Consider the following 72,089-nt stretch of genomic DNA (forward strand, 5'->3'; position numbering starts at 1 on the left):
CGCCACATGTCTACTGTTCCAATGTCGTTATTTAGATTTGTATAAAAATGAAAATGTATAATGAGTACTGATGACTGATGTGATGTAAACTTTTAAACTGTTTAACTGCTCATCCCTGGGTATATGTACCAGTTAATCGTATTTTCTCTTGTAAAACTTTGCATATGTTAAACTGTTCAGCATGCTTACTCGATCATGTTTAGGGGAGGTTATTTGTAGGAATTGGTTGTGAACTTGCTGGGTAACCATCGTTACCAACCCTTTACTTCCATTTTTTTAGTTTAGTTTGAGAGCTTGCAGTGGGAGAAGTAGTCGTAGAGCCGTCAAGTGAGGATCATCTGGTGGGTCATACCAACGACCAGGATCCGTTATCCGATGAGCATTGAGACGACATCCACTAGGAGTCCGTTCGTCCTAAGAAATGTATGTAGTTTTAGGGTTAAGCAATTAGATTCACGTTAGAGTAAAAGTTTCTTTTTGAAATCCTGTATATTGTTAAACTTCCGTACTCTAATCTGATTACGTATTAGATATACTTAGTCTTCCGCTGTTATCTTGTGTTTGCATTTTTCTGGTGTACAGGATTTGTTATATTTTGGATTATCAGATTTTTGAGTTCCGTGGAACACTAACCATAAACAAAGAGAGCCATGCCCAAATTTCGAGGTGCCACCTAGTACCTTGGGATTTGGCCTTGGGATTTGTGTTAATGTTCGGCGGGGCGACATAAGACCACCTTTACATTACACGTTTAAGGGTAAAGATAGAGAGGAATGAATTCGGATTCTAGTTGTGACTTCACTTTCATAAGCATCTCATACCACGTATAAGCTTGGTTGTACTTACCGTACATCCTAGGATAGTATATCACTCTGGATAATATGACGCACTATCCCTATAGGCATTCACAGACTTTTTAATAGCTTACAAAATAATTATATATATATATATATATATATATATCATTTTTCTTTGAAAACAAAAGAGAAATTAATAATACAATGTTGAAAATGGATATCTAGTTTCTATCATGCAACAATGGTTTCTCGACCTAAAATAAATAACATCACATAAACATAAACCAATGCCTTGCGCTAATATAATTTAAATAAACATGCAACCAAAATCGTTACCCCTAGATATCCGTTCATCAACTTACATCAAATACAACAATGTAAAATATAGACATTACCCCTCGGGTGTGATTCTGGTATTTTACCGTTTCATTCATTTTTTCATTTTTTGGTATTTTCACTTTTCATCTTTTTGAACTCAACATTTATTTCTAAAATTTTCAAATTCATTGTGATCATTCAATCGAAAAATCATCAAATTTTAGTAAAAATGGGATTATAATAAATGCGTAAAGTCAAACTATCAAAATTGAGAAAGTTGATGAAAATTTGGCTAATTGTTAGAAACTTGATTTTTCAAAGTTTTTTAAATTGAAAATGGATTTTTAGAAATGAAAGCCTTGAACACAAGATTCGACACATGTAGTTTTTATATTTCAATTCAAAGTAACGCAAAAGATATTTGATTTTGAAAATCTGGTGAAAATGTTGAAATTTACGTTTTGTTCTTGAAACTAAAATTTGGATTTTGATCCTTTGAGATTTGGATTTTGAAACCATTCCCATTATTTCGAAAGGGGGGGGGGGTAAAATCTTAATTTAATAAATTAATTAAAGTAAATGGAAAGTAAAAAATTTGGTTTGACAGTAGCTGACGGCAGCGTCGTAAGGAAGCTTTAGCTTGCTCGACAGACTTGGTTTTTTGAGTAATTTTTAGATTTTTCTTTTGTTCATCGAATCTATCATCCCACCCATGAATTTATTGTTAAAATTCGATAAAAACAAATCAAACATGTAATTCTAACATGAATTGAAAATTGAAAAAAAAAACTTCTACGATTTAAAACTACAACACATTTTCGATAAAAAGTCCTGAATGCATGTTTCGAAATCTACGATTATCACTAAAAATTGAGAGTCCCTTATTAAAATTCGTGGTTGTTAGATGTGAAAAGCTAGGTTGGATGGCATGAGAGTCAAGGTTGGACTGACTTGGGTGCAAAATAAACGAGGGTTTGCAAAGCATTCAACGATGACACTTTTCTTTTCTTCTACAATGGAATACGTGTCTTCTTCTAACGAGATGAAGCTCTGAGTTAGTGGTATTAGAACTCACTTAATATTTTTGATAAGATATGGAGAGAAAGAAAGGAAAGTAAATATCAAAGGTGGAGAGATTGTAAAGCTTGTCGATGTCGATGTCTCTTTCTTCTTCGACGATAATCAACTCAGACTTAATTGCGATGGATCTTGATGAGAATGAGTCGAAATCCTTGGGTTGGGAATGGACTGGTGTTTGGTTCTTTGGAGAAGAAGAAAAAGTAATAAAAGAATGTCAACTGTCTTTTATATACAAAGGATTGAGGGCATCTTTTGTAATTTTTCTATTTGTTTCGATGGTTGACGCTATCTCAACTTCTCAGAGTTGAAAATCAACGAATAAATACTCTATCTTGAATAATTTTTCGTTAAGACCTAATGGTGTGATCAAATTTTATTAATTCTTGTTGTAACAAAAATTCACCTTTTTAGGTCTCGCCTAACACGAAATTTGAGGATTTTATAATTTTTTCATTCGAACTTGAATTCGAGTGTACTTACAGACTAAAATATTTTTTTGACCATTTTGAATCTAATGGTGAAATCGGATTTCATTAAAAATGAACAGAATAAAATTTGAGTATTTTACCCTAAGTTTTTCTTTTAGAATTTTCTCAAAATTTTACTATTTGATTTTCTCGAGATATGAATTAAAAATTCGGGGCATTACACTTAGGTTTTTATATTTAAACACTTTTGTAAGATTCTAATTGGGTGTAAGTTGTGTTGGCCATTCTGAGAATTTTTCTCAGTTTATTTGGTTTAGCTTAGGTTTTTGTCTCGTAATTGATAAAGGGGGAGATTGTTAGTTTCATATTTTATCAATCCCGAGATATATGAAGACTTCGGTAAAACTATTCAACTGCACGCACCTAGACAAAAAATTTTAATTTGTGTGCATAAAGCCTAAAAAGTAACGGGACAACTTTATACCATTTCCCAATACTTAGATGATTGATAGGTTGACCCGTAGTAATTAGGAAAACTCTTTCCTAGACCCATTCACTCATTGAATTTTTTGAAACCGAAAATGGTCACATAGGGGACATTAGAAATTTGACCACCTTAAAACCATCCTATGTCCTTAGTGATTTTTTGGTGACATTATAAAGTTAAAATCTACCATACCTCTGGACTGTTTCATTATCAGACTTTTTGAAAGCTTGTTTTAACCCAAAATGTCAAAAAGGGTATTTTGATCATTTCATCTACTTGTGCCATGACACACCCTTGGTGGTAGTTTGGGGATGTTCTACATAATAAGATCTATCAAATCTCCTAACAACATGTCAATCGGAGCTATCGTTTGAAAGTTATGGTCGAAATACCCCTTAATGGCCTTTTTGTAATTAAATCGGTGGCATTGTTTTGCAATAGCGATGTCATCAACATCAACTGGCAAATGGAATCGGTGGTAATGTTTTGAAAATCGGGCCACTAGTAAAGCCATTGGTTGCTCGAAAATGACTCTTAAAATGAATCATTTTGCTCATTTCTCTTAAGGTTCCAACTCTAGAGAAAACCTACATTGATCTCTTATCCTCTCCAAGTTTTCTCAAGCCAAGGGAGGTTTCATGCTTAGTTGAAAACACATTCAACCCTAGCCTCTCCTATTGTTGAACCCCTTCATCCATATATCTTTGCTTGCACACATATTGGTAAATCTCAAGGAGCTTGGAGCATCCACTTGGAAGCAAGGAGCACATCTAGATGGAGATGACACTTTCAAGGACGTGAATTACTTAAAGCATCATATTGGTAACTCGATCCACTAAGTCTAGTCATTGTAAGTATTTTTGTTATCGTGGTTCCTCATCAAAACCAAGCTCTTGAAAAGAGTTGATGATTTTACTCAAGAGATCAATGTTCTAAGTTTCCTAAGGATAAAACTTAGAGTTTGAGTGAGGTACTACATCTCTTAAATAAGAAGATTAAGGGATTCAACCGTCGAAAAAATTTCATTTTGAGAGGATATGGTTCTCTCGATCTTAAGGTTTTTAGAATTTGTCCTCGGTATAAAAATTATGTGTAAGGTTTTGAGGTGAATCATAAACCATTATTGATGGTGGAACCCAAGATCCTAGAGTAGGGTGTTTGGTAGTGGATGTAGGCAAGTTGTCGAACCACTATAAATCTTGTGTCTACTTTACGATTATGCTTGTATTCTATTTTAAATGAATCACATGATTGCCATGACTTGCATATCAAGTGTTTTATAAAATGTTTACTTCTTATTTTAGTATTGTATGCAATGCCATGAATGAGTTAAGTTAAATTTGTGCATATTTATGTATTTACTTAAGTTAGCATAATTGTGAGACATAGGTTAGCTTCGTGGGGTGAATTTTAAAATAGAAATTTTATTTTACTTATTCCCCTTTCCTCTAGGTTTAGACATGGTGCATTGCCCGTAATTTTAAGTGGTTCATCATAAATGGGAAATGGATTTTCACACATATTTTCATCAGTCTCTTTAAGTAGCAGGACTTTATAACCTCTTCTCATAATCTTCCTACAGTCCGAAAAATAATTTTTTGATTCGCCACATTGAAAAACTTAAAACTAATAGCTTTGACTAATTTTCTAGAACCAACATGACTTGCATTAGATCGATTAGAAGCAACAAAAATAGGTTTTGCTTGTTGTCCATCCCTTACAACACCACTTTTGCTTGTATTTGAAGATGTATCAACTCTATAATCACCTTCAAACTATTATCCAGATCTACTATTACCTTGGAACTGCTGTCCAACTCTTGGAACACCTCTATTTTGTTATTTTTTCACCAACAAAGCTCAATTATATACCTATGAAACTGCTCACAAGGTATGTAAACTAAGAATATCTTGAATGGAAGACTTTAAGCCACTAAGATACTTTTCCACCATTTGTTCTTCATTCGCATTCAAATTAACCCTTTCTATGAGTTAATAAGATTCTTCGATGTATTCAGCCACACCTTCAAGTTGTCTAAGATTATACAAGGATTTATACATGGTTTGCATGCAATTAAAAGAAAAAATTTGCTCTTTGAGCTCCTTATAATTTCTTTATCTTGCACCAACTTTTGATCTTTCCTTTGCCTCTACGATGCCTACTTATCTGTTATTGCTCTCACCATGAGGAAGTCCTTCCCTTGAGGTGGATTGGCACAAACTTCATAGTCTTTTCTTCGAAGACTTCATAGTTAAAATACACTTTCAAGAGTGTTTAACCAATCCAAAAATGCATCTAGATTTAGACTTCATTGGAATTCTGGAAGCTTAACCTTGATGCTATGCTCCCACTTGTGTTCATATCTCTCACCAGCATGTCTATCCTTTTGATGCATACCAAAAGGATTCTCAAAATTGGTATGAGCATCTTCCGAATTATCACTCTTATCCTTAAGAGGCTACAAATGTTGCACCAACTCATTTAAGGAAGCAATTTGCTTTCTCATTTGATAAATCTCATTTCTTTAATTGATATTTTGTTGTTGCACATCATTTCTACCAAGAGGAGGATTCAAATCTACACATGCACTAGGATTTACACCATTTTCGATATTTCTACTTCTTGTATCCCTTTGATTTTGTCTACTTCCAACTATAATAGTGTCAAAGCAACTTGATCTCATGAGAAAGCAAAATCTTGGCGACAAAAAATTCGTTGAACAATCAAGTACAAATCAAAGATCTGAAGCTTTGATACCAAATAACGGTAATTTGATCTCAAATCAGTGAGAAAATGAAAGATAAATCCTAAGTTTTCTTTTGAAAATAAGGATTGAAAAGAGAATCGAACTAAGACTTTGATTTCTATTTATAATAACTAAAAAACTACCATGCCATGAAGGTTACACCTCTATATTTATAAACAATTAACCAACTAACTCCAATAATCAATTAACTAAATAACTCATATAAATTATTAAGTCAAAAAACTAACAATTTCAGGTTGTTACTAATAGAAATAACAAATAATTAACTAACTGTTGTACAATATTTTTGGCCCACCAAGGTTTGTGTCTAAAATAATACTTGTTTTTTTTTGCCATGAATGGATTCACAAGTAATCAATACAATTCCAGGACACAATATTGACTTTGTTCTTTGAGAAAATTTGTAAAACCCCAAATTTTCAATTCGTATCTCGAGGAAAAATAAATAGTGGAATTTTAAGAAAATCTTGAAAGTGGGACTTAGGGTAAAACTGTAAGATCTTGTTCTGATCATTTTTAATGGAATCTGACCTCACCATTGGATTCAAAATGATCGAAAAATATACTTTAGCCAGTAAGCACACTCAAATGCGAGTCCGAATATAAAAGTTGCAAAATCCTCGATTATCGGGTCGGACCAGGCTAAAATAGTGACTTTTTGTTAGAGAAAGAATTTTTAAAATTCGATCATACCATTGGGTTTGTAACGAAAAATTATTGAACATGGACTATTTATTTGTCATTTTTGGAGATCAAGAGATCGAATTATCGTCAAAAACGAAAACGACATCAAGTTTAGGGGTCACCTCAGGCCAAAAATGTAAACTTTTGATAAAGACATAATTTTTATAAATTGACCACACCATTAGATTCGGAACGAAAAATTAGGCGAAATAAAATATTCATTTGTCAGTTTTGGAGTCCGGACGGTCAAGTTATCGTTGATCAAAACAATTGACAAAATACCGAATTCGTCCCACATTTTATATAAATAATATTTTTTAATTTTCTTTTTCTCTCATCTTCCCCAACGCGTCCAAACAGCCGAGACTTATACAAAATGAAAATTTTGTTTTTCTTCAAACTTCCACCTCAGATCTCGTGCAAACGGCTCGCCGTCGATGATCGACGCAGAAGGGAGAAATGTCTGCAGCTACGTTCTCTACAAAACCCACCCAACCTTTCTTCGTTTCACTTTCTATTTTATCAAATATCGTCAAAAATCAGCCATATTTGTATACGGAAATTTTGAAACTTTGACCTTGGATTTCGTCCGTTTCGGGGTCAAACCGTCTTCCGACACAGAAGGGAAAAACGTCCGCAGTCTCATTCTTTACATAACCCAACCAAATTCCTTCCGTTTTCTCGTCTTTTTCACCCCGTATAGTCAAAAATCAGTCGTATTTTTATACGGAGATTTCGTAACTTCGACCTCGATTTTCATCGATTTCGGAGTCAAACCGTCTTCTGCCGTAGAAGGGAGAAGAGACGAGCACGTCGAGATCTTCAAAACCACCAGGCCATATTCAAAAATCAGCCGCTTTGAAGTTCGATCCGTCTCGATTTCCACGCACACGCTTTGATTCTTTCTTTTAGAGATTGTAAGGAACTCTCAATTTCTATTAGTAATCGTAGATTGTGAAAATTGCATTTAGGATTTTATTGGAAAAATTTGGATGTATTTTTAAAACATAGAACTCTTTTGTTATTTCAAAAATTCATGCCAAAAATTGCATGTTTGATATGTTTAATTGTATTTTTAATAAATTATACGTGGGTAGGGTATTTTAACGGGTTATTTCCATAAATTGGGTCTTGTGCACTGCTCGGACCGCGTTTTGATATAAAATTTGTATTATTTTTCAATATTATTGATAAAAATAAATTCTATAGTTGAAAAATGTGATTTAATATTCAATGAACTCATATTGAGTTGATAAATATCAAAAAATGGATATTTTATGAAGAGATTGAAAACTGTAAAAATCAGAAAAAGGGAAAAAGGGTATGAAACGGTAAAATGTCAGATTCACACCCGAGGGGTGATGTCTGCATTTTACGTTGTTGTGTTGTGTGTAGGTTGGTAAACAGATATCTAGGGATAATATTGTTGGTTGCATGTTTATTTAAATTTCTGTTAGCGCGAGGCGCTGTTTACGTTTCCGTTTTGTTATTTATTTTCGGTCGGGTGGCCACACTTGCATGGTAGGAAACTGGATATCTATTCTCAACCTTGTATTGTTAATTTCTCTCTTGTTTTCAAATGAAAATAATATATATATATATATATATATATATGTAACTATTTTGTAAGCTGTTAAAGAGTTTGTGAATACCTGAAGGGATAGTGCGTCATATCATCCGGAGTGGTGTACTATCCTGGGATGTACGGTAGGGACCACCAAGCTCATACGTGGTATAGGACGCGTATGAGAGTGGAGTCACAACTGGAATCTGGGTTATTCCTCTCTATCTTTACCAGTAAACTTGTAATGTAAAGGTGGTCGTATACGAATGGTTTGTATATTTGGGAATCACATGTACGAAGATGATTTGTTAGTGATCACTAACAATCTATAGTAGTCGAACGTTCTGACACATCGAAAAGAGACCCATTGCTTACGGTCACGTCAAACGGCCAGCTTGAGCCGGATAAATGGTCAACCAAGGGTGGTAAGTGCAGCGACCGGCAACAAAATCAGGAACTAAAAGCCAGAGAGAAATTGTAACATCATGTCCCGACTGGAAGTGATCCAGTCGTGAATCCCAACACTCTAATTCCAATACTCCACCATTGTGTATTATGTATCTGTTGTTTATTTTGATATATAAAATGAAATCCATGTTTATTATTTCCCTTTGATCAATTAGATTTGTATAAAAAGATAATGTTATAGTGAGTACTGCTGATCGATGTAATGTGAGTTTTAAAATGTTTAGTTGTTCATCCCTGGCTATATGTACCAGTTAATCGTAATTTCTTCTGTAAAACTTTGATTATTTTAAAATGATTCAGTATGCTTATTCGTTCATGTTAGGAGGGGTTATTGGCAGAAATTGTTTGTTTCCCTACTAGGTAACTATTGTTACTCACCCCTTTCTTTCTCCATTTTTTTAGTTTCAGATCCGAAGTTTGGCGAGGCAGATATAGAGCACGAGTGAGAATCATCTGGTGGGTCAGATAGACAGTCAGAGTTCGTCACTTGGTGAGTATTGGGGTTATTACCCCTAGTGGTGTCGATTTATCCGAGAGTATTATACATGTTGTTCTGAGTGTTAGGATTTTTGTTAGAGTGAGAAATTTTGTATAATCCTGTATCCTGGTTATTCTTCTGCACTCTGATCTTTCGTACGTTATTAGACTTATATAGGCTTCCGCTAGTATTATATTTTGTATCTGTATACAGGATTGTATGTCATTTATCAAGTGCTGATTAAACGCCTTGGAATGTTAACATAAACAGAGGAGACCATGCCGAAATTTCGAGGTGCCATCTAGTACCTCGAGATCTGACAAGGGGATTTGTGTTAGTGTTCGGCGAGGCGCCATAGATGGTATCAGAGCATAGTATTAGATCCGTATGGGATACAGATCTGTTATATTTTGGAGAATTTACTGATACCACAGATATTTGATCGATAATCACAGAGTGTCACTAGGAATTCGGTATCCGAGCTCATCAGTAGTTCCATATTGGAATTACGAGTTCTTCCGTGTCTAGAAGTCTATAGAGCTTAGTAAGCCTCGGATAGGATTCTAGGTCTATTCTATTAGTAATTGAAATTGAGTCCATCACTAAGTTCCAAGCTATGGTAACAATTCATAATTTATTCTGATAAGTTTCTTGTTACGGATAAAATCAAGCGAGAGAAGTGGACGAGGTAGAGGCCAAAACACAACAGAGATAGGTTTTAGATCAGACATTTGACTTGATATCACAACTAATGTCATTCATCGAATAGGTGGCTGAGTCTCATGACAAGTTTAGAGAAGAAATATGAATAATACAACCACCACCACCTCGAAACCAAATGGAAAGAAGACAATTAGTATCTAATAAGAGATAAAAAATTACGAAACTAACAAATTCATAGGAAAAATACCATACATGAGGAGTGAGATTGTAGACATACCCACTCAATGGATAGAAGACTTTTATAAGAAACAACAACATATACAACTAAATCAATCGGAAGAAAGAGTTGTGATATATTACGAATGTGGCAAATTGGAACATAAAAGAAAGTAATGTTTGGGTTGACGTCAACCAATTAAAGATCCGTGGCTAAGAAAAATGTAGACAGGCCAATTCAGGGAATAATAAGGCCACCAGATTTCAATAAAGTTGATAACGTACTCGTGTCACCTCGAATAGATAAGACTAGTGGTCAAAAACTAGAAATGGAATAAGAGTTACCACAATTGTAAGGTGTATCACTAAGTCCAAGAAATAAGGAATCGTTGGACTTCTTCGCAAGAGACTTATACTATTTCACCTCAGGGACCACTACCACAGGTCGTATCTTTGAAGAATAAGAGAATTTCCCAGCCCAAAGGACAAGTAACTTCAGGGATGTAATTATAGAATTTCCAACGATTACGTTCATCGAAATTTAAGATTTTTTTTCGATCCAACTGAGGTCAATGAGTGAGTTTTAAAGACTTGAAAGGTTTTGAGTGCCATGTAGTGCCCGAGAAATCAATGGGTAACGGTGACTACATTCCAATTGGACATGGAGGCTAGTCATAATGTTTTGAGAGGAATGTATTAGGCGATGGATCGTTTGAGTGGGTAGACCTCGAGAAGAGATTTCTTAATAGATTATATTTGAGACTGCTCAAGAATTCAAACACTAGGAGTTTTTGAGATTAGTGCATGGTACTCTATCACTTACAGACTATGATATGATGTACATTAGATTGTCACGATATGCGCTCGAGCTTATCTTAGTAGATCTGCAAAAATCCTGTAGATTTTTTAGAGGACTATGATCCTACCTAAGGGCCAGGAGGTTGATGATTGAGATTACCAATTATAGAGATATGGTAAATCGAGCTTAAAGGATAGAACGAGAAGAGATAGAGTTACAGGCCTCCAGGGGGCAAATTAGTTGACCTTAGATTTCTTTTATTCCCAGATTAGATTCGGATAAGAGGCCGATGTATTCGAGACAAATCTCTCCCGGATCCATGTATCCATAATATAGAACTCCTCCGTAATCAAGTTGTAAAATTCCCCAATCACTGAGTTATAGAGCAGTTGGAGCTCCAATGATACCAACAAGGCCAAAGGAATCAACAAAGTAGTTCAGAGCCTACAAACCCCAGTCTACCAATTGCCTACTCCATAGAGATCTACGAAGACAAAATCATTGACATTGTTACGCGTGTGGTCAGGTGGAACATATTAGGAAATAATGCCCTCTATCACAATCGCGAGCAAGGATTGTGACCCAGGAGAAAGTACCTGTCTCCAACGATGTTTTGGAAGGTACAATTTCTAATTATAATGTTAGAACGTGGAGTTTTACTCAATATTGGTTCCTCTAGATTATATAATTCTGTGAAGAGATTGCATACTTGCTAGAGCTAGAAACCACTAACACAGATCAAGTAATGAAATTATTTATACCATTGGGAGGCCTTGCAAATAAAGAATAAGATTTTTGGAAGATCATTTAAGAACTGGCGAAATAGGTATTAGAATAATTGTAAAGTGTGAAAAGACAAGTGATGTTCAATTGGTACGCTAGTCTTTATATCAATAGTCTAGTCAGTTACTTTGTAAGAAAAGACTATGTCAAATTTACTCCACATACTTGAGGAATCTATTGGATCTCTTTATCTTCTTTCTAACTTTGATAAGGACTTGTTAATTTTCAGTTTTGTAATTTACTTTTTAGCACGTTATTGAGATTAAAGTCATTGGGAAGTAGAGATTTAAATCACAAGTTCATTTTGAACTTTTATAAGAAAACCCAAGCAATTACCCCATTACTTGTGAGGTTGGATCCTTGATCCATTATCCTCGTAATGGGAATTTTGGGAGAATAATTCAGCAATTATCTCCTTGTTGATGTCCCTCAAATTGTTGCCTTAAAAATCCCAAAAAGAAGGACAATAATACCCCACATCTCAAAGGCCAAAAGACTTTCAAAACTTGGATCCTAATGAGGGAGAACACAAACTAATTAAGTAACTAACTCCTACAATTAACTATAATAGAAATAATAAATAAAAGAAAACTAACACACAACACTGAGTGTAGATGACAACAAACTTATGTACTGCATCATAGAACCCCTAATTGATTGAAGAAGACCTTTATTCTTTTTACAAGGTTAAAAAAAGATAACTAGTCCTGCACTAGTCACATCAAATTTTTTCAAAATATTTGAAGAGGTTGAAGAAGATCATGGAGTCAAACGCAATGTGCATTGAAATATTGGAGTCAATGTGATGACTAGAAACAAGTTGGATGGTTAATTGAAGGAACGTTTTAATGAAATTGAACCATGAGTCTCATGATGAATCATCTTATCGACTTATATTTAAATGAAATTGAAAATGATCACGTCATAGAGGGATCTGAATAAAATATTAAAGGATTGGTCTTTGATCATTTCTCACAATCATCACCCCTGGAGCATAAAGTAGATGTCAACATCACCAAACATATTGAAGGTAAAAACTAATTCAAATCTGATATGATGAAAGACAACATTGATGCAGTTGATATGTTTGAAGAATATGAAACAGTGGATTTTGTATTCCCAACTGACTTAGAGGTAATGACGTCAAGCTAATTATTGTATAGAAATTCCAAGACACAAAGGTCCACGATATTGGTGATGATACCAACATTAACTTCGAGATCCATGTGACCTACACGACACGTGTTAAAATTGATGTAATTGTTTACTATGCAATCTGGGATCTAAGAGGTTTTGATCTTGAGGGCAAAGTCGATCTCAAGAGAGGTGAAATATTATATACCCAAAATTAATAGTTGGGAGAATAATATAATGAGTCTGCTATATAATAGCAACTTAGGATTAAAATTTGGATTTGGATTAAGATTAAGGATTTAATTTGATCTGGATCGGTATGAATTTATAATAAAATCAGGTAAGTTAGATCTAGAGATTCTATCTTTTTTATCTTTAAATACCATTTATATTCTGATTTGGAGATCAACGAAAAAATTAATTAAAATCATTTTCAATTTAAACTATCTTGAATCGGTCGAGGTTCAATTTTCCTCTAATCAAATTAATCGCTCATTACTCTTTTTGTGATTTGATCTCACATTACAATCAAGATCATATCAATTAATGTCAAATACCAAAATATTAACAATTGAGAGTATAATAATATAATGAGTCACGCTACACGATAAAAAATTAGTTAGGATTATGATTTAGATTAGGCTAAATTTAGAATAAAACCAGATTTGGATAAGGAAAATTTTTGAATAAAATCAGGTTAGTTAGATTTAGGTTTTTAATATTTTTATTTATAAATATCCCTTGTATTTTGATTTGGAGATAAATGAGAAAATTGATCAAGAGTTTTTCTGGGTTTAGGAGATTGACCATCTCGAATCAGTCAAGAGGTCCGATCTACCTCTAATCAAATTAATTTCTTATCTTTTTATTCTTTTAATTTCATTTGATCTTCATGTTATGATTTAAGTAATGTTCCTCAGATTCTTTGTAAAAAGTTTGCAATATCGTCTAACTAATGGAGAAGTTATTTTTAAATTTGAATATCGTCGTCCAACATAGTTAATTACGATCGTCTTTTTCTTCAATCATTATCACAGTGCAACATATTACAAGAAAATTGATTTTTAATGGGAAATTTTTTAGTCGCTGTTTATTTATTATCACAAAAAATAAATTTTAGTGATAAAATTAATTTGTTGCCACTAAAAATATTACAGCATCAATATTTAGAAGCAACTTAAAAGTATACGTCACTAATGCCATGGAAGTAAATTTTGGTGCCTTTAAAGATTATCACATCAAGATATTTTGTGGTGACTTATATTTTATACCACTAAAGATTTAGAGTTTTAGTGGTAATATATATTCTGTCACTAATGATCCGTGATTATATTTTGCCTCTAAAAATATACTTTTAGCTGCAATGTATATGGTGGGACTAAATAGTAATTTTTAGGGGCAAAAATAAAATGTCACCACTGCTTGTAGAACAAAGTCAAATATGAAGAGGGAAGAAGAGGAAGCAGTGATACTCTGCTTAGATGAGTCTTTCTTCATCAACGACAAGTAAAACCATTCTCTCTCTCTGATATTTTTTTTCTGAAACTTAGAATTTGATGTTCAACTTCATCTTTGGTTTACTTTCAGTTATCAGCTCACTACTTTTACATTTGAGTCTCAAATTCTTGAATTCCTCTGTCTCCAATCAGCTTCAAGTGAGTTTCATTTTTATTAAATAAATGAAAGAAGAGAAACCCATATTATTTTCTTACATTTTGTGCTTGATTTAGAATATTTTGTTTCCAATTGTTTAGACTAATTAATTGTTGTATATTTTAGTTCTCACTTTTTTATTTGAACCAAACATTTAAACCCAATTGAGGAATGTTTCAATGAATTCTCCCCCATGAGAGGTGTTGTACACCTTAACTAACAATAAGATGATCCCAATGGGCACCAAGGGTACTACTTTTTTCACATTTTACCCTCACACTAACTTGTATTTGTTTTAAAGTTAACAAGATAGGTTCCACGGATGCCATGATGCAATATGGTTCATGCCAGAGATGGCATTTGATCATGGTGGCCATAATGAGTGTATTTTGAATGCATGTGGCATACTACCTTTGAGACAATGATGCATTGGGTAGCTGCTGGTTTTAGCCTAGCTTAGAATATCTGCACTTAAGCCAAGCCTTACCTAGTCCATTATGATTCTAAATATTAAGGCATAAGCCCAACCCAGTTGTTAGTGTAATAAGTGAGTCAGAGTTGAACCAAGTCATGATTAATATTTTGTTAACAATTTATGAGCCCATTAAAGAACTGAACATATTGAGTTAGTGAGAGCTAAGCTTGTTATCATAACTGGTTGAGATGTTGCAATGCGACTTTGTGGTCATGGTTTTCAAGTCTAGCTAACTTGAAGTAACATTAATAGAAAGCATACTTTAGAACTAGATTCATTTGGCCGATCCCTCTTGTCCATTTTATAATCATTAAAACTTTGTTTACCATTTCCTCTTTGTTGATTATATCTTGATTTTTGGAGGAGGGATTTTACTTGAAATTTTTTCCACATATTCTAAAGTAGAAGATAAATCTAGTAAATGTCCAACAATGGATATTGTGGACCCAGCTTCAACTGTGCCATAAGGACAACCGATGTCAAGGGGATGATTTGCTACCTATTGGCATACCCATTAAAAGTTAAAATAATCTCTCATTTTTGTTCATGGATTGGCATATCCATTATAAGTTAAAATAATATCTCCTTGTTAATATTCCGTTATTTGGTTAGCTATGCTGAATTTTCTAATTAGTTTAGGGTATTTTGCATTGCTCTGTATATTACAATACTCTAATATTACTCAGATCTTTGAAGTCTACTTTCAATTGCTCTAGCATGCATTTCCACATTTAAATTTTAATTATGAAAATAGTCAAGCATACATTTTCTTTCTATCAGTATGTTATTTGAATGTAATATAAATAATAAATATATTTTTCAAGTATCAGTTTGATGAAAGTAGTATGGCATGCTCTGTTACACGCCTCAAGAATACTCTTTGGACTATCATTGGAATACAGATTCTTTAAATAGGTAAGCTTTGAGAGGATGATTTGAGAGTGTTCCAATAAACTAGTTAATTAATGAGTAAATGAAGAGGAGGGGGGGGATAACTAAGAGGAATATGCTTGCATGGATAAAATTTACTTGTGCATTATTCCATTTGATTGTTTAAATTTTTAAATGTACATTTTTGTTGATGTTGTGCTTTTTTCATACCAAGTTGCCTGTGTGAAAGCGCCCTCGATCCGCGGGGTGCGCGGATCCACTTTTGACTCTTGAGGTTTGGGAGTCGCCACCTAGTTATTGTGGTCTAGGAACCAAACTAACTCTAACATGGATAAAAAGAACTAATCTACCACAAAAAAACTGAATTCGGGGATCATGTTACGGGGTTGGAAGGTGTTAGGCACCAACCCCGCCCAGCCAAAGCGGGTCTCTACTAACTTCCCAATATATCACATTGCTAAAAACCTAGATAAAAATAAAAAAATTACATACCTTTCCGATAGCAAGGATTTTGTTCCCTCAGATCTGACAAAAAGAGCTCCTTGTATTGTACTCCCTTGCTTCGTTCTGTCTCCGGATTTGACTTCGAATCTCCTAGATCTAGGTATCTCCTTGTTTTTGGATCTGAACTCTTCAAGTTTGTTACGGATTTGTAGGTGTTTTTGGAGGGATTTTAGGTGTTTTCTAGACTAAAATTGAAGGAGGGATGTTAGGTAAGGAGTTGGGACTCCAAAACTAGGGTTTATGGGAGGCTAGGGGAGCTTTCTAGACCTACTTCTCTTAGGGTTATGATTTTTATACGAAAATAGGGTGTGAGCACCTCTATTTATAGAATTTTTTTAAGGTTGATTTGGATAGAGTTAGTGTTTAATTAGAGATCTTTTAATTAGAGTTGTGTTTTAGTTTAAAATTGTTTTAGGTAGAATTGTGTTTTAATTAGAATTGTTTTAGGTAGAATTGTTTTTAATTAGAACTCTATTAGATAGAGTTATTATTAATTAGAATTCTATTATGACTTTTGGTCTTATTTGATTGACTTTTAATGTTTTGACTTTAGTCTTAATTGATTGACTTTTAATATTTTGACTTCAGTCTTCTTAATTGACTTTAATTTTGACTTTAGTCTCACTTGATTGACTTTAATACTTTGACTACAGTCTTGCTTGATTGACTTTAAATTTTGGAGAACCCCCTTCCATTATTTCTTTAATTCTTTGGACCCCCAAATGGAGGGGTCCTTAAAGAAATATCCCACGAACCCTCAACAATTTTACCCGAAAGTCCGATTGATTGATTTTTTAGGTTCAAAATTTTAAATTAATTTCATGAATGTTTCACTTTAATTATTTAATGTTTTATTTATTAATTTCGAATTTTTTAATTATGAAAATTGTGAAATTACCGTTTTACCCCCAGAGAGGACTTTTCACGTTTAAGTCGGTTTTAATGTTCTAGGATGTTTTAGAATCCATTTTCGTAAGGAATTCAATGGAAATATTATTTTGTGTCATTTATGAAGTTTTTGTGTGAAAGTGTTGTGAACTTTATGAGGGGCATTTTCGTAATTTTGTCGAATTCTTTTAAAATTGGTGAAATGATTTATTTAGTTCGATTTGTTATATGTGTTCGAGAGAGAGTTTTTCCTAAGTGTAATGTAGGCTCTAGGGTTGTTTGAGGTAGGGGTATTTTGGTAATTTGATAATTTTTAGTGATTTTTATCGTGAAGTTTCTTTTTTATCTGCAAGATGATGATTTCTATGTTTCTGGGGTCGTATTTTCCTAGCGTAGCGTGGTTCTAAGGTTTTGTCAATTCGAGATACCTCATCCGGATTTCTGAAACACATCTGGTAACAAATAAAGCAACGGAATACACATCCATCATTGGGAATCATTGCAATCGGATTGACGAGTTGATTAATCAGGCGAGTGTAAAAATGGGGTGTCTACAGATGCCCCTCTTTGGCAGAGGGTTGAAGCAAGCTAGATAGATATCAAATCTATTTTGGTAGATAGTGCGATATCTGAATGCCAAAGCTAGTGACAGTTCATTTTGCAGCCTGATTTAGCAATTCGTCGGGGTGTTCGGATCCTTGAGGGTAAAGCTCTCCCCGAATTAAAAGATTGTCAGGGTCCTTAGCGAGAGCTCTCACTAACAGTGTCAGATCCTTGATTTTAAGAATTCTCCTGACTAAAAAGTGCAAGTGTGTGCACTGTGTGAAATTGAGTAAAATCTGAGTAAAACAAAACTCGAGAAAATTTGAATGATATTTGAGACAAATCTGAGCAAAAGTTGGGAGAAAGTTAAATGTCCTACTATACCTACTCTAGGTGAAAGAGTAATAAATTTATATTTTTTTGAGAGTCTTATTCTACCTACTCAGAGTGAAAGAGTAATGCACTAAATTTTTTTTTGGGAAGTTCTACTCTACCTACTTGGAGTGAAAGAGTAATGAACTATTTTTGTTTTTTTTTTTTTTTTCGGAAGTTCTACTCTACCTACTCTGAGTGAAAGAGTGAAGAGTAATGAACTAAGCTTTTTAGAAGTCCTACTCTACCTGCCCAGGGTGAGTTGAAAGAGTAATGAACTAATTTTTTAGGAGTCCTACTCTACCTGCCCAGGGTGAAAGAGTAATGAACTAATTTTTTTTTTGGAAAGTTCTACTCTACTCTACTTACTCGGAGTGAAAGAGTAATGAACTAAAATTTTTTTTGGGAAGTTCTACTCTACCTACCGGACGTGGTGAAAGAGTAATGAACTAAGCTTTTTAGAAGTCCTACTCTACTTGCCCAGGGTGAAAGGGTAATGAACTAATTTTTTAGGAGTCCTACTCTACCTGCCGAGGGGGGGTGAAAGAGTAATGAACTAATTTTTTTTTTGGAAAGTTCTACTCTACCTACTCGGAGTGAAAGAGTAATGAACCAAGCTTTTTGAGAGTCCTACTTTACCTGCCCAGGGTGAAAGAGTAATGAACTAATTATTTTGGGAAGTTCTACTCTACCTACTGGAAGTGAAAGAGTAATGAACTAATTGTTTTGGGAATCCTACTCTACCTGCCCAGGGTGAAAGAGTAATGAATTAATTATTTTGGGAAATTTACTCTACCTACTCGGAGTGAAAGAGTAATGAACTAATTGTTTTGGGAGTCCTACTCTACCTGCCCAGTGGTGAAAGAGTAATGAACTAATTTTTTTTTTGAAGTTCTACTCTACCTACTCGGAGTGAAGAGTAATGAACTAATTTTTTTTTTTTGAAAGTTCTACTCTACCTACCCGGAGTGAAAGAGTAATGAACTAAGCTTTTTAGAAGTCCTACTCTACCTGCCCAGGGTGAAAGAGTAATGAACTAATTTTTTTCTTTTTTAGGAAGTTCTATTCTACTGCCCAGGGTGCAAGAATAATGAACTAAGCTTTGAGGGAACAAACGGGGGATTAACCTCGCATTTGACTTTTTTTTTAATAAAAAGTTGGATTTTATGAAGGTCTGGTAAATATTTTAACTCTCTTTGAATCTGAGGAGTTTTCAAAATTGCTATCAAGAGGGTAACCTTTAATGCAAGTTAACCTTATCCTTTGGGGTTGAAATTGACCAGGCATCAGAACAAAAATGCCCCTAGTTTGATAAGGAACATTGCACTAGGGATAATTGAATATAATTTGAAAATAAATGCCCCTAGTGTAAGGGGGAAACTGTATTCTTTAGAAAAAAGGAAGTGCCCTTGTTATGAAAGTTTGAAATCCTCGATTACCGCAAGCGCAATAAAGGTTTAACTTTTAATTTTGACTTTTTATATTGAAGATTTTGAGTCAGGCTCAAAGACATTGGAACAAAATATTTCTTTCTGAAATTCATCATAGAATTTGTTCTTTCTCCCCGTCGGTTCGCTTAGGGACATGAAACTCTTCAGATCAATCATAGACGAGATACTTGTATCCACTAAGTCTATATTTGGTTCAAACTGGGTATTGAAACTTGATCATTCAGACTTCTGATATTTCGGCTCGGGCTACCTTTTCAGCTTTTCAACTCAACGGAGATTTTCTTTTATTTTTTGATAGCTCTAAGTTTTGCCTAGATTGCCTATCCAGGTTTTCAATCTAGCGAGCATGCTCTAGCTTTTGCCTAGATCGCCTTTTTAGGTTTTCGATCTAGCGAGCTTACAATTTTTTCTTTTTTCCTTGCTTTGATTGTTGCCAAGGTCATCCTTTCAGATCTCACCTTGCGAGCTTACCTTAATTTTTGCCTAAGCCGCCCTTTTTGGGTTTTCAACTTAGCAGATTTTTTTCTTCTTCTTCCCTTCTGAACTTCTGGAGTTGTTGTCTGATCATGCTTTGCTATCTTCCTTGACTTCTCGCATGGTACTTAGGAGGACTTTCATGGGTAAGCTTAGGACTAGGTATAAAAATAAAGGGATTTTGAGGCCCAAAAACCCAAATGCCCCTTGTGTGACATTCCTTTTAAATTATTTTCTTTTTTCCTTGAATTTTCTTCCCCACTTTGACAATTTTTTCTTTTGAATTTTTTTTTTTAGATTTTTTCTTTGTCGGGGAATCTATTTTTATTTTTTTGATGTGGTTGGGCCTGAAGTAACTTCTCAGGTTGCCTACGTACCCCAGAATTTTGGGATCAGACCAAAACGTAGTTCGAATATTTTTCCCTCCCTTAAGTTAGGTGATCGGACTAAGAAAGAAGAAGGCATAATTTTTCTTTTTGAAAAGGCTGTGAAAGGGTTGAGAAAGGATATATTGAACTGGGTAATAAGAGAATTGATTCGGCCAAAGATGGCCTCCTTAAATGTAGTACCGTTTGATTTGGTCAAGGTTGGTTGATTCTGGTAATTCGATTCCATCATGATCTTGAAGTCTAACAGTTTTTCCAGATAATATTTCCTTGATGATTGAATCTCTCCAATTGAGTTCAAACTTTCTATGATCGAGAAGAATACTCAAAAAAAATTTTGAGTAGTCTGATGCTTAGATCTTTGACTTATAAGTGATGAACTTTGACTTTCTTGTCAAACATACAAGTGACTCCTCTCCATTGACAGACCCAATCTGTTTCTAACAATTAACTTCTATCAAGACCTTGAGATACAGGATTTTCCCTTTTTAACCGGTAAGATTGTTTCCATATCATACTAGAGTGACTCTAGTAGAAGACTGTATTGAAGTGTAATATGTCCATAATGCGAATGGTAACTTTTCTGGTCAATCCCCGTGTGTGTGATATGTGATTGACACATTTTCACGATGATTATCTTGAAACTCTTACTGGCTGCTTCAACTATTCCATCGATTTTAAAATTTCAGCACTGATACATTTTATAATCCCTCCTCTGACTATGTTAGTCAATTCTGGTTTGTATTTGTGGTGTTCTCATAGGATGGGTATATATTTCATATTAAACAACACTCCAAATTTAACTGACATATCCTCATAGGACCATGTAAGCAAGTCTTTTGAATTTTTGAATAAATTCATCATCCTCTTGTGATCCTCTGGGGATAGTTAGTTCCAATCTGAATTTCTTGGAATTATTTTTGTTCGAGTTCAATGACCTTGTTTTCTTGAGCCCGACTCTTATCTTCTTGCTTAGGAGAAAAATCTATCCTTGAAGTCAGATTAGCAGTTAATTCGTTAATGCACTCGAGGTATTCAAAAATTTCCTTTATCCAATCATTCAGCAGGGGGGCAATAGACAACTCTATAGACTCGACGAACTAACTTGACTCAATAGGAAAGAGTAGACTCAATCTAAGGAAGACATGACCTTGCTGGAAAAAAGGACTCGAGCTATCCCAAATGACTCGAGCTATCCCAAATGACTCATGAAAACTCAAGACAAGTACCCACACGAGTTTGATTAAGACTGAGGACTGAGATATTGCTTATAACCGGTAGGATTGAAACACTATGATCTTCAAAGAACAACTGGATGATGTTGAGAAAATTTGAGGTCATTTCTGACTGTTGATTTGATATTGACGTTTACTCTAACTGACCGGATTACTTACACCCTAGCTAGACGATGGACGATTGAGCTTAGACACAATGATAACCCTTAAACCTCTTTGAAAGTGAATTAATCAATTTCAATGTCCCCCCCTTGATAACATTTTAAATAAATCCTGAGATTTTATTGAATTTTGTGCACCAATCCATTAAACAATTCATCCATTCAATGATTATTCAGAAGGAAAATATTTTATTGCACTCTTGAAAATAATGTTTTTATTAAATAAAAATCTCACAATTCTGATTATTTTTTGCAATCATTTTCTTTTAAAAAAAATATATTTTGATAATTTTACAAGGTCCATGCAAAAAATAGATTTTTGGTAAAAAACATATTTCAAAAATTTTCCATGCAAAAATAGATCTTTTGTAAATCATTTTTCCTTCATTTTCTTTTCTTTTGAAAAATATTTTCTTTTGGAAAACATTTTTTCTCTGAAAAAAATAGTTTTTTATTTGGAAAGCATTTTCTCTTGGAAAATCTTGTTCTTATGGAAAATATTTTTTGGAAAACGTTTTTTCTTAGAAAACATTTTTTCTAAAGAATAACACTTTTTCTAGAAAACATTTTTTTGGAAAATACTTTCCCTTTGTAAACTATTTTTCTTCTTTGAAAATTGATTTCTATTTCGATTTAAATGGCCCGGTCCATCAGGATTTGGATCGAGTTGGGCTGGGTCATTTGCAAGAGATGGATTTTTTATTGGGTCGGTGCACCCATTTTAATTTTCGAAATAAAATTTTTTTATCCTTGAGGACAACCATACATTCCTTATCTCATCATTCACATACATTCACATACATTCATCAATCACATGCATTCATTCAATAAACAATCCGGGAACACCCACGATAAGTTCGAGTCGTGACCTACTGGGAAGGTTTCTAAACTCTAAGCTTACTACGTGCAATGCATTTTTATCTGGCCACCCTTGCCCAAGCACACCTATATATCTTTCGATACGTGGTGACTTGGTTTGATATACCGTATAGGTGATAATCTAAAACCTCAATTAACTTCTTTGAAGCCAAAAACAACCAGTTTGATCTCCAGTTGAGAGGTGGTGCACAATGCTGAGCAAGGGCCTACTTAAATACCTCTCGTTTAGAATAGACGTAGTCTATCCCCCTCGTACAGTAGGGTACAGCGGGGCAAGATCTTGCTTAGGCACCGGTTTTGACCAAGAAGTGCAATTGATATACTTAGACTATCTTTTATACCTACGGGTACGAGTCCAGAGTTGTAGCTTTCATAAATGGTTTGGCATCCCACGAGGGGACCGACCACGTACTAGTACTACGTTGGCAATCGGGACATGTGACTGTGTGACTTACAATAGGTCAAAGGCTCAGGTCGCTCCAGCCTGGGTGCATCAACATACTTCTTAGAATCACCTGATCAGATGGTATTGATGCCCCCAGTTTGATATACCCTAAGGTACGTGACTGGAGTTGTGGGTTTCATGAATGATGTCGCATCTCCGAAGAGACCGGGCCACGCACTAGTGCCACGTTGGCTAAATGGGACGTGTACGTGAGTAAAACAGTAAACGTGCATGTGGTGTGTGCAAAACAGGGTGGGGTGTGCCCGGGACCTTTTCCAAACAAATGGGCCCATGGATCCAATCAAACCAATCATACATTTAATCAAAATCAAAATCATTCAAATCATATGAATATTCAATTAAGATCACATTATTCCCATCACATAAGCACATTAACATTACGATCAAAATCAATCATGTATTTCAAGCAAGATCATGGTAAATTAATCAATAAATATGGCATATGATAATGATCAAACAAACATTGCAATAGGCATAATTTTTATAATTTTTAAGGTCCAATCAATGATCATTTTTGGGTGATCCAAAATAAATCGAGATTCCAATAGGTGTTACATTGATGATAGAATGACAATGGTTGAGATGAGCTCACTCTCAAGAACATTAATTGTGCCAACATTAGATAAATTCAGATTTTCTGTGAATTAGGAAAATACAATCTGAATTTCCATCGATGATATCTAAGGCTCCCGATAACGAAATTGAGTGAACTCAAGTTCTAAATTAATCTACTCGATGAGATCTACATTTTATTAATAGGTGTCCAGACTTAGTTCTCACCAGAATGTTCTGTAAAAACGTTTTAACATTGCTATCCCAACTTTCATTCAGAAATAATTCCAGATTTACAGATTGAACTTGCATCGATGATATCTAAGGCTCCCGATAATGAAATTGAGTGAACTCAAGTTCTAAATTAATCTACTCGATGAGATCTACATTTTATTAATAGGTGTCCAGACTTAGTTCTCACCAAAATGTTCTGTAATAACGTTTTAACGTTGCTGTCCCAACTTTCATTCAGAAATAATTCCAGATTTACAGATTGAACTTGCATCGATGATATCTAAGGCTTCCGATAACGAAATTGAGTGAACTCAGATTCTAAATAATCTACTCGACGAGATCTATGTTTTATTAATAGGCTCCCAGACTTAATTCTCTACTAAAATATTCTCTAAAAATGTTTTAATATTTCTGTCCAACCTTCATCATTCCATCATTTTCATACGTCAATTGAATCTTTCATTATTTAGGGGTCATCAAAAAGTGATCCTTAATTGGAAAAAAAAATGCAATACCCAAAATCATCTACAATCAAGACAAAAAATAAATAAACAGAAAAATAAATAAAATAAATCCAACTAAATAATAAAAAAATCTAGGTCATCTTGGCAATGCTCCCATACTTGGGGTTTTTCAAGTTTGATCCTCAATAGTCCCCAGTGAAGTAGCCACTGAAAGCGCCCTCGATTCGCGGGGTGCGCGGATCCGCTTTTGACTATTGAGGTTTGGGAGTCGCCACCTAGTTATTGTGGTCTAGGAATCAAACTGACTCTAACATGGATAAAAAGAACTAATCTACCACAAAAAATCTGAATTCGGGGATTATGTTACGGGGTTGGAAGGTGTTAGGCACCAACCCCGCCCGGCCAAAGCCGGTCTCTACTAACTTTCCAAATATATCACATTGCTAAAAACCTAGATAAAAATAAAAAAATTACATACCTTTCCGATAGCAAGGATTTTGTTCCCTCAGATCTGACAAAAAGAGCTCCTTGTATTGTACTCCCTTGCTTCGTTCTGTCTCCGGATTTAACTTCGGATTTCCTAGATCTAGGTATCTCCTTATTTTTGGATCTGAACTCTTCAAGTTTGTTGCGGATTTGGGGGTGTTTTTGGAGGGATTTTAGGTGTTTTCTAGACTAAAATTGAAGGAGGGATGTTAGGTAAGGAGTTGGGACTCCAAAACTAGGGTTTATGGGGGGCTAGGGGAGCTTCTAGACCTACTTCTCTTAGGGTTTATGATTTTATACGAAAATAGGGTGTTAGCACCTCTATTTATAGAATTTTTTTAAGGTTGATTTGGATAGAGTTAGTGTTTAATTAGAGATCTTTTATTAGAGTTGTGTTTTAGTTAAAATTTTTTAGGTAGAATTGTGTTTTAATTAGAATTGTTTTAGGTAGAATTGTTTTTAATTAGAACTCTATTAGATAGAGTTATTATTTAATTAGAATTCTATTATGACTTTTGGTCTTATTTGATTGACTTTTAATGTCTTGACTTTAGTCTTAATTGATTGACTTTTAATATTTTGACTTCAGTCTTGCTTAATTGACTTTAATTTTGACTTTAGTCTCACTTGATTGACTTTAATACTTTGACTACAGTCTTGCTTGATTGACTTTAAATTTTGGAGAACCCCCTTCCATTATTTCTTTAATTCTTTGGACCCCCAAATGGAGGGGTCCTTAAAGAAATATCCCACGAACCCTCAACAATTTTACCCGAAAGTCCGATTGATCGATTTTTTAGGTTCAAAATTTTAAATTAATTTCATGAATGTTTCACTTTAATTATTTAATGTTTTATTTATTAATTTTGAATTTTTTAATTATGAAAATTGTGAAATTACCGTTTTGCCCCCGAAGAGGACTTTTCACGTTTTAAGTCGTTTTTAATGTTCTAGGATGTTTTATAATCGATTTTTCGTAAGGAATTCAATGGAAATATTATTTTGTGTCATTTATGAAGTTTTTTGTGTGAAAGTGTTGTGAACTTTATGAGGGGCATTTTCGTAATTTTGTCGAATTCTTTTAAAATTGGTGAAATGATTTATTTGGTTTCGATTTATTTCGATTTGTTATTTTATGTGTTCGAGAGAGTTTTCCTAAGTGTAATGTAGGCTCTAGGGTTGTTTTGAGGTTAGGGGTATTTTGGTAATTTGATAATTTTTTAGTGATTTTTATCGTGAAGTTTCTTTTTTATCTGCAAGATGATGATTTCTATGTTTCTAGGGTCGTATTTTCCTAGCGTAGCGTGGTTTCTAAGGTTTTGTCAATTCGAGATACCTCATCCGGATTTCTGAAACATATCTGGTAACAAAATAAAGCAACGGAATACACATCCATCATTGGGAATCATTGCAATCAGATTGACGAGTTGATTAATCAGGCGAGTGCAAAAATGGGGTGTCTACACTGTGTACTATGAAGTCATGTACTACATAGATACATATGGTCTTGAGAGTGGTTGAAGACTTAATTGGGCTTTAATAATTTGGTTCTTGATGGGTGCACTTATAGTTCTCTACTTGAAGTACAACAAAACAAAGTAGAGAAATAGAAGTTTCAAGAAGAGTAATTGGGTTTTGGGGAACACTGATAAAGATGTCTCTATTGATTTTCTTCACCCAACTGGAAAATTTGCAAAAGGAGAGCAACATCCATTTGAAATAATGGAAATTTAGCTAGAGTCTCTATGAGCCGATAAAGTAATTTGTTTCTTTATTTGCTTTGATACAAAATTACATTATGCATCACTCATGAGAAGTTTTTTTACTTTAGAGAAGTTACAGTCTTGCAGGTTTGCTTAAAAGAATCCTTGTTATGTAAAAATTGGGATTACTCATCTAATTTGCTTTCTAAAAGTTTCGCACTTGATTTGCATTCTAAAACTTTTAATAGGATATTCCATTGCATGTGATATGAAACATGGTGTTTCTTTTCCTTGAAGACTTTGTGTGATTTTTTCATCATTCCATATATTTTTTAGGTCATGTTTTTATGTAGGTCATACTTCTCAATGTAGTATATAACAAATTTGTTGTGACATTGAAATATGAGAATTTGAGTTTTAAGTACTAATACTTTTTTGCATGTATCTTTCTATCTATCTTTATTCATATGACTAGAGTTTTTATTTTTAGATTTGCCAAAGGATACTATTACATTATTTGAAATAGTTTTGCGACTTTTCCATCTTGACATCTTAAATGTGTACATATAATTTAATATATCTCTTCATTGTTCTTTATATAAACTTCATTACATTCTGCTAATTCTCACTTAAATTCAATAAGCTTTATTCTTGTATATGGTATTACTGCATGATCTTTACATTATTTAGAGCATTATCACATGACATTGTTTTGATCCACTGATTTCCATTTGCATCTAATATGCTACAAAATTCAGACAAGTATCATCATCGCAAACATCATTACTCACAATGCTCAGAGAAATGTCAACTCTTTATTTTCTAACAACTGCTCATTTTTTCAATGTCCCATTTCCATTGAAGAACAAATATAATCAACATCTAAACTGAATCGTGATAGATGATTGAATTTATATTCAATTACCACCACAATTATCATGAGTGAGTAAATATCAGGTTAAAGTTTGTGGAAATCTGAAACCATGACCATGAGTCTCAAAGGTAAATAATGATATAGTTTTTGGTGTTATTTATTCGTCCACCTTTAAGTGTTGTAAAGAATGGGACTAATCTATGTCTAAACGTACACTTTCTTTTTTGTTTTCGTGATTCTTCTCAATGATTTTTCAGGCAATAATATATGGATATGAAACACGAGACTTCAAACTCAGAATTGTTTGGATATAAAGAAGGTTATGCTGATTTTTTTTTAAGAAAATCTACTTTTAAACAAATTATGTAAATGATTCATTCATTTTATTTATCGCAATCTAATCATTTCTCTATTGTTTGATTTGCAGGTCAGAGACATGATACATAACTTCTCAAAATCCCTATGATCAAAACTTTTTTTTAATGATAATTTGAACATCTTATGTTTGAATGTTGTACTTAAATGAATTAAATTTGAATTTTGATTTCAATACTTGGTGGTGATGAAGATTTCAAATTCTCATTTAAAATATAAGTAGACTCCTAAAAAATAATTATATATTAAAATAATATATATATATATATACACATACATAAAATTTAAAATTTTAGCCACGAATAAGAAGTTGTTACTAAATTTATTGCCACAATTTTTTTTGGGACTTGTAGGGCTAATTTTTCGTTGTAACTAACAGTCCACTTTAAGTTGTAAAAAATAATTAGACACTAAAATCTATTTCTAAATTTTTTTAGACAATTTTAGTGACAATTGATGGTTGTGACTAACGATCTTCATTTAGTCGTGAAAAATAAATTATCACTAAATCTAGTATTTTTAATGGCGATATATGGTTGTGACGAACTCTCTACTTTTAGCAATGATCTAAAGTTGTCACAAGATGTCCATTTTTATGAATTAGTTAGATAAGTTTTAGTGGCAACATTAGATATTTAGTGACAATAACTTTTTAAATTAGTGACAATATCTTTTTTGACTAAATATTATACTTTTAATGACAATATATTTATGGTAGTTAAAAGTATAATCTTTAGTGGCATTTTTGTAAGTTACACCTAAAACATTTAGTTGCGGCATAGTAGTAATAAAAAAGTTGCTATTAAAATATTTAGTGACAACCTTTGAACATTTAGTAACAAAAAATGTTGCAGCTAAATATCAAATTTCTTATAATGACACCAACAACCCATCTTTAGTAACTGATACTAATTTCATCGTACATAACTCTAAATTTCATCATTTTCAACTCAATTAAAGGATTCAATTTGGCTGAAATTTTATATCAAACCTCGATAAACAATTTCTCAAGTATTTGCTTCTCTTTATCTCTTTTTGTATTTTGAAACCTATAGAGTTATATCCATCTTTCTCTTTCTTTTGTAATTGATTTCTTTGAAACCTCACATTTAGATTGTTACTTAAGTCTAGTTTGAATTTTTGTTATATGTTTACCTTGTTACATTTCAAGTCAGATTCTATTAGGTTGGGACACAAATATTAGTTTTCGTATTTCTTAGTTGAATTGTAGTTTTAAATCCGATATTTATAGTTTCATTGAGAAACTAATTGAATTGGTTGATCAATATTTTGATGGACTATTTCATACATTTATTTGTGCATATAATATTGAATAATTTATTTTAATATTTCTTGATTGAATTATACATTCAAAAATGAGATTTATACCTCATTGACACACTGATTGATCATTATTATGAAGGATTGACTCAAACTTTTATTTATATATATTAAGTATATCATAAGTTTTAATAGTGATCTATAAATGTTATGCTTTCTCTTCTCATTGATGTAAAATGGATTTGTAAAAATGGATATCCCTTTTTTATTATTTCATAGTCAATCTCTTACGATTTTCTTTAATTTAACCGATCTTTAATTTTCTATTGGTTTTTTCCAGAAAACAGCATCATGTGATGACGTAACTTTAACATGCTTCTTAGGGTCCTTTTCAACTAAGAGACCATAAAAAAGGGTCTAATGTCTTTTCGATCCTGTACTCTACAGTCTTCTATGCCTTTGCCATGACCTCAACTTTCGTTACTTTCTTCTCATCCTTAGTTTTCTTAATTTTCTCTTAGGTTTCATTGCAAATGTTATTTTTTTTTATCATTAGTAAATACTATCATTATTTTTTTCAATAGTCATCTCTAACCCGAATGTTGTTATTATTATTAAATTACCACCGAAGTAGATTTTCTCAATATGCAAGGATTCAAAGATATAGGAGTAATGATTACATTAGTAGAAAAAAAAACATATATTTGGACTCAATGTAGATCAATGTTGCTACATCAATATTCTTAAAGATATATACGATTAATACAAATTTCCTAATGGTATCACAATTAATATTCAGATGAAATGAGTTTATGTAATATTGAAGGTGCCAAAGATTTGATGAAGATATTGGGAAAGTTTCATATGCTAGGTGGATTGAGAGATATATTCATATCGTGTGAGGTTTGCACTCTTCTAACAACCATCTATCCTAATCTCTCTCTTAGAATTTCATCTTTGACATAAACTTATATTGAGTTTCCTACTCTACCATCTTCAACGTCTTCTGTAAGTGCAAGACGTTGGGCATATTGTGGATCAACTAGAATACCTCATGTTAAACTAAGTCACATATGCATAAACGATTAAGAAAAAATAATAGACGAGATTTTACGTCTACTATTAAAGAAAAGACTCTAAAGACAATTACAAATGTAGATGAAGAGGATGGCGGGGTACATGATGATTATTCAACAAGCCTTAGAGTGGGACCCCCGAATTATTTTAAAAGTTTAAATACCTATAATACCTTCAATTTTTAAATTAAATTACTATTTTATCCTCTCTATTTTCAACATTCATTTTCTCTTCCCAAAACATAGTTGGGCACACATAGCTACATTGGTAATTCAACACCACAACCCACTGCAGGTGCCAACTAGGTTAGTTAGTAAAGCCTTTGAGTGATGATATCGGAGACTTGGCTTCAAATTCCGCTAGCACCGAGTTATTGAAATCATTAAAAATAGGTTTATTCATAAAAAAAATATCACAACCCTATAAATTTCATGATAGAACTCATATTAGTAATTGATTTAAATAAATGAGGGTATTATAGGCTTTTTTTCTTTTAAAATGATGTGCAGGTTACACTCTAAGATTTTCTGAATAACAAACTGGATAAAGTAGGTTCTTTTAGAGTTTTCGAAACTCTTATGGGAGTGTTTTTGTAATTAAAAGGCAACATATAGGCTTGCATAGTAAAACTCTCTTCTTAATATATATATATATAAGGTAAGTTGTAAAACAAAGATTAATGTTCATGAATAGTAATTGAGCTGTAGGACATTTTTTATATAAAGTATAAAAATAAATTTTTTTGGTTGGATTTTCATTTATCATTTTTTTAAAAATTTAAGATGTTATTCATTTGAAAGTACTCATTGGCTAAGTTGGTTAAAGTCCATGAGTATTAATACAATGACCTTGGTTCAAATCCTTTCTTTACTTACTAATTACTAACAACTAACTTGCATTCCTAGACAAAAATAGAAAAAGATGTCATTCATTTATTTGTAATCAACTATGATTATGATTAAGATTCTATAAATACTATTGTTCCATAAATAACATTATGAAGAATCTTTTTTATCTTATGTTAATTTGATGTGCATTATCATTCAAACAAGCAATAAAATGTATTCCTTTTTTCCCATCGATATTGTGCTTTAACTAATAGTCAATATACAAGAAATAAATGTGCACTCGTAAAGCTCTTCAAATAAAGATTATGACAAGCTGATAATACTTTATAAATGTTATGATAATATTTTCATTATACTATCAAGCTATTAAAATGAGCTGAAGCATTCTTGTTCAGATGAATTTGAATCATCACAAGGGGAGTGGGTGTGTCTGCCTTCATAAGTCGTTATCACCATTCGACAATCTTCAGATAATCGTTCAACCCTCTTCTTCACTCGACAATTATTATGTGTGCAACGATAATAACTTCTGATGAGAACTCCAAAAAAGGGCAAAATGGTAAACAATTTAGTAATATTTAATAAAAAAAATTGATTAATATTTGGGGAAAAAAAATTAAAGGACAACAATTGTAAGCAATAAGTATAGTTTTAAACATTATTGAGTACTACATTTTTTATGATTAACTATTGAAACTTCACGTCGGTAATGTAAAATCAAACATTAAAATATTTTTACTTAATTAAAAAATTATTAAGATGTAATAAACACTATAAACAAAAGTATAATAAAAAAAATAAAATTAACAAAGATTTAATAAAGATGAACTATATTTATCATTTAAAAGACTTATTCATTATATCTTAAAATACTTATTCATTAGTAATTAAGAGTATACAAATTTTGTTTTTGATAGAAAAATTAGAGTCCAACTAGGCATGTATAAAGTCATTTAACTTACTTTCATTTTAAAATTCAAGTGACATTTATTATTTATACAACTATATGAGATTTGATTTTAAAGAAGGTGAAAGTGAGATAACGAGAAGAAGATTTAGAGGGTATAACTTGTAAGTAGATCTGTATAGGATGAGGGAATAAGAGAGATTTGTGATTTTATTTTGTAATTTGATAATTATAATTGGATAAGGGATTGTAGATAGAGATAAAAGATACATAGAAGGAAGAAGGTGGCATCTTGTAATATTGATATTCATTCATTTAGTAGATGCAACTTGATCCAAAGTTCTTCGGGTACTAATCGATGCAATGTATTCATTCTTTCAACTTATATTCTATATTTTATTAGTCTCATTATTTAAGTCAGTTTTATAAATATGATTGGTTAGTTTATTACATTCCTAGCATGTAACTAGACAAATTAAGATTATGATTGAATGTAGATACTTATCTCGTAGCTATTAAATGCTTAGCCCATGTTTTTTTTAAATATATTCAGAAGGCTCCATTTGTGGGAAGATATGTCAAATTATTAAGCATAAAAGAGCGTTATATAATGTAGAACGATATAAATTGAATCACTACCTATGTATATGAAAAGTAGTCATGTAATAATATATTTAATAAGAATATTCTATTTAGGAATATTAAGATTTTCTAACTATGGTAAGTATGAACTAGAATATCAATTAGGATTTTCCTTATCAGGAATATTGAGATACATTCAATTACGAAATATAATGCAACATGAACTAGAATCTCATGCTGCATTATACAATGCAACATGAGAAACATTGAATTGTATATATCTTATCACAATATGAAAATTGAACAGTGATCATGTAATAAAATACATATAAAAGTATACTATTTAGAAATATTATGAGTTTCTAATTATGGCAAGTATGAACTAGAAGATCAATTAGGATCTTCTTCTAAGAAATGTCTCGGTCAATTTTGCATTCTAGAAATAATCATGTGACACTCTATTTAAACCTACGAGTGTATCTGTATCTCCATCAAGTTTGAATAGAGTTGACATTTTTATACAACAACTTGGCATATTGTGACAAGTACATAAGAAGTAATCCAATGTATCTCATGTTGCATTATATAATTCACTTTTACCATCTACTACCAACTCATATGTGCCCTTCTCCCATCCTTTTTTTTTTTGTTGTTGTTTGTTTGTCTACTTCTAAACAAAAAAGTTGTTTTGAGGTAGTTGCGAGTAGAAGGTGGTGTCAGTCTTCTTTTCAATCGTGAAGAGGCAGTACACTAATTTAGGCTTACCAAAGCCTAATCATAGTTTTTAATCCCTAAATCATAAACCCCAAGACTTAAGGAATCTAACTTTACATTTCCTATCCCTATAGCTTAATAAATAAGGAGGTTGGAAGTTATAAGATGAATAGATTGAGAATCAAGATATAAGAGGGCAGAACCAGTAGATAAACCCATTCAAAAGAGTATAGTCAAGGGCATATATGGCGACGACCGCAGGTGTCCCATGGGTGGGGACATGGATGTTCTAAGGAACTCGTTGAGTAAAAGGATAGAAAGGGAAGGGGAAGAGGCAATATCAGAAGTCCTTTCAAAAAGGAAGAAAGGTTTTCTGAATTTATTTGAGTAACATCGATATACTTAGATTATCTTCATATATTTTTAATTTGTTAAAAGACCTTTTAGAGGAATAATAATTCTGCCATTAATCCTTGTAGATTACTTTAAAGCATGTTACAAAGAATATATCTGATAAATGCATTTCTCAAAATCATGGATTTATAGTCAAAATGGAAACAACTGACTACTTGGTGTATTTTTATTCTTAAAAACCTACTGAAACTGAGGGCATTTATTAAATGATAAAAAAATTAGCATGCTAATGACGTTTATATATAGATGCCATTACAAATTCAATATGCTCAATTTAATCCTAAAGTATGCATAATATGTATCATTTAATCCAAAGTAGGCCTAGTACGTAGGTTTATCGATGGATTGGATCACTTGATGATGAGATCTGGTTAAGATTTGTTGTCAATCTTTCTTGGTGATATTGGGTCAAATAGATCAAGCACATGAATTGCTACATGATAGGCTATCACATCAATTCTTAATAAAGAAGGTAGTTGCCATGACACATTAACATTAACATATATGGAGATCGGAAACATGCCAGATATATTTGGTGGTGATATTAAACAAGCCTATGTTATTGTTCACAAGTAAATATATGCCAACTCTACCCAACTTGAAAGTCATCATACAAAAATTAGATAGCTCATAGAAAGGTCACACAAGAGTAATGTAATCTTTGAAACATAAAAGCTAGTTTACATGCATGTGTATAGTTTACAAATACACAAAATCATATGTTAATCTTAAATCATGCACCTTGAAGATCTTATGCATTTTCATTTTTAGGTTGTTTTACGTAAATGACCAAATACCCAATTTCGTAATTGTATTTTTTTACAAAAATGGTTATTTATATAATACATGATCACATTTTCTAATTATTTATTTACCCTTATTGTGAAGCTACATTCAACTCAAGGGTTTTGGATTGAGTCTTTGAAAATCAAATATACAAAAGATGAGGATTGGTGGTCCATGAGCACTCAGCTGGGAGGATCAAAATTTTGGCGGAGTATTAGGAAATTCATGCAGCATGTGATCTCCTATTAAAAAAGTTTAGTCCACAGTGGTAAGCATCTTCTTTATTTCTTTGTCATTGGAGAGGAGATGGATCCTTTATAGAGAGGTTCCCCAATATTGAAAATAAGAGGATTAAGATTCAAGTGGTTTGGAGTAACGGTGCTTGGGTTGAAGATTGACTAAGAAATTTTGTTGGATAAAACTATATGGACAGCTACCTCTTTGGGAAGTTTTTCTTTAAGAGTGCTTGGGACTTGATCCGTTTTAAAGGTACTAGAGACACAAAGTGGACTGCCATTTGGAGGGCCCCAATTCTGGTCAAAAGGAGAGATTTTAGGCATTAATTTCTTGGATTGTGACTTACGTGGCATGTATTGAGGTGGGGAGGAGGGTTTCAATCCTCCTCCCTGGGTGAATATGATCCGGTCTCTTCTAATTTTTTCTTTTTAGTTATACTCAAACTTGAGTTGATCCAATTATTAACACATTTATACTTTTTATATAATATTAGTCATTTATGCTAATTATATCAATGAAATATAGAAAGTAGTTTAGGATGATTTCCCCATATACAATGAAGGCTTATAATACAATGGTTCAAGTCGAGTACTATAAAGGGACAAGTAAATTTTTTGAATGACATTGATGGATATGGTAAGGAAAGATACAAAGGAACATGCCTTAATTGATGATATGGTTTAGCATACAATTAATTTTGCATAACATGCAGATGATGATAAAATATCCATCGAGACTCTTGACTAGGCAATAAAATGGAGAGCCGATGATCAAATTGCCATAGTTGAAATAATAACGAAAGATTTAATTTTTTTTTTGTTGCGTGTATATTTTCCTTCATTCTTGGGTGTGTCGTACCTCAATCAAGTCATGTGACCCTCTTATACTCATAGTTCTCCCCTTATTTAAAAGATCAGTCTTTTGGAATAGTTGGTTGGTTAACATTGTAGCAGAGCGATAGGCTAGTTTAGGTCACAGATTTGATTCTTTCCACTCTTATGATTGGGAAATGTTGAGTGCATATTTTCCTCGACTTTTAGGTGTCATACCCCAATTAAGCCCCATGACCCTCTCATATTCATAATTCTCCCCCTCTTTAAAAGTTCAGTCTTTTGGAGTAGTTGGTTGGTTAACAAATATAGTTATAGATAAAGTTAAATCGTGAAATAAAATTTATGTTGTTGATCTAATTTTCGGGATGTAGTGTGATCACTAATGTTGTAGTATTCTCTCTAAATCAAATTTAACCAGTTCATTAATGGGATTGTTATTCACCCAATCCAATCCAGCTAGATCTAAACCTGATTCATGCCCACCTTATTTAATAGTTTTTTCCCCCTCTAAACAGCCCTATTTCAGTACCAGTTAGATTTGATACACTCCATCAAATCTCTAAGACCTTATACCCCATATATGCCCACTGTACTATTGCCTTCCTGTGTGTACCCCATCATCTGACAATATTCAACACAAAACTAGTGCACATTTTTCAAAACCTTATGATATAAAGCAACGACCCTAAGACGTGGTGTTGAAAATATATGAAAGCTCACTGTGTAAGATCCTCTATTTTATATTGGTGAGTTGTTGGTGGTTTGGCATTTCTCGTTGCTCTTATTCAACATTCAGAATAAGATGATTACATTCGTACTTCTGAAGCTTTTATCATTAGAAGGAATAATGATGGTGTCCAACAAGTAAAAGAAACCCTAACAGGAAGTCGAACAAAATTTGAACCAACATGATACAATGCGTATACTATAGTGCCACTTGGAATATTCTTTCAAGTTCACTGACTCTTGAGTGTTGGCCCACCCACGTGGACCCATGTAAAAGAAAAATAAGTGAAAAAATTATACTATTTGACGATTTTCAGCCCTTTTATCTGAGAATCTTCATTATACGTAGGCCTTTCATGAGAACAAGGATGAAAAATAAAAAAAAATTCTCAAATCAAACTGGGAGAAATTACGCATGATCTGATTTTTGGTGTCTAGGTCCTTCCAAATATTCATGGATTCGGTGAGAGAACACCATATGGAATTTTTTGGGATGCCCGTTTCCAATGACATTGATACAGACGAATCAACCATAAATGGGGTTTTCTGTTTTGGATCAAGGAAGCTAAAATAAGTGCCAATGACTAAGGGATCCCAGAGACAAGTTATTAAAAGTGAGTAATCAAAAGAAAAAAATTCATGCAAATACCTTAAGTATTAGAGTCATGCTGTAGTGACCTTAAGCTAGAATCTCATATCGCACTTCTTGACGTAAAAGTACGTCAAGAAGTGCGATATGAGATTCTAGCCTGGGGTCACATCAGCATTATTCTTAGTATTATAATGAGAGGAGGGTGAGTATTATTGACCAAAATCCATAAAATGATATTTTCTAAATTATAAATTATAATCTTTGATAGATCTTAATATATTTAAAATAATCTAATTCATTATTATAAAAAAAAATATATTTTTTTATATATCCTTACTATGCACGTATCCTTCTCTGTGTTGATCTAATGGTCTAAAGTCACCCACAACCATAGCATTATTCATAATATAATGACCTTAAGAGTTGATCCAATCAATTCATGAATACGGTTCACTGTTCATTCATCAATAAAAAATGTGGGTGCAAAATGATAAGATATTTAGATGAAGAAAATCATTAGAAATCTGATCCAACGGCTGAGAATTAAAATCGAGAAATACATCTATAAATATTAAACTACTCAGATTAAACACCCATTTACACAGTAAATGACGAGCATTTAATTTAACATAAGAGGAGTGGAGAGGGGTTACCTTGGATGAAGACTGTTCTTGACTACTTTTTGGCCGTATTTCCTCCATTTGTAACCATCATCTAGTACATCTACATCACTCCTAGTTTGGAAACAAAACCTTGGTTCTCTAAGCTTCCTCCTCACCTTTACTTTGCTCTTCTCTGAAGATGAATTCCTCCACCTGCCAAAATCAAAGTTTATTAATTTTCATATATGATCATGGTTATATATATTGTCATGAAATGGGTATCTCTAAAATTATAAATATTAATCAAGAGAAGTTAGAATCATATGTTGCCTTATTCGAGTAATCCTATCCCTATGAAATTGTTGAATACTAGTGTGTGTGTGTGTGTGTGTGTGTGTGTGGTGTGTGTGTGTGTGTGTGTGTGTCAGAGAGAGAGAGAGACAGAGAGAGAGAGAGAGAGAGAGAGAGATGTGGTTGAAGAATGATAACTCGATACAAATTATAGATAATGATAAAGAGGGATTATAAATTTTGGTTTTTGGATAACTCGATTCATTAGTTTCAAATGGTTGAAGGCTATATCGTGATATATTTCAAAAGTAATAGACTCTCTATATCAAACAAAAGACTTTAGAATATCAAAGAAAAAGCATAAACAATCATAAGAGAGAGAGATGATGGGAGAATGATTATTGATAAAATCATAATATTGATCATCAGCTAAGCTCTCTTCGTCACTGTGAGATGCTTGAAGCCTAGCTAGAGTTATATATTCCATTCGTTGATGGCCTTCTAAATTAAAAATATTAGAAAACCATCTAAGAGAGAGAGAGAGAGAGAGAGAGAGAGAGTTACCATGAATTGTTGCCATCGTTAACATTACCAGTACAATTATCATCATTAACAACCTTTGGATCCAAAGTTCCGACCTGATTTAATTTCACAAACACAGATAGAAAAATAAACAAAAACCCATGTAAAAGAATACGCCAAAACAACACATCATGAATATATCCTTCCCTCTCCTTTGATTTTAGTGCCCCTATTTGATATTTTTTGTACCAAAAACTTCTCAAACTACTTGGCTATACCCACCTGTTCATTATTCCAAGAAGACCTAGACACAAGATCGCTACAACTAAATCCAATAGCGTTGTTGTTGTTGTTGCTGTTGTTAAAAGACAGAGAAACCTGAGAAGACTGAGAGGGAGGGACTAAGAAGCTCAAACCCTGATTTTCTTCAAACTGAACAAACCCCATCTCATGGATTGCTTGTGGAGGACTAGAAAATGAGATCCCAAGCTCGTAACAACCGCGAGAAGCTTCTCGATCTCCTTCCATGTGGGTTGAGTACTTCTTAGTCCAGTGAGTCTTCAAAGCTCTATCTTTTTTTTTTTTCTTTTTTTTTTTTCCTTCTCTCTTATTATTATTATTCTCTTCGTTTGTTATTCTCTCTTATTCTCTTTGGTGCACATGTCCGTACAAAATATTTGTAGGTCAAGCTGTTTGGGTTTCACATGGTGATGTTGCTTGTAGACTGGAAAATGCCGGTGGAATGTTTCTTAGAGATTATTCCTTCTCATCTTCTTAAGGTTATGAATAGAGAAGACATGGATAATGACAGTTCCCTGTTAGTGTTTTCACATTCACTAACAAAATATCTATAAGGGATATCTTACATGCGACTATCGGCGATTATAATGGCTTTTGGATTCAATTCATTTGGGGGGGGGGGGGGGGGGGGGGGACCCAAATTAATGAGCTTATTTACCAGCATGGCACACTTTCTAAATTATTTACAAAAATGTGACATTGGTAAGAAAAATAAGTTGTTTTTTTCAAACATTAACAACTATTGGTAAGTATCATAAATGGCCTTGATATTAATTTGATGAAATATCAAATGTAATGCAGCATATTTTTAATACGTATCTCGAGAAAATTAATAGATCAATTAATATGAATTTTTTTCTTGAAATCAGAATTTGATGCAGGGCAAAGAATAATCTTCCAATTGGTTCATTGATTCTCAAAAGAATACTGAACAATTAGGTATCAAAAACTTGTTGATTCACAAGAAATACCAAGCAATTGAAAATAAAGAGAAAACCCTCTAAAAATCATAAATTTTATTAATCAAAGATATTCCCCTATATTGGAGTTATGATACTAATTATATAAAAAAATCCTATTTATAGAAAACATGAAAATAACCAAAATAGAAAAAATTACAAAAAATAATTAAAACAACCTAGGGATAGAAATAGATACTACTTGACTTAAGAAATAAGAGAAAATCGACGGTGCATGATTCTAATTTCTATAAGTAAAGTTATTAATAAAATGAAACTTTCCTAAAATAGCAAAAATGTTTAAAAGGTAGGCCAAACGAAGGAATTGGGATTAAAAACAGAAAGTCCATAGCATGGTATGGATCTTGAAGATCACAACGTTTCCATTCAAGGAGAGGTCTCTTAAAATTATTCTGAATCGGTCGCTTGTTTGGATCTCTGGTCTCACTTGGGCTTGTTGCACTACATATGTTTTTAGTCCCGACTCATTTGTTTAACCTATTTTTAAGATGTTTTTGCTATTTTAGAAAAGTTTTATTTTGTTAATAACTTTAGTTATAGAAGCTAGAATCATACATCATTGATTCTCTCTTATTTCTAAGTTCAAATAGTATCTATTTCTATCCCTATGCCATTTTTACTATTTTTAGTAATTTTTTCTATTTTCATGTATTCTAGAAATATGAATTTTTTATATTGCAATTGTACAGAACCTCCATTTTGGAAAAGGTTCTATTGGTGCCACAACCAATCACCAATTGTTTTTAACGATACCACTGACAGGCCCATTGGTGCTAGTGTGACAAATATTATTTTTTTCTTATTGGCCATTTTCTTCAAAATGAGTATAGAATGTATTTTTTGGTGTTTAAAGTTTAAACTTGTCGAGACTTTAATTTCTAACTTTTAGGAAACATTTGAGGATTTTGGTTGAAATATGAAAAATCAAGTATTTTGAATCATTAAAAGTACAAGGCATTGCATTGTTGATGCAATATCCTATAAAAGAGAGTGTGGACTCTCGTTGAGTGTGTGTGTGTGTTGGCGAGTGGGTATCCATGATTAAACTTATTTTATAATATTGCGAGATGATATTGCATGTTTATTTAAATTCTATTATTGCGAGACAATGAATACTATTGTTTATTTTACGGGTTGGGTCATTGCATGGTAAGAAGCTGGATATCCATTCCACTTACTTGTATATTTTATTTGTATTTTCAAAAAAGAAAAAACGTGTACATAGTTAGTTATTTTGGGATATATCAAAGAGCTTGTGAATGCCCGAAGGGATAGTCTGTCATATCATGTCTGGAGTGACATACTATCCTAAGATGAACGATTGCGATGGTAAACTCTTATGTAGTATGAGATGCATAGGGAAGTAGCATCACAATTGAGATCTGGGATATTCTTCTATATCATTATCAATGAACTATGTGATATAATGGTAGTTTGTGAAAGTATAGAGATGTCTTAGAAAACTATATATTCTTCTTATAGGTTTAGATGAAGATGACTAGTCAATGATCATTATACCAGTTTAGATTAGTCGAACATATTGACACTTTGTGAAATGACCTGTACTTTATGATCATAGTCAACGACTAACTTAAGCCAGATAAATGGTCACCTAATTGTGGTAAGTGCAGTGACCTACCACAAACTTGGGAACTAACGATAGGGTTTCATATCAGTAAAGTCTGGAATATATTCAGATCCTGATTGGGAGGTATCCATTCATCGTTCTCAATACTCTTAACAATTACACACAACCATTGTTTGTATTTATATTTCTATTCATGCATTGTGTTTGTTTGACTGAAATCTATTTTGCAAACTGTTGAAATAATATTTTATTTTATATTTCCAACATGATATTGTTAATTTACTTTTATTTTTATTTATACTAAAAAAACTTGCATGTGTTTCCAACTGTTTTAGAATGATTTTCCTCATGTTAAGAGATTGTTAGTTTGAGATAGTGGTTTACCTGTTGGGTAACTCCCCTATTAGTCACCCTATCATTTCAGTTGCAGATCCTTCGCCAGTCCAGGAACAGTTAGATGAGCCTCCAGTGAAATATCATCTCGTAGGTCATATTGACGACTGAAGTCCACTTCCAGGTGAGAACTTGAATTACTTTTACTAGATCTATTTTAATTTAGGTATTAGAAATCCTTCTATTTTATTTTTTTTGAGAGTAAGATTTGATGTTAGTGCGAGGGTTTGCCAACTTTTATTTCTTGGCAGGTTTTTGAGTTCTAATTTACATTTAAGTTATCTTGTAAATACTTTCACACTTATATTTCAGTTTTATTAGAAATTTTTACTATGATATTATATGTTACCAGTATAGTTCTTATTTACATTATTTATCATTTTTGGGTTGTGTATTTAGTGCATTGGATTTTAGTATAGAATCATGGAGATTCGTGTTAAAATTTGGAAGCTCTACAAAGTGTTATTAGAGCTCAGTATTAAGTTCATTTGGGACATAAACCTATTCTATTTTAAAGAGTTGGTTGATACATCAGAGTGGTATAAGAGAGTCTAGAGATCTACTAGAGTCTAGAAAAGAGTTAAGGATATGATTAAGAAGAGTTAGGATTAAGCAAGATAAAAAATCCAAAAAACTTTGAATTTTAATGCCACATGACTTTTAATTGGAAAGACTTGATATAGACCTACTTTGTGTATGTTATATTATTGAAAACTTAGCATAATGATTGAACTGTCATTTTCTAATGAATGGTTATCCAATTAAAAGAATTTGATTATGATTTTTTCACATCGTAATTAACGATATGTGAAGAAAAAGAAGAAGAGAAAAGAAAATAATGGACGACGGTCAACGGGTAGGCAAGGTAATGATGATCAAATGAGACAATTATTAGATTCCATAGCTTGTGTCAAAGAAACCCAAACTAAGATTATGGAGAAGATGGATGAGATTAAGAGATGCTAGGTACACCCGTAAGGGATATGTTATTCCACTCTTGACCCCTCCCCTAGAGCCAATACCTCTTATACATCCACTAACTGTGGTGAGGCCTTCAGTACTGAGTGTAGACACCCCATTTTTGCATTCGCCTGATTAATCAACTCGTCAACCCGATTGTAACGGTTCCCAATGATAGATGTTTATTCCAATACTTTATTTTGTTACTAGATATGTTTCAGAAATTCAGATGAGGTATCTCGAACTGACAAAATTATAGAAACCACACTACACTAGGAAAATATAACCCCAAAAACATAAAAATCATCATTTTTCAGACAAGAAGAAGCTTTACGATAAAAATCACTAAAAAATGATTAAATTACCAAAATACCCTTAATCTCAAAACACCCGCAGAGCCTACGTTACACTTAGAAAAACCCTTTCAAATACATAAAACAACAATCGAAGCCAAATAAATCATTTCGCCAATTTTTAAAATTATGAAAATGCCTCTCATAAGGTTTACGACCATTTCGCACAAAAAATTTCATAAATGACACAAACCAATATTCCCATTGAATTCCTTATGAAAAATCGATTCCAAAACATTTTAGAACATCAAAAATCGACTTAAAACGCAAAAACTGCTCTCCGAGGGCAAAACGATAATTTTATAATTTTAATAATTAAAACATTAATTAAAATTAAAGTCAATTAAGTGAGACTAAAAGTCAAAACCCTAATAGAATTCTAATTAAATAATAACTCTATTTAAAATAATTCTAAATAAATAATAACTCTCTCTAAAAGAATTATAATTAAACACTAACTCTATCAAAATAAGCACTTAAAAAATCTATAAATAGGGGTCCCTACAACCTATTTTCGTATCAAAAAATAAACCCTAGAAAAAGTAGGTCAAAAAACTTTCCTAGCCTCCCATAAACCCTAATTTTGAAGTCCCAACTCCTTACCTAACACCCATACCTCAACTTTAGCGCAAAAAACACCTAGAAGCCCTTGAAAAACATCCAGAAATCGATAAATAAAATCAGAAAATTTCAGGAGGAGGTACCTTATCTTGGAGATTTGAAACGAATCCGGTAACAGAACGAAGCGAGGAGTACTGTACAACGAGCTATTCTATCATATCTGAAGGAACAAAATCGTTGCGTACTTAAAGGTAAATTTTTATTTATTATTATTTAGGTCTTTTTAGTAATGTAGTTTTATTTGAGAATTAGTAGAAACCAGCGTTTGCCGGGCGGGGTTGGTGCCTAACACCTTCCAACCCCGTAATGTGATCCCTAGACTCAGTATTTTTTTAGTAGATTAGTTGTTTGTTTATCCGTTTCGAGTCAATGTTTGGTTCCTAGACCGTAATAACTAGGTGGCGACTCCCAAACCTCAAAGGGCAAAAGCGGATTGGCGCACCCCGCATAATTCAAAGGGTCACTATCCAACTAAGGTAGAGGAGTGGGTATTGATGATGAATGAGTTGATGAGTGCCATGGGTTGCACGGATAAGCAGAATATAGCTTCCTTTAAGCTTGTAGACATCCCATTTTTGCACTCACCTGATTAATCAACTCGCCAATTCAATTGCGACGGTTCCCAATGATGGATGAATATTCCAATGCTCTATTTTGTTGCTAAATATATTTTAAAAATTCAGATGAGGTATCTCAAACTAATAAAACTGTAAAAATCACGCTACGCTAGGAAAATATAACCCCAAAGACATATAAATTATCATCTTTCAGACAAAAAGAAGTTTTATGATAAAAATTACTAAAAAATGATCAAATTATCAAAATACCCCTAACATCAAAACATCCTTAGAGCCCACATTACGCTTAGGAAAATCCTTTCGAACAAATAAAACAAAAAATTGAAATTAATTAACCATTCCGCCAATTTTCACCAAATACGACAAAATTATGAAAATGCCCATCATAGAGTTCACAATCATTTCATACAAAAAAATTCATAAGTGACACAAACCGATAATCTCATTGAATTCTTTACGAAAAATCGATTCCAAAACATCGAAAAATAACTTGGAACGCAAAAGTTCACTTCAGGGGCAAAATAATAATTTTTCAATTTTAAAAATTTTAAATTTTGAAATTAATAAATAAAATATTAATTAACATAAAGTGAAATCTTAATAAATAAATTTAAAAATCTGAATCAAGAAAATTAATCAGTCAAGCTCTCAGGAAAAATTGTTGATGGTTGCCCACTTATTTAAGTGGAGCCCCCTGATATTTATTAAAAGACCCCTCCATCTAGGGGCCTAAAGAATTAAAATATAATTAAAGGGGGGTTCTCCAAAAACTAAAAATATATTCTTTCATTGTACGTAAGAATTAAAACTCTAATCTAAAAAGACCACGTCAATGTCATAAGACTTAAGTCAAAACCCTAATTCAAACCTTAATCTAAAGAAACCTAGTAAATCAAATAAGACTTAGGTCAAAACTCTAATTAAACAACATTATCTTATTAAAAAGGAGACCTAGTCAAATCCTAATTCTTTCAAAAAATCTATAAATATGAGTCTCCACAATCTAATTTCACAGGTCAAAATAAATCCTAGAAAAAGTAGGTCAAAAAGTCTCCCTAGCCTTTTTCAAATCCTAAATTTGAAGTCCTAACTCCCTAACTATCATCCAAACCCCAACTTTTACTCAAAAAACACCCAAAAATCCTTTAAAAATATCCAAAAACCTTCTAAAAATATAAAAAATACTCAGATCTAAGAAGAAGACACCTCAACTTGGAGATTTGAAGCAGATCCAGTGATGGAGGAAAAACAAGAAAACTCATACAAGGACGCTCCTCGCTAGTACTGAGGGAACAAATCGTTGCGATCATCTAAGTATATTTTTTTACGTCTTTATTTATTTTAGGTCTTTTAGCAATGTAATATTTTTTTGAAAAATAGTAGAAATCGACGTTTGTCGGGCGAGGTTGGTGCCTAATACCTTCCAACCCCGTTATGTGATCCCCCGACCATAGTTTATTTTTCTTTGTAGATTAGTGTTTTATCTATTAGAGACAATATTTGGTTCCTAGACCATAATAACTAGGTGACGACTCCCAAACCTAAAAAATCAAAAGCTAATCCGCACACCCCGCGAATCGATGGCACTTTCAAAGCTAGAGGGTGATGTAAGTCAATAGTGGAAATCAATAAAGAATGTACAGGGTGTGTACCGATCACATGGAGTGGGTTTTGGAAAAGTTCATTTCCGAGTTGGTAAGGGAAATCCAAGTATAGAGAATTTGCAAACCTCAACTAGGAAACACAATCTATGATAGAGTACGAGATGAAGTTCACAAAACTATGACGGTATGCCCCAGACTTGGTGGTTACCAAAGCAAAAAAGATGAAAAGATTCTTTAGGGGTTTGAGGCCATTTCTTTGAAAAAGAATGGTTAGATTTGAGAATAACACATATTTGGAGACAATGAATATAACATAAATAATTCAAAGTGGGGAGGGTGAATTACAAGCCACTAGAAGATAGATCAATTGCCTTACAAGGCAATTCTAGATCCAAGTAAATCAGACTAAAAAGCCCATGTTTGTGAGGCTTACAACTTCAGGCTAGACTTATGCACCATATCGACCTCCGACTACTTAGATATGGTGACTAGTAGAAGGTTAGCCTTGAAAGGTTAGCTAGCAACCACTAGTACCAAGAGGAACAACACCACATATGACTAGCATAGATTTAAAATTCTAAACCACCCATACCCCAAAGACAGGCACTAAGACTGATTACATGCTATGTGTGTGGATTAGTTGACCATGTTAAAAGAGATTACCCACATTCACACCCACAGACTGGTAGTTCGGCATTCTTTCCAAACCTCAGGTGATAGCTTAGAACTTGACACAGGAGGAAATTCCAACATTAGACAAGGTCTTTGAAGGTAACATCATCATTTTTAATGTGCAAGCTCGAGTTTCGATAGATTTAGGATTATCCAATTCTTATATTTCTATTAAACTTACACACATGTTAGAGTTAGAGATCATCGACTTAGGACAAACCTTACTATTATTTACCCCTTTAAGAGATCGACACATACCTAAATTCATTTGTAAAGACTACACCATTAGAATAGCTGACCAGGAAATGATTATTGACCTTACACTCTTGGAATTCCAAGAATTCGACTTTATTTTAGGGATGGATTGGGTAGTCCAAACCCATGCTCACATGGACTATTTTGAAAGAATAGTGGCATTCAGTTGACTAGGATATTTGAAGATGAAGTTTAGAGGATTTAAGAACCAAGTAGAGAGCTATCAAAAAATCAGGTTGAACAATTTGGGACTTTCAGAAGAGACCGATCCTTTTATGACAAACATAGAAGTGGTTAGAGACTTCTTAGATATATTTCTAGAGGAGTTAACAGGATTGCTATCAAACCGAGAGATAAAGTTATTTATAAACTTAACACTGAGCATCGAGCCGATATCTTCCCCAAGCTTGGTAGACCCCCATGCTTGGAATGTATACAGATGGTGGACATAAGAGAGGGAAAGCAAATAAGAGTAGGTGTCATGTTGGAACCAAAATAATTGAATGAGTTAGCAGAGTGCTTGAGGTGGAACACAGACGTCTTTGCTTGGTTTATTGAGGAGATGCCAAGGATCATCCTAGAGGTGATTTGTCACCATTTGAACGTCGAGCCAAACTTCAAACTGGTTAAGTAGAAACCAAGGAGACTAGCACCGTGGTTTAGAGAAGCAGTGAATGATGAGGTGAACAGGCTAATCAGGGTTGGATTCATAAGTGAGGTGCAGTTTCCAGAGTGGATAGCCAACATTGTGGCAGTGCCTAAGAAGAATGGAAAAGTCAGAGTCTGCATAGACTTTATAAATTTGAACAAGGCCTGCCCCAAGGATAACTTTCCAATGCCAAGGATAAACCAGCTCGTATGCACGACTTCTGGTCATGAGAAATTATCTTTTATGGATGACTACTCAGGCTATAACCAGATACAGCTCAACCTGGATAATCAGGAGAAAACGTCATTTATTACGGAGCAGCGGCGCTATTGTTAGAAAATGATGCCCTTTGGATTGATGAATGCGGGGGCCACCTACCAAAGGTTAGTAACAGTGTTGTTCAGAAATCTGCTAAGAAGGACAATCGAGGTGTATATAGACAATTTGCTGGTTAAAGCAGAAAACAGGAAGACCACGTTGGAGATTTAGAAAAAGTTTTTTCTATGATAAGGAAAGTCGGAATGACACTCAACCCAGAGAAGTGTACCTTTGCGCTAACTTCAGGAAAATTCCTAGGTTATTTAGTCACAAAGAAGGGAATTGAGGCCAACCCAGACTAGATCAGGGCATTGATAGAGATGTCATCCCCAAAGACCCAAAAACAAGTCTAGAAACTTGTAGGGAGAATAGCTGTTTTGAATTGTTCATAGTCAGATCTTCTGAGAAGTACAGACCTTTGTACCATCTATTACGGAAGAACTCCCGATTCGAGTCGACAGAAGAATGTGAGCGGGCGGTCTCAGAGTTGTAAACTTATCTTGCCAAGCCACCTATACTCTCCAAGCCAAAGGTAGGAGAAGAGTTAGGGGTGTATATGGCCACTTTCGAACATACACTCAACTTAGTTTTGGTCAGAACTGGGATATCGGGAAAGCATCCCATTTACTTCCTAAGTAAGATCTTTACAGACGCAGAGATGCACTACACAAGGCTTGAGAAGATAGGGTTAGCATTGGTTTATACAACGATACACCTACAACCATACTTCCAAACACATCGGGTACAAGTCATCACAAAATTTCCTCTAAAGTCAATATTGGGAAAAGTAGAGGGATCAGGTAGGATGGCCAAGTAGGCATTTCAATTAGTAGAATTCAGCCTCGAGTACAAGCCAAGAATTTTGATGAAAGGCCAACTAGCAGCTGACTTCTTGGCAGACTTTCCAATGGACGAAAAAGTAGATCTGTTTGTAGAAAAGTTACACCAGGCGGAGGATGAGTAAGAGCTACAACATAGACCGAGGTGGAAAGTCTATGTGGATGGGTCATCCAATTTTGAAGATCAAGAATTAGAGTAGTACTGATCACTCTGGATAAGCCAGGATAGAAAAGGCGGTAACCCTAGGGTTCAAGGCCTCAAATAACGAGGCAAAATATGAAGCCATGCTGCTCGGTCTCGAATCCTTAGTTAGACTGCGGGTAATAGAGGCCATGGTCTACAATGACTCTCAATTAGTGGTCAACCACGCCAATGGGACGTTTGAGGCCTACGATCCACAGATGCAACTCTACTTGAAAAAAATTAAGGCAGTTGTGCAGCGAACAAGAGATATTAAGATTGAGTACATACCAAGGACAGGCAATAGACATGCAGATGCATTAGCCTACATCGCCTCGTTGTTAGCCGGGCAGGACAAGAGAGAGTTATTGTTGAGCTATCAGGAACATCCGTCAATAGACAAGTTTGGGTTGCCCAACTTAATAACAGTTGAAAAAGATCAAGGGTGGATGAGTCCAATCCTAGCCTACTTGCAGTATGGGGAGCTGTCTGGCAATCCGAAAGAGGCCAGGAAAGTTAAGAATAGAGTGGAGAGGTACACGGTTCTAGATGGGATTTTGTACAGAAAGTCTGTAGGAGGGCTACTCCTACTCTGCCTCGCGTCAGAGGAAGAGAAGGAAGTTCTGAAAGAGATCCATGAGGGTGACTGCAAAAACCATTTAGGAGGGAAAACTATAACGCATAAGGTGCTCTTTCAGGGGGTACTTCTGGCCCTACTTGCATAAAGATGCAGTATCATACGTCAAGCATTGTGATAGTTTCCAAAGACATGGAAAGATAATCCGGCAACCAATAGTGCAACCTCATTTCCTCATTAGCCCATGGCCTTTCCTCCAGTAGGGGATTGACTTGGTAAGCCCATTACCCAAAGCCCCAAGCAATCTTACTTTATTGTTGGTAGTGACAGATTACTTCACAAAGTGGGCAGAAGCGCTTCCTTTAGCCAGAATTCGATAGTAAGAAGTCTAGAAGTTCCTTTGGAAAAATATTATCTGTAGATTTGGCTTCCCGTACACCATAGTTTCCAACAACGGAAGGCAGTTTACTGGAGAGCAAATAAGAGAGTTTTGTAGTGAATATGGGATAAAACAGATGTTTTCTACACCCCAGTACCCCCAAGGAAATGGACAGACCGAAGCTACGAATAAGGTGCTGCTCGACATTTTGAAGAAAAGGTTAGGGAAAGCCAAGAGCAGGTGGACGTCAGTATTGCATGGAGTCTTATGGGCTTACAGAACAATTCTTAGGACGTCCACGGGAATGTCCTCATTTTCCATAGCTTATGGAACATAAGTAGTAATCCCGATAGTAAATAGCTTTCCCACGGTAAGAACCAAGATAGTGAAGTCTCAGAATAATAGCCAACAGCTGGTTGCAGAACTGGATCTGTTGGAAGAAAAACGAGACGCAGCATTAGTCAGATTGGAGCATTACCACAAGAGGTTACAAAACTACTTCAGTAAGAAAATTCTTCCTCAACAGTTTCAGGAGGGCGATTTAGTACTGAGACGAGAATTTCAAAATACAGAAGAGTCGAATAGCGATAAGTTAGGAATGAATTGGGAAGGCTCCTATAGAGTGACGCAAATGGGCCAAAAGGGGGTATATTACTTACTTACCATGACTAGTCAAGAGTTACCTAGACCATGGGATAAATGTAATTTAAAGCAATATTATCAATAAATGTTCCGTTGTATTTGTCCCTTAGCTGTGTTGTAGGGTTAAGTTGAAGAAGTAGATCCAGCCAGGATCCGAGCCTACGTATGTCTTCCCTGTCTTCATTGACAGGGTAAGATTGTTGGTCGGGGCCTAACTCTGACACGAGTAACAATAGCCTTGTGGATCCAGTCGGGATCCAGACCTACGTGGCTATTCTCTACCCTTAGTAGCAGAGTAAGAAACTAGTCAGGGTCCTACTCTGTCACGAGTTCCAAGCATGTTTCAGTAGAATCCAACTAGGATTTGAGCCTACGTGGGTTACCTCCATTGGTAGAGTGAGATTGCTGGTTGGGACTCAACTCTGGTATGAATAACAATAGACATGTGGATCCAACCGGGGTCTGGGCCTACGTGGGTTTTTTCTGCCCTCTCAGGTAGAGCAGAAGCTTGTCAGGGTCCTACTCTACCACAAGTTCACTAGCTGAAAAATTAGTCGAATGATTATAGCTAAAAACAAACAAAGTCAAAGCCTTCTTCAAGGACAATAACTCAAATAGCTGTCTGCGCAAGTAGTTCGGTACAAATTGTGCTACAGTTAAGAGTCTGAGCAAAGTCAGAACCTTCTTCAAGAACAGTGACTTAGATAGTCGTCTACATAGTTAGTTCGGTATAAATTGTATTATAGTTAAGAGTCTGAGCAGGGTCAGAGCCTTCTTCAAGGACAATGACTCAAATAGCCGTCTGCGTAGTTAGTTCAGTGTTAATTGTGATACAGTTAAGATTATGAGCAGAGTCAGAGCCTTCTTCAATGACAGTGACTCAGATAGTCGTCTGCACAGTTAGTTCTGTCCAAAATTGTGCTACAGTTAAGAGTCTGAGTAGAGTCAGAGCCTTCTTCAAGGACAGTGACTCAGATAGCTGTCTGCGCAGGTAGTTCAGTACAAATTGTGCTACAGTTAAGATTATGTGTAGAGTCAGAGTCTTTTTTGAGGACAGTGACTCAGATAATCGTGTTTAGTGCGGAATGTGTTACAGCTAAGAATGTAAGTAGAGTCAGAGCCTTCTTCGAGGACAATGACTCAGATAACCGTATTCAGTGCAGAATGTGTTACAGCAAAAAGTGTAAGTAGAGTCAGAGGCTTTTTCGAGGGCAGTGGCTCAGATAACCCATGTTCAATGTGGAATGTGTTACAACCAAGAATGTAAGAAGAGTCAGAGCTTTTTTCGAGGGTAGTGACGCAGATAACCATGTTCAGTGCGGAATGTGTTATAGCTAAGAATGTAAGTAGAGTCAGAGCCTCCTATAAGGACAGTTTCTTGAGACCATTTTCATCATCAGTCTGGAAAGGTTCCACCAAAAGTACACTTATTTTAGGTAGAACTTAGGGTGAAGTAAAGAAGCAGTAAGTGTGAAAAGGGTGTGCCCAAGCAACGTACAATAAGCAGTACAATTGTAATTATGTTAGGATAGATAGCTGTGTGCTAGTATGTTAGAATAGTTTACGATTTGCAATAAGAAAGAACATGTTTAAGCAGTCAGCCGAACAGAAGTAATGAGATAGAAAAAATCACTGAAGTTGCAAAAGTAGCAGCAAGTGGGAAAAATTTTCATTAATAATCTAAGAAAGGGTAGAGAATAAATCTCGAAAAATGGATAAGTACAAGGAGCACAAAGTACAGCAGTAGAAAGTAAGTATTCATTCAGGAGAAGGTTGAGAAGTGGAAGCAAGAAGATCAACATCGAAAAGAGTAGTAGGGTCTGCTACAGCATGAGGGGGATCAGCGGCTCCATCTTGGTCCACGTCAATAATAGGAGTGGATGTCTGGACAGGGGGTGGATCAATTGGCTGTGCTGAGAAACCTGCTGCTCAAGAGAGGTTCAATTATAAGGTAACGTAAGCCTCTATAAGATCCCCAGGGGCTCAGGTGAGGATAGTAATGGGATTCCCTTCTTCATCCAGTTGGAAGGGGAGAGCGCACCCAGTCTAGGAAGCATCCCAAATAGGAAATACTACGGGAGCATCATCCTCGTCCTACTCATCATCCCTATCATCCTATTCATCCTCGTACTGAAGTCGAGCAGCCTTGAACCCTTCATGATAAGTCTTCACAGAAGACTCCTCCACCAGCCGAGAATATTGAGCCTATAGTTACCTTAGTAGCTTCCTTGTCTTAGCTTCATCCACTTTGACCTAAGCATCCCTAATTGAATCGGCATTTGTTCTCAGGGAGATCAGCTCTAGTTCTTACACCCGAACTTGGTCATAGAGCTCTACTAGTTATACATCTCTCCGTTGCATTCTCTCCTTGCAGCTAGCCCGCTTCAGTTGCAAAGTACCCTAAAGATCCATCAGCCTCTTATTGGACGCCTCCAGATAAAGATTGTCCTTGGAGAATTAGGCCAGGTTAGCCTCCATCTCCTTTCTAGCCTCCTGGAAAAGTTGGCTAGAGGAGGCCCGCTCAGCCTGGAGCACAATTATTTTCTTGTCCTCCTCTTTGGCCAAGATAGCTGTCCGATTTTCAGCCTCACGCCACTTTAGAAAGGCTATGGTTCCATACACGTGAGCCTACAAAGAAAATAAATAGTATGTTAAAGCACAGCAATCAGAAAGTAGTTCAGTAAGGCAGTGAGAGTAAAAGTTACCTGATCAAGGCCATGAACGAAGCGACCGAAGCCCAAATTAGTGTTAGCAAGGTTAGAAACGTCCCAATCCATAGGAAAAATGGATTGGGAGAGCAGGGAAGCAGTGATTATGGGGTCCTTAATCCCGCAGCCTTTATTGTAGATGTGGTAAGGGGGACGGAAGAGGTTGCCCTCTTTTCCATCCCAAATATAGGCCCCACGGTCCATCCAAGTAAAAGCGACCTCCTCTAGTGGGGTCTTGAAGAGTGGAGGGCTCTCATCCTCAAACCCCTAAGAAAAGGAATGGCTCCACAGACTCTGTCTGACCAATTGGCTCCTTTTTCACGGTCGAAAAGGAAGAACAAGACTATCCTCCCTGGGGATGGCAGAACTCTGCCTAGCCTCTACCTGAGTTTCTTTGAAGATAACTGTAAAAACAGCAATGGCACTAGTAGTAACCCTGACATTAACCATAGTAGAGGTAGAAGCAGAGATAGGAGCAAGGACAACAGGCTCCCCAGACAACACAACCTCCCCAAAAAGGCTGGTACCACGGGAAGAATGGCTTTTCTTCTTACTTCCCACCTTAGTAGGGACAGGTGACGGAGTAGCCCTGGTGGCAACGGAAAGAAGAAACTCTGAGAGGTCGATATTCATGACGTTAGAGGGCCTAGGCAGAACCTCAGAAGTAGAACCACACCACTCAGAATGAATCAAACAATCCGATCCTTGTACGTTGGAGAGAGGAGCTAGATGACTGGGATCCCTTCGTCATGGAATTGATGAAAAAGGATCACAACCCTCCACGGTACGACCAGCCCGACCAGGTGAAGCTCATCGTGCAGGTGGCCAACAAACATCACCTAGAAGATCGTCCACCACCGCTCTCTTAGTAGCCCTGGTTCAAATGCCCTACGATGTATCTTCCTAGCCTCTACAGCCACCAAAGCAAAGGAGTCTATGGAAGCAACAAAAGAGTTGTTAAAAAAAACAAGAAGCAAATGGGTAAAGTTTATGGTAGAATATAAGCCAACAGTCCCAAGGCAACATTACCCTAGAAGACATAGGGGACTCTGAATCCCCCGCGGGGAGAGCCAAGGGCAAATTCCTAGTTTCCAAAAATATAGAGGGGGTCTTTGTGCCACCCTTTATCAAAACTTGGGAGAGGAAGGGTTAGAGCCATTGTGGCACTCTTGGAGGACAGTGAGAAGAATCCCGATAGGTTGGGAATAACCTTCGGGTTGTACCGGAGAGGAAGTTGTTGGAGGTAACGCCCATCTTCTCCACAACCTTCACCAAACGATAGATGTTCTCAGACATTTGATCAGGAGACCAGTTTATCTTACTCAGTACTTCTCTAAGGAAAGCAGAGAGAGGAAAACTAAGCCTAGCCTTGATTTGGCCAACGTAGACAAAAATTTCCCTTGGACGGCAATCACCAGGGGTATCAAAGTGACTGCTAACTTGAATGTCCACCGAAGCGAGAATGTATAGGCTTCGTCAGAGTTGGGATGTAGTGACAGCCATGAGAAAACTAAATGTAGAAGAAGAATCAAGCAGGCAGAGAGAGGAAAAGATTACCTTAGGGTAGAGAGGTAATTATTGCAACAAAATAAAATCACAGAAATGGATTCGCAGAGTTCTACCATGATAGCAGATAGACAATGTACTAAGTCCCTTATTTATAAGAAGAGACACAGGAGCACATACGCCTAAGAGGACAGCTTGAGTCCAACTGGAACATCGCAAAATGGGGATAGTACAAAAGGGCTAAGGAATACGTAGACGGAGACATATGAAGAGGAATCCATCTGAGCTGTTGGCAAAGATTCAAAGCGACGTTGCATTGAATGCGTCAATTCAGAAATAACAGACGTAATTATGAGAGGTCTAAGTAGCTAATAAAGAAGTAGGATTGTGTCTCGAGAAGATGAAAACACCTTGTGCTTCCTTGAGAGGGGGTAGTTGTAAAGGGAAATAATTGCACAAGCAATCTTAACCCTACACGTGTCCAAGTTGGCCAAGTGGTACCTAATACAGATCAGTTTACGAGGTGCTGCCCAGCAAGCAGGGCAGGTCAGAGCAAAGGCTTCCCTAGTCTGGCTAGTAGGAAAGGACAACATTTAGTGGAGCTAGCCCTACCAAGCAGGGTAGGGCAGACCTCAAAAAAATCGTAATACTGTTACGTGCACGTCAGTTTTGAAAATCTCATATGTAATCATAACAAATAAACTCGATCATTCCAAGATACCCTGATTAGGTAAACAACCACCCAGAATCAGTAGAAATCCCATGATTACGACCTATACTGCAGCCTATAATAGGGGAAACCCTAGGGATAGGTTGGGGATTAAATAACACAATAAGCACTATTGTAAGGGGCTGGAAGGAAAGAGGACTAGGCGGTATCAATTACGGTTCCTTTGTCTCTCTAACTTGAGCATCGAAGCGTCTGTGGTAGGTACCAAGCCACCACAAGGAAGGAGACGCCGGGGGCTATTTCGGGATGAATGCGTGAGGGATCCATCAGAACTGTCGATCGGATTCCAACCACACAGTCCTCGTTTAGTGGCTTAGGAAATAGTTCACTATCCATCTCTATGAGGATTAGTGCACCTCCTAATATCACCTTCTTAACCATGAATGAAACTTTGTAATTTCACTTGAACTTCCCTCTTGGATATTCTTCAGAACCAGATCACCCGGCTGAAATTCTCTTGGTATTATAAGCCCATACAATTTATTTTTGATACAGCTGTCCATGGCATATTGCAGTGAGTCTTTCCTTTTCAGTCAAGTTCAGTTGGTCATATCATGCTCTAACTGATTTAGCCTCTTCCAACTCTACTTCCATAAAGAGTCTAAGAGAAGGAATTTCCATTTCAACTAGAAAGATCACTTCCATCCCATAAACGAGTGAGAATGACGTTGCCCCAATAGAAGTTCTAATCAAGATTTTGTAAGCATGAAGAGCAAATGGTAACATTTCAGGCCAATATTTGTAGGTTATTTCCATTTCTCAATGAACCACTTGATATTCTTATTAGTTGTTTCCATTGTACCGTTCATCTTCAATCTATAACCTAAAAATCTTCATCGAGTTTCTTTATGTCTTTGCTCTTCATGTTGAGAGTGTTATCTGATATAATGGTGTTAGCCAGGCCATATCTATAGATGATATTTTTTTTAAGAATCGAATAACTTGCAAGTTCGTGACGTTTGTGTAAGACTTGGCTTCTACCTACTTAATGAAGTAGTCGATAGCAACCAGGATAAACCTATGACCATTTGATTACTTAGGATTTATAGGACCAATAATGTTCATGCCCCAGAGCGAGAAAAACCATGGTGATGTCATGTTGTGGAGTTTATTTGGTGGCACATTTATCTTGTAGGCATAAATCTAATATAAATAACCCTTCTTGACGTGTTGGAAACAATCATCCTCCAGTGTAGACCAGTAATAGCCCATCCTTATAATCTTTCATACTAACATGTTTCCGTTTATGTGAGTACAATAAACCCCTCCGTAGACAACCCTATGAGATATTTGGCTTCTTTCCCGACTACACACTGAAGGACAACTTCATGGTGTGATCGTTTGTAAAGTGTCCCATTACTTAAAAAGAATTGTCCTACTAATTTTTTAATAGTTCTCTTCTCTATTTCTATACCCTTTTAGAGGCTAGGTTCTATTTTTGAGATAAGTCTTGATGTCGAAGAACCATGGAGTTTTTATTTATGTGTCATCTACCTCCTTTGGTAAACAGTAGGTTGTTCATCTTACAACCCTATTTCCAAGGGATCGACGGTTGTTTCCTCAATAACTTTGATTATGAAGGCAAAGATTGCAAGTGCATTTAAAAATTGATTTTTAGCCCTTAACATGCAATTGAAAGTAATTTGAGAAAATCTGGCACCCAGTTCTTCGATGTACTTATGGTATGGTACTAGTTTCTGTTCTCGTATCTACTATTCACCAATAGTTTGGTAGACAACTAAACTTGAGTCCCCATATACATCGATCTCATCAACTTCCATTTCTATTGCTGCTTTGAGACCCACTATGTATGCCTCATACTTTGATTGATTTTTTGTGCACTAAAAATGCAACCTTACTACTATAAGCACATACAATATGTCAAGCTTTACCAAAACAACTTCGATCCTGTTATCATTCTAATTGACTGCACCATCAGACTATAGTTTCCAAAGCAATTCATTTTCATTTTCCTTTGTTTCTACAAAGAGAATGACTTCATCTGGAAAGTTAGTCTTCAACGATTCATAATCTAGAAGAGGATGCTTTGCTTGGTGATCTACAATAGCCTACCTTTTGATTGTTTTCTATGTGACATACTCAATATCGAACTTTGATAATAATAGATGCCATTGGCAGTAGGACTGGTAATTGCAGGCTTCTCAAATAAGTACTTCAATGGATCCATCCTAGCAATAAGTTGTATTTTATAGCTTAGCAAATAATGGCGCAATCTGTAAGACACTCAAACTAGGGCACAACATGTCTTCTCAATTAAAAAATACATTCCCTTGTAATCTATAAAAAATTTGCTAAGGTAGTATATCACCCCTTTTTTGCAATCAATCTCATTATGTTCCCCAATACACATCCCATAGATATTTCAAGTGCTGATAGGTACATTAATAGAGGCTTCCTAGGGTAGGGAGAACTAAGATTAGAAGATTCAACAAATATTTCTTGATTTTTTCAAAAGCTTCCTAGCAGTCATTATTCCACTCCAAAGATTCATTATTTCTTAAAAGTTTGAAGACATGCTCATAGATTGACGTGATTTGTGTGATAAACCTACTAATTTACTGAATCTTTCCTAAGAAACCTTGTATTTCTACTTTCGTCTTTGGTGCTGACATCTCAATTATTGCTTTTGTTTTAGTTGGATCTGCTTCAATTCCTCTTCAGCTTATGACAAAGCCTTGTAGCTTCACTGAAGTTGCGCCAAATACACATTTTGAAGAATTTAGCCTTGAACTGAACTTCCTTAGACTATTGAAAATCTTGCATAAGTTGACGAGTTGATCTTCTTCCAAATCAGATTGAGCAATCATATCATCCACACAGACCTCTATGTCTTTATGAATCATATCATGAAAGAGAACGGTCATGGTTCACAGATAAGTTGCTCTTACATTTTTAAGATCGAATGGCATAACTGTATAGTGAGACGTGCCCTAGGATATGATGAATGCGATCTTCTCTTGATCCTCTTCTACCATCTTGATTTGATTATACCTAGAGAAATCGTCTATAAACAAAAACATGTCATGTCCTAATGTGTTGTGGACGAGCGTATTGATATGTGGAAGGGAAAAATCATCCTTTGGATTAGTTTTGTTCAAGTCTCGATAATCTACATACATCATTACCTTACCATTTTTCTTCGATACTAGCACTATGTTTGCAAGCTATTCTAGGTAAGTCGATATTGCTAAGAATCCTATTCGAATCTACTTTGTAACCTCATCTTTCCCTTTGGGAGTCCATTCAAATTTTAATGTTCTGAATTTTTATTTGATAAGATTTGCATTGGAAAGAATGGGTAGGCTGTCTACTACAAGATCAATGTCAAGATCTGACATGTCATGATAGGACCATGAGAATACATCTTGATATTGTTAAAGGAACTCAATTATTTATGTTTTCTAGGTTAGGGTTAGAAGGGATCCGATTTTGACTATTTTTGGGTTATCTTCAAATCCAAAATTTATTGAGTCTGTTTCCTCAATATTTGCCTGATGTTCTCCCTCATGGCATTCTACAAGCTTTTTCAATTCTTTTGGTACGTCGACCTCTTGTGCACCAAACTCTTCCTCAATCTCCATGAGATTGAAGTTGGGTTCGAGGTTGTAATCATTTAATCTCACATTTTCTAGCACAGACAACATTGCAAGCTTTTATTTTTTTTGATTTTTTTTTAGATTTTATTAATAGGGGTGGACCTTCTAAACAAATACCCTCCAAGGAAAAAGGTTCATTAAGACCCTCAGGGTGAAAATAATAAACTAACAATGTTTTGTTTTGGAAGCCAAAATGTGATTGATTGATTCGAATTGAAAAGAGTGATAGATGAGTTGTTCACTTTATCCCTTGATATCAATATAAGGCACGTCTGGAGATTTATCAGTTGCCAATAATTTCTCTATTTTTATAGTTACTAAATCATGGTTGCTGATAAACTTGACTCGTTAATGTAAAGATAATGGTACCACCCCGGCTGAATGGACCCACGACCTTCCTAAGAGGAAGTTGAAATGTTTCACATATTGATGACCTCAAAGGTGATTTGGAAGGTATAGGGTCCAACCATAATAGGTAAGTCAATTTCATCCATTAAATCTCTCTTTAAGCTGTCAAAAGCTCGAATTTTCCTGACGTTAAGTCTTAGGAGAGTCTTGTCCATACCTAACTTCTTCAATATGGTGTAAGGATAGACATTTATTATAGATCCATTATCCAGTAACACACGAGCAATAATCATGCATTTGTACATCACTACAATATGCAGTGTCTTTATATGGCCACAACCGTTCGAGATGTGTTCATCCTTTGTGAATGTGATGACATTTGGTGCCACGATTAATCCAAATATATTCTCTAGTTGTTTGGGGGAAATGACTTCTGTTATATATGCCCTATTGAGTACTTTCAAAAGTGTTTTTTGTTGTTTCTCCGAACTTTGTAATAGCCCTAGAATGGACACCTAGGTCGGTACATTGTTCAATTGTTAAATTATGTTATATTAACTTCTCTTGATCAATTTGAGAAACTCTGCCACTTCTTTGTCTTTCATTTTTTTTTTTGCCTTGTTCTATTTTTGTCTGTTTACCCTCTTTTTCTACTACAACTGCCTTACCTTTCCCTTTGTCTAATATTGCCTCTATTTTTTTCTTTTTGCCTTTCTTTCTCTATTTCTGTGGGTACCCTCTGCACTATCTCAATTGTGTCTGTCTCAACTATCTTATTCTTAACTGCTTTTGTTACTTCCTTTATTGTCGATTCTATCTCAAATGGCTTCTTTATTTCTAACAACCCTACTTTGAATGTTTCATCTTTTATCTGCCCAGTTTCATCTTTACTTATTAATTGTCTTGTCTTGTTGTTATGTCCAACCTCAACTATAACTTGTTTCCCCTTCTCTTTTATTATTTTCTTTTCATTTTCCTTCACTCTTTATATTACTCTCTTTTCTGTCGTTTTTACCATTTTACCTGCCTTAGTAATGTGACTTACGTCTTTAGGCTCTTCCATATTCTCTGGCTTATCAACCACTTTTGTACCTTCAACCTTTCCTCCTCTATTTAGAAATACCAAACTAGTCTCATTACTCCAAGGCACTGCCTTGTTGGAAAGGTAAGGGAAAGATTTAGGGGTTTTGAAGGTTAGTTGGGGTAGGTTAGGTTGAACATAAAGAACTAAAAATGGGGGTTTTATGGTCGGTATGGATGAAGTAGGTATACAGATGATGAGAGGTGGTAAGGAGAATATCGGGGGTTGTGTGATATCATATGGAGCGATGGAGTTTGAATACAAGATGAGGGATGATAAATTTAGAAAGAAGGGTGAGACCTCCTAACTAAGTGCTGATACGAATGGGAGTGCTATTTTGATTCTAAGGAAGGAGAGTGTTGACCAAAATATCTAAGGGATTTGGCTTCAGATGTATCTTGACCTTCAATCCTAGATGCATAATCAATTAAAAAGGGTCAAAGTTGGTTTCTTCCTCTGAGATTCCATTCACTGTATTTGCTGGCCTTGCACCATTCCCATCATGGGCTGGGAGAGAATTTTGGTAAATGTTTTGTTGTGTTGGTACAGGATCAAAAACTATGAGCTTTTGATCTATGAGGATTTGAACAACAGCCCTCAACTGCCAACAATGATCTGTAGGACCGATAGCTCCCATGTGGAACTCACAGTGAGTAGTGGAATCATATCCAAATGTGTTCCCTATTTCTAGATGTGGTTGTCTTAGTGTAATGTTACCCCTCTTCACAAGGATCAACAAGAACTTTGAAAGCTTCACTGGTAATAGTGTGAACTACCTCATTTTTTTGTTGATGATTGTTGTATGGTTGACAATACTATTGTTGTTATGGTGTTTGTCCTTGAAACTATTGTTGATTGTTATGTGACCTTGTAGGGGGTTGGGGTGCATGATACGGATATGTTGGTTATGCTTGAAAAGTCATCGGTGGTCTTAGTGTTTTGGTTGGGATATGTACTGGTGACTGGGTCGATTGCACATAGCTAACATACCCTTCTTCCTTTATTTGTCTCGACTATTAGCTTCTTTGATACTGAACTTTACAATGCACCTTACTATGGGTCCAACCAATCTATGATTAATCACGATTTTAAACCATCTTCTATTTATACCAAAGAAGAGAAATTGGTTGTGGTGTCCCCTATGAGATGGGTGTAATAATGTTGCCCTAAAGTCGAGATGAACGTGGTATTCATCTAAATTTCAATCATAAGAGGCTTCACCTACGAAGCTGACTCATTCCATCGTTGAGCATACTCTCTAATGGTCTCATTGGGCTTCCTTGTCATTTTTGCTACACCTTGCCTATTCATGGAAACATCTATGTTAAACCTATAATTTCCCATGAATGTGCTTGCCAAGTCTTTCCAGCTCCCGATTTTACTATGGTCCAATTACGTGAACCATATCTGTGCTACCCCAGTTAAACTTCTCTGAACATCTGTACCAACAACTTCTTATTTTTCCCGTATTGAGAAATAGTACCATAATATAGCCCAAGGTGAGTAAGAGGGCACCCGATGACGTTGTATTTTCAAACTCTAAACATTTGAAGTCTGCTGGTGGTACAAAATTCCGGTAAAAACATAAGTCTTCGAAACCAAAGTTGTCTTCAGAATCACCTCCCCCTAAACTGTTCAATTCTTCCACGATCGCATCCATGTGATTTGATAGCATATCCTCAACATAGTTCATCTCTGGCATTTTGATCCAGTTGGATTCTCGCTCATATGCTACCTCGGCTTTGTGTGGAAGTGGGCATTGTGTGCAGATGAAAGGAGAGATTTTGTAGCTTGATTTAGTGTCAATATATTATTTTGAGTTTACATAGACGTTGGATTGATAGTTGATGCCATTGGGAGAGGCACCATTTTTGGGTTAACTATAGATAGGGTATATTGACCAGAATGCCTTGAATTAGTGGATTGGTCCTGGATGGCTTGTGTAACTCCTGGGATCTAAATTCAAGTCGATAGCATGTTTCCAATTGCTGCCACTTGATCATTTAGCTTCTTCATTAACTAGACGATTACCTGTCTGACTATTTGTAGCAAATAGATTCTCCATGAATGAAGGTTTTGTTCTCTCTATTGGTTCCAGGGTGATGATCCTAGATTTGAGAAGGTAATGAGACTGAGTTGTAGCCCCTTTTCTCTGAACCCCGATCCTTGGACGCCCAATCTTTGCCCCTTAAAATAATTAGATTGTATGAAGTGTTGGTACCTTAATCAAGAAAAAAACAAAAGATTTGACTTTAGTACGACAAAAATGATGACTTTATCATTATTTATTTATTTTTATTGTTATTAGGTCAAAAACAAGTTCTTCTCACGGTGACTCTAGAAGAAACCCTAGAGAGATGAGTGAATGAACAATAACTCTAATCGCAACCCTTTATGTATTTTTTGGATGCCTAACAAATGTAACAGAACTAACCTAGGAGAATTGAAGATGTTCTACTAAAGTCCCTAAAGAGATAAAAGTGTGAAAAAGAAAAAAATGGATACTAAGGTGACCTTTAAGAGGTCTAAAGGTCTTTGAGAGGCTTGATCTATGAAATGGAAATGCACTAAGTTGACCTTTAAGAGGTCTAAAGGTCTTTGAGAGACCCAATCTAAGAAGTAAAATGTGAGGTTGTCAATTTGAGAGAATTTGAGCTATAAAAATGAAGATAGGTCCCTGCCCAAACTTTCTAACTTTAAAACTTGATCTCACGTAAGTCGATAATCCATAAGAGATTTGAATCTATAAGAAATGGAAAGAGGTCCCTACCAGAACCTTCTAGAATCGAACGCTCAATTTGAAATGATCCCTAAAGTTGAGAATTTGAGAGAATTTTGGAGCTTTGGAATGAAGACAAGTCCTTGCCCTGACTTTCTGACATTGAAGCACTTGACCAAAGGTGACCTTTAAAAGGTCGAGTATCTTTTTGAGACCCATATCTACGAGTTGAGAAGAAAAGATGCCTCAAATGTATGAGACATAAAAGAGGGTAAGTATTTTGGATGTCAGATACACGAAATATGATCCCTTATATGGGTATTACGTCTGGATCTTTGGATTGGGTGTTCGAGTGTATGAGAAAAATCCCTGAAGACCTTAACGAGGTTCGTTGTATATGACCACCTTACCCTTGAACCTTGGATGTGGGTATTTCGAGTGCATAAGATTTAAACCCGAAAGGTCTGAAAAGAGGTTCATTGTATAGGGCCACCTTCCCTTGAACCTTGAAAGTGGGTATCTCGAATATATGATATTTGAACCCTTGAATACCTTGGATAAGGTTTGTTGTATAGGGTCATTTTGCTCTCGAGCCTTGGAAGTGGGCATCTCAAATGTATGAGATTTAAACCCTTTGAATTTTGACCTTGGAAAAGGTCTTAGATTTGATGCACAACCCTTGCCAATGAGGATTGTGATTGACCCACAAGTGGGGTTGAGCACAAAGGTTCTTACAAACCTTAAATTGGTAAGAATTGATAACATGCACGACCCTTGCCGACGAAGAATATTGAAGTGACTCATGAGTGGGGTTGATCTTACAAGATTCTAACAAACCTAAAATTGGTGAGAATTGATCACATGCTTGACCCATGAGTATGGTCAAGCTTAGAAGGTTCTATAAATTAAAATTTGATGAGAATGGATCACATGTGCTGACCTTGCTGGCTAGGAATATTGAAGTGACCCACGAGTAGGGCCGAGCCTAAAAGATTCTAACAATTATGTTAAGCTTCTTAAGAATCCTAGGAATTCTAAGGAAAAGAATTAAGTGTGCACCCGAATAATTGGGGCGAAAAGCTTTTCACCTCCTTTGGATTGAGATACACTCCAAGGTAACTTATAACGAAAGACTCTTTAAGAAATACGGATACAAATTAACTCGAAGGTAGGTGGATACTTCTAGACCTATGAACGGATCTAAATCTGAAGAATTGGATAACCTTAAGTTTATCTTAGAGGAAACATCGCAAAATTTGGAAATTGGCTTGGTCAAGATATGAAATCGGATTCCTAACTTCCCATAAGGTATTCCTAACTTAGATCATCGCATTAGGTTAACTTGAAACCTTATGTGAGAATTTATCATTTGAACTCGTAAGGATTAACCTATTGTGATATGGATGGTGAAATCAAGCACTAACCTTATACTAAGAAGGATTGGGAATGCTTTGAGAGTGTCTAACCTTAGACCTAAGGACAAGATTACTCTCAATCTTAACGTATTTAAGTACTGAGAGCTAAATGAGAGTGACCTTTGGAAGGAACATTCACTTGATTTGAAACTAGGCTCACCACAAGGATCTAAGAGGAAAAGTAATCAAGAGGGGTTCTCGCTTTGGTCTGAGAGTCAACAGGAAAGACCCTTGACGGTTTCCTAGCCATGAGTTATCGTCCCGATCAAATGTGAATAGGGATAACAACAAAAAGTGCCTATGGTTGAGAGTGGGCATTCTAGGATTAAATATGCCTGGTCGAACCTAGGGGTCTACCAAGCTAAACTTAAGATTCGGCCAAACAAAATTTTGGCTTGGTGTAAACACCCCATTTTTGCATTCGCCTAATTAATCAACTCATCAACCCGATCGCAACGGTTTCCAATGATGAATGCTTATTCCAATGCTTTATTTTGTTACCAGATATGTTTCAAAAATCCGGATGAGGTATCTCGAACTGACAAAACTGTAGAAATCACGCTACGCTAGGAAAATATGACCCCAGAAACATAGAAATCATCATCTTGTAGTCAAAAAGAAACTTTACGATAAAAATTACTAAAAAATGATTAAATTACCCCTAACCTTAAAACATCCCTAGAGCCTACGTTACACTTAGGAAAATCCATTCAAATACATAAAACAAGTAGAAACCAAATAAATCATTTCGCCAATTTTCACAAAATTTGATAAAACTACAAAAATGCCCCTCATAAAGTTCACAATCATTTCACACAAAAAATTTTATAAATGACACAAATCAATATTCCCATTGAATTCCTTACGAAAAATCGATTCTAAAACAGCCTGGAACATCAAAAACGGACTTAAAACACAAAAAGTCCTCTCCGAGGGTAAGACGGTAATTTTATAATTTTTATAAATAAAAATTTCGAATTAATAAATAAAATATTAAATAATTAAAGTGAAACATTAATAAAATTAATTTAAAAATTTGAACTAAAAAAATCGATCAATTAGGCTCACAGGCAAAATTGTTGATGGTTGCCAAGATATTTGTTCAAGGACCCTTCCATTTGGGGGTCCAAAGAATTAAAAATATAATAGAGGGGATTCTCCAAAAACTTAAAGTCAATCAAGTAAGACTAAAGTCAAGATATTAAAGTCAATCAAGTCGGGTTCAACCTTTAATCGAGAAAGCAAAGGTCTTTGACCTCGAAATAGAAAATAATTTCTAAAGAGATTCAAATAGAAACCATCTTATCCCTTGAGGAACATGAAGGGACAATGAATTTACTTAGAAATTTCAAAAGACTTGTTCACGTGGTCTGAAGAGGATATGTTAGGTGCAAGCTTGAGTGTTGTTCGACATGGAATAGATACTCGCTCGATGAAATGAAAACACCAACAGATCAAAGAAGATGTTACAAAACATTTCAGTATTGTTCTCACTGCATCTATCATAAGTCAATACAGGGTATCTTTTGAACTAATATTTGATAATGGGTCATACTTCAAAGCTTAAGTCATTACTCTGTGTTCAAAGTTGAAGATCCGGCATCACAAATCATCCTCCTACCATTCTCAGATTAATGAAACGGTTAAAGCAGTTAGTAAGAGTCTCAAAACAATCATCAAGAAAATGTGTTAATCACACCGGGATTAGTTAGAGAAGTTACCATTCACACTAGGAGCACATCATACTTCAATGCAGTCCTCCATTGGAGCTATTCCCTATTCTCTAGTATATGATATGGAAGCAGTCTTGCTAGTAAAAATGGAAATCCTGTATCTCAAGGTCTTGATGGAAAGTCAATTGCTAAAAGTAGACTAGACTCGTCATTGGGTACGAAGAGCTAAACTTGATTGAAAAAAAACAACTTAGGGTAAAAACTTATCGAAGAAGAATCGCTCGCACGTTTGACAAGAAGTTAAAGTTCACTATTTACAAGTCAAGGATTTAGCCATCAGACTTCAAAGAAAACTAAGTACTCCTCGACCATAGGAAGAAGTCTGAACTTAATTGGAGAACTTCATCTCTCAACAAGAAAACACTACTTTGAAAAACCATCAGATTTCAAAGAGAATCGAATACTTATTTTGACCCTAGAGGGAAGTTCAAACCTAATGGGGAGGTCCGTTCATCATAAAAAATATTACCGGGAAAAACTATCAGACTTCAAGACCATAATGGAATCGAGTTACCAGAACTAACCAACCTTGACCAAATCCAATGGTACTACATTTAAGGAGGCCATCTTTGGCCGAATCAATTACTTATTACCCAGCTCAAAAGTTCAATATCTCCTTTCCCAGCCCTTTGCAGCCTTTTTCAAAAAATAAAGTTTAAAAAAAAAACATTTTTATTTCTCAGCCCGATTACCTAACCTTGGGGAGGGAAGATTTGAACAATGTTTTGGTCTAATCCCAAAATTTTGGGGTACGTAGGCAACCTGAGAAGTTACTTCAAGCTCGACCACATTAAAATAAAAAAAATCTATTTTCCCACACAAAAAAATATAAAAAAGAAAATTTCAAAAAAATATATATATCTTCAAAATGGGGAAGAAAATTCAAAGTAAAATATAAAAAAATGCCACACAAGGGGCATTCGGGTTTTTGAGCCTCAAAATCCCTTTCTTTTTATACCCAGTCCTAAGCTTACCCATAAAAGTCCTCCTAAGTACCGTGCAAAAAGTCAAGGAAGATAGCAAAGCATGATCAGATAGCAATTCCATAAGAAAAAAAAGAGAAAAAAATACAAAAAGCTTGCTAGGTTGAAAATCCAAAAATGACAACTTAGGCAAAAACTAAGACAAACTCACAAGGTTGAAAATTCGAAAAGACGGTCTTGGCAACAATCAGAGCAAAGTAAAAAAAAAAAGCTCCCTAGATTGAAAACCTGGAAAGGCGATCTGGGCAAAACTTAGAGCAAGCTCGCTAGATTGAAAACCTTAAAAGGCGATCTAGGCAAAAGTTAGAGTAACAAAGCAAAACAGAAGAAAAGCGAAGAGCGGTCCAGGCTGAAACATCATAAGTTCGAATGATCAAGTTCAATACTTAGCTTAAAACAAGTATAGACTTAGAAGCCACAAGTATCTTGTCTACGATTAATCTGAAAATTTTTACTTTCTCAAGTGAACCAAGGGAGAGAAAGGTGAATTCTATGATGAGTCTCAAAAGGAAATATTTTATTTTCTTGAGCCTGACTCAAAATCTTCTATAAAATTAATCAAAATTAAAAGTTGGATCTTTATTGCACTTGTGGTAATCAAATATTTCAAACCTTCATACAAGGGGCATTTTCTTTTTCTTCTAGATATGTAGTTTCCCCCTTATACTAAGGGCATTTTTTTTAATTTTGCATGATGTATTCAATTATCTCCAATGCCATATTTGTTATCAAACCAAGGGCATTTTATTTTTGACCAATTTTAATCTTAAAAGATAATGGGAACCCCTAAACGTAAGGTTACCCTCTTGATAACAGTTTTTCGAAAAATCCTTGAGGTTCAAAAGAAGTAAAAACTCAGGTTTTAATTCATAAAACTTTTGGATAAAACCTTGAGGTTCAAATGAAAACACTTCAGATCTCATATATGATTGTGCCCAGATTAAATAATAACTCATTTACCTAGATAGGAGATATGGCATTCTTTCGTTCCCAGATTCTTTTCCAGATTCATTATCTTCTAGATTTATTTATTCGTTCTCCGATTCAATCATTATTCTCTAGATTCATTTTCAATCTCATCCAAATTCATTTTAATCATTCTTCTCTAGATTCATTCATTCATTCCTAAAATTTATTCATTCATCTGCCAGTTTTGCTCAGATGCCGCCAAGGGTTAACTTGGATTTTGCTTAGATGCCACTCAGGGTTATCTTGGATTTTTCTCATTTGTCGCCAAGGGTTATCTTGGATTTTGCTCAGTTGTCGCCAAGGGTTGTCTTGGATTTTGTTCAGATGCCGCCAATGGTTATCTTGGATTTTGCTAAGTTGCTGCCAAGGATTATCTTGGATTTTGCTCAGTTGCCGCCAAGGGCTTTCTCGAAATTATGCTCAGTTGCCGCCAAGGGCTTTCTATGAGTTATGCTCAGTTGCCACCAAGGGCTTTCTCAGAATTATGCTTAGATGCCGCCAAGGGTTTTCTCGAAACTATGCTCAAATATCGCTGAGGGCTTTCTCATATTTATGCTCAGTTTCCACCGAGGGCTTTATCAAACTTATGCTCAGATACCGCCGAGGACTTTCTCAGAACTATGCTCAGAAGCTGTCGAGAGCTTTCTCGAAATTATGCTCAGATGTCGCCGAGGATTTTCTCGGAACTTTGCTTAGATGCCACCGAGGACTTTCTCGAAATTATGCTCAGATGCCGCCGAGGGCTTTCTCAGAATTATGCTCAGATGCCATCGAGGGTTTTCTCGAAATTATGCTCAGATGCCGTCGAAGGCTTTCTCAGAATTATGCTCAGTTACTGCTGAAGGTTTTCTAGGAATTATGCTCAGTTACCACTGAGGGTTTCTCGGAATTATGCTCAGTTACCGTCGAGGGTTTTCTCAGAATTATGCTCAGTGACCAATGAGGGTTTTCTAGAAATTATGCTCGGTAACTCGGAATTATGCTCAGTTTAAGCTCAAATTATGCTCAGTTTATGCTCAGATTATACTCAGTTTATGCTCATATTATGCTTAAATTATGCTCAATTTATATTCACTTTGTGCTCAGATTTTACTCAGTTCCAACTTAAACTATTTGAAATTTATCACAGATTTTAAGTGCACACACTTGCACAGTTGTTACATTAGTCAAGGAGAATTTTTTAAAATTCAAGGATCTGACATTATAAGTGAGAGTTCTCACTCGATGACCTGACAACCTTTTAGTTTGAGGAGAGTTTTACACTCAAGGATCTGAACATCCAGACGAATTGTTAAATCAGGTTACAAAATGAACTGTCACTAGCTTTGGCATTCGGATATCGCACTGTCCATCAAAATAGATTTGCTATCTAGTTTGCTTCAAACCTCTGTCAAAGAGGGGCATCTGTAGACACCCCATTTTTGCATTCGCCTGATTAATAACTCGTCAACCCCGATCGCAACGGTTCCCAATGATGAATGCTTATTCCAATGTTTTATTTTGTTACCAGAAATATTTCAGAAATCTGGCTGAGGTATCTCGAACTGACAAAACTGTAGAAACCACACTACGCTAGGAAAATATGACCCCAAAAACATAGAAATCATCATCTTGCTGACAAAAAGAAGCTTTACGATAAAAATCACTAAAAAATGACCAAATTATCAAATTTCCCCTAACCTTAAAACATCCCTATAGCCTATGTTATGCTTAGGAAAACCCATTCAAATACATAAAACAACAAGTACAAACCAAATAAATCATTTCACTAATTTTCACAAAATTTGATAAAATTACAAAAATGCCCCTCATAAAGTTCACAACCATTTTACACAAAAAATTTTCATAAATAACACAAATCAATATTCCCATTGAATTTCTTACGAAAAATTGATTCTAAAACATCCTGAAACATCAAAAACCAACTTAAAACACAAAAAGTCCTCTCTGAGGGTAAAATGGTAATTTTACAATTTTTATAATTAAAAGTTTCGAAATTAATAAATAAAATATTAAATTATTAAAGTGAAACATTAATAAAATTAATTTAAAAATTTTAAACTAAAAAAATCGATCAATTAGGCTCACAAGCAAAATTGTTGATGGTTGGAGGTCCAAAGAATTAAAGATATAATAGAGGGGGGTTCTCCAAAAAATTAAAGTCAATCAAGTTAGACTAAAGTCAAGATATTAAAGTCAATCAAGTAAGACTAAAGTCAAAATCTTAAAGTCAATCAAATATGACCAAAAGTCAAAACCCTAATAGAGTTCTAATTAAATAATAATTCTATTTAACAATCCTAATTAAATAATAACTCTATTTAATATAATTCTAACTAAAATATAACTCTACCTAAAATAATTCTAATTAAAATAATAACTTTATTTAATAGAATTCTAACTAAAATATAACTCTAGCTAAAACAATTCTAATTAAAATATAACTCTAACTAAAAGAATTATAATTAAACATTAACTCTATCTAAAAGGCACTTAAAAAATCTATAAATAGGAGTCCTCACACCCTATTTTCGTATTAAATAATAAGTCCTAAGAGAAATAGGTCAAAAAGCTTCCCTAGCCTCCCATAAATTCTAATTTTGAAGCCCCAACTCCTTACCTAACACCCATACTTCATTTTAGCTTGAAAAACACCTAGAAACCCTTCGAAAACACCCAGAAATCCGTAAACAAATCCGAAGAATCTCGATCTAAGAAAGAGATACCTTGTCTCGGAGATCAGAAATCAGATCCGGAGACAAAATGAAGCGATGAGTACTGTACAAGGAGCGGTTTTATCAGATCTGAGGGAATAGAATCGTTGCGTTCGAAGGTAAAATTATTTTATTTTTTTTATCTATGTCTTTTTATTAGCAATGTAATTTTATTTGGGATAAGTAGAGACTGGCATTGGCCGGGCGGGGTTGGTGCCTAACACCTTCCAACCCCATAACGTGATTCTCGGACCCATATTTTTTTATAGTAGATTAGTTGATTTATCCGTTTCGAGTCTATATTCGGTTCCTAGACCGTAATAACTAGGTGGCGACTCCCAAACCTCAAAGGTCAAAAGTGGACCCATGCAGCTCGCGGATCAAGGGTGCTTTCACTTGGCTAATCCTTAAGTTCAACCAAGTCAAAACTTTGCTCTAGCTGAACCTAAAGGTAGGTCAGAACAAAATTTTGCTTGGCTGAACCTGAAGTTATGCCAGGTTAAAATTTTGGTCTAATTGAACCAAAAATTCAGCTATAACAAAATTTTACCCAAAAATTGGACTTGCTCTCCACAAAAACTTCCCAACGTCTGTTTTCAACTTGTATCGATGGATTTTGAACCCCCTTTGAGCTGAAAATTGACTTTTGGAGGTTTTGATCTTGAGATATGAATTATAAGAGCCGAATTAGTAAGAAAACAAAGTCTCTCACTTACCAAAGGAGGGATATCCTACTCTAATACATGAACACTCGGAACCACATTACAATTTGACCTTCCAGGATCAACTTGGACTTACAATATTTTAAAGAGTTGGCACACAATCCATTGGATTCATTTTCAAAATACATGTCCTAAACTTCTAATTGAATGCTATACAGGATTGATGATAGGTAGGTTGAAGGTTCTCAAATCTTCAAACCTCCACACAAGCTAAAGCAAGTGTGTCATTGGTTGGTGATTGAGTTGGATATTTTTGTTTCCATTTCTCAAGGTAAATGACTTATGAGGTATAAGGTTATTTGCACCCAGGACTAGATAGTTTTTATAGGATGAATGGTTTGTGCATCAACTGTGATCGAGAGTATACAAGTACAATTTTAATATAAAAAGTGCACTAACTTTAAAAAAAAAATAGCGCTAAAACTTAAAGGATAATAATCCCATAATTTACATCATTCATCATAAAATAAAAAAGAAAAGAAAAGAAAAGAAAAGAAAAAAAAAGTTAGTCTAAAAAAATAAGTTAAATGTTTCAAATTTCACCAATGATCAATTAAAAATCTGGTTTGAACCCCTGATAATCTCTAGTGGAGTTGCAAAGCTGTAGATACTTGAGCATCAAAACCTTTCAGGTTTGTGCTCATCAACACAGGTTTAAAAGTTACCACCATTAAATTAAGGTGTGAATGGACACCATAAAAATGTTTAAAATCTATTTTTTATTAGCTTGTAGTGACTCACATATCCAAAATATAAGGAGAAGGTTTTCCTAGAGATTCTATGGTAAGGGAGTTCTATTGAGGGACAAGAA

The 72,089-nt window shown here is 34.9% G+C and overlaps 2 protein-coding genes and 1 long non-coding RNA gene across 4 annotated transcripts; 2 read left to right on the top strand and 1 right to left on the bottom strand.

Annotated features, from left to right (window-relative positions):
• Positions 1–13,994: 13,994 nt before the first annotated feature.
• LOC147391330 (uncharacterized) lies at positions 13,995–27,922 on the top strand. The gene is made up of 4 exons (XR_015183367.1): positions 13,995–14,172; positions 14,254–14,321; positions 27,615–27,676; positions 27,785–27,922. It is a non-coding gene; the product is annotated as an uncharacterized LOC147391330 (long non-coding RNA).
• A 3,223-nt stretch (positions 27,923–31,145) lies between these two features.
• WRKY12 (WRKY family transcription factor) lies at positions 31,146–38,938 on the bottom strand. 2 transcript variants are annotated; one of them, XM_086417159.1, is made up of 4 exons: positions 38,427–38,938; positions 38,187–38,260; positions 37,383–37,544; positions 31,146–31,464 (listed from the first exon to the last, which is right to left on the bottom strand). In XM_086417159.1, the coding sequence occupies exons 1-4, from the start codon at positions 38,670–38,672 to the stop codon at positions 31,305–31,307; spliced, it is 642 nt and encodes a 213-aa protein (XP_086273285.1). In that variant the 5' UTR covers positions 38,673–38,938; the 3' UTR covers positions 31,146–31,304. The 2 variants fall into 2 exon arrangements, with proteins under 2 accessions (XP_086273285.1, XP_086273284.1); XM_086417158.1 differs by having other exon boundaries at positions 31,147–31,467; positions 38,427–38,912.
• Positions 38,939–48,539: 9,601 nt separating this feature from the next.
• Positions 48,540–49,160, top strand: LOC147391332 (uncharacterized). Its single transcript, XM_086459051.1, has one exon. It carries the CDS (start codon positions 48,540–48,542, stop codon positions 49,158–49,160), a length of 621 nt encoding a protein of 206 aa, XP_086315177.1.
• Positions 49,161–72,089: the final 22,929 nt, after the last annotated feature.

Source organism: Akebia trifoliata, chromosome 11, assembly GCF_017979445.1.
Source record: "Akebia trifoliata isolate Shusen 1 chromosome 11, ASM1797944v1, whole genome shotgun sequence".
Taxonomy (NCBI): domain Eukaryota; kingdom Viridiplantae; phylum Streptophyta; class Magnoliopsida; order Ranunculales; family Lardizabalaceae; genus Akebia; species Akebia trifoliata.

Excerpts from the sequence above, each read along its gene's own strand:
- WRKY12 (XM_086417158.1), bottom strand. The coding sequence starts at position 38,672 with ATGGAAGGAGATCGAGAAGCTTCTCGCGGTTGTTACGAGCTTGGGATC. Across the intron at positions 38,261-38,426 it reads CTTCTTGGAATAATGAACAG|GTCGGAACTTTGGATCCAAA; the intron begins GTGGGTATAGCC and ends AAATTAAATCAG. Across the intron at positions 31,468-37,382 it reads AAGAACAGTCTTCATCCAAG|AAGTTATTATCGTTGCACAC; the intron begins GTAACCCCTCTC and ends AGTTCTCATCAG.
- LOC147391332 (XM_086459051.1), top strand. The coding sequence starts at position 48,540 with ATGCTGCTCGGTCTCGAATCCTTAGTTAGACTGCGGGTAATAGAGGCC.